The following is a 72,089-nucleotide window of genomic DNA, read 5'->3' on the forward strand; positions in this document are numbered from 1 at the left end:
GTGTGAAGAATAGAAAGTAAAATCTAGAGGCAAAAGGAGAGATGGGAACAGATGAAGTGAGGGAGGAGAGAGTGCAGAGAGCAGAAGCACCAGTGAAACCCGACACCTTGATCTGCCCTACCTGCAATAAAATATGTCTCTGCCGTATTGGACTCTATAGCCACAGCAAGCAGTGTAACTCTCCAATGGTTTTTTTATTTACCCCCAATGCCACACTCCTCCATTCTCTCAAGACAGATGAAGGCCAACAATAATAGTACTTCCAAGAATGATTTCTCCTCTTCCGTTCCCCTTTTGCTCATTCTGCTATCTAGCTGAAATTTGCAAAAATGACCACACTGCAGCTTGACATGACACAACACAAAAAGCCAAGGCATGGTGGGCCAAAGAAACTTACCCGCTAGTTATTCACCATTTTGTTTGCATTGACTGAAGTGGCACATCCCAGAACTGAAGTGGACATACCCAGAGGGGACAAATGTTATGCAAAATAATCTAGGTATCTGGCAGATTCCTCAACATAATAGTATCAGACATCACATTTTCAAATCCTGGTATTTTGTGGCTCTGAAACAATGCAGCACTATTTTATTTTAATTTTTTTAAGCTCACCTTCCTATACACATAACATCTTCACTCACGTGATCAGCACATGAACAACCAATTTTTACATGACCACACCCACCAGAGCATGCCCAAAATAAAAAGAGATCACTGTGAACTGCTCGAGTTAACAACTTATTAAGCCAGGGCACTTCCAAAGCAGGATTCCCCCTCCCCCATTCACCAGTTTCCCTTTCCCCCTCCCTTTCCTCCCCCATAGGTTTCTCTGTCCCAGAAAGACTAAAGGCTGTTTGTTTGCAGTCCTATGTAATGTCATGCTCCATTTGTAATCTTAATAGCTCTCTGGGGATCATAAGAAATATCTAAATGCGACCATGCCACCTTTCACAAAAACTGCCTACCAGACCTAATTAATAGTGCATCCTAGTTAACACATGCAGACTTGGCATTATTAGTCTAATTAAATGGATTTGAGCAATCCCAGTCGCCCTCCTTCCCTCCCCCGCAAGCAGTCCGACATATGCAACTCAAGGAAATTAATCCCATTAATCACCATTGGTGCAAATGATATACATTCTCAGAGCACAGTCCTGTCCCTGAAACAGAGACACTAACAGCCCTCATTATGTTTAATTTTGTTCCCCAGCCAGGGCTAATAAATACAAATTGTAACATCACAATAAAACATTTAATTATTCAAGAGTAGGTACGGAACGTTATAATTAGCATTCTAGTACACGTCTTCATTTACGCGATAATGGAAACAATTTGGGAGTTTCGATGTCCCCTGGTCAAGTAAGAGTTTGCTGGAACTTTGGCCGAGCAGAACAAATTTAAAGAAATGTGACTCTTTTGGGGTTAGTGTGCTGGAGGGAAAAAGAAATGGGATGCTCTTAAGCTGAATTGCATGTGATTTTAGTTTTATTTACAGTCATAACTCATGTTACATTTGCTTCATGTTATGTTCTTTCAGGTTATGTCCCACGGTGACCAGGAAGTACCGGAAAGGGTTACTTCCGGGTTTCACCGCTCGCGCATGTGCAGAAGCGCAAAATGACATCATGCGCAGAAGCAGTGAATCGCAACCTGCAAGTGTGCAGACGCGCCGCTGCGGATTGCGCTCTTTTCATGTGGCGAACAGGCCTCTGGAATGGATCCCATTCGCAACCAGAGGTACCACTGTAGTTACATTGCTAAGCTGTCTTTGAATAAGAACCCATGGCAAATGACTTTAAAATCAAAACATCAGAACATAAGAAGAGCCTGCTGCATCAAGCCAATGGCCCATCTAGTCCAGCATCCTGTTCCCACGGTAACCAACCAGATGCCTGTTCAGATAAGGAAAACAGCAATGATGATGATGCTCAAGATCTTGGTCTTTTCTAAGCAATGAACTGTCCTAGGACCAAAGGCATCAGGAGGCATGTGACACCAGAGATTTTGGTAGAAGAGGAAAGGCTTGGGTTTGGTTTTTTTATTTATTTCTAGCTTAATTCTAAAACAGAAATCGTAGAATTGTAGAGTTGGAAGGGACCCAAGGGCCGTCTAGTCCAACCCCCTGCAATGAAGGAATCTCAGCTAAAGCAGCCATGACAGATGCCCATCCAACCTCTGCTTAAATACCTCCATGGAAGGAGAGTCCACAACCTCCCGAGGGAGACTGTTCCACTGTCAAACAGCTCTTACTGCCAGAAGGTTTTTTCCGTTTGTTTAGTAGGAATCTCCTTTCTTACAGCTTGAAGGCATTGGTTTGAGTCCTACCCTCTAGAGCAGGAGAAAACAAGCTTGTTCCCTCTTCCATGTGACAGCCTTTAAGATATTTGAAAATGGCTATCCTATCTCCTCACAGTCTCCTCTTTTCCAGGCTAAACATACCCAGCTCCTTCAAACCATTCCTCATAAGGCTTGGTTTCCAGACCCTCGGTCATCTTTGTTGCCCTTCTCTACGCATGTTCCAGCTTGTCAACATCCTTCTTAAATTGTGGTGCTCAGAACTGGACACAGCAGTAGGCTAGTCTGACCAAGGCAGAACAGAGTATGCCAAGACCCCTGACTAGAGAAACAACCTAGACTCTGATTTGGATGAGAAAGAGCTGGCCAGCTCCCCCAAGCCCAGCAGCACTGGAGGCAGATCTCAGGGCTTCCACCCAGAGCAGCAGCCTGGGCTCTCACATGGAGGGACTAACCTGATCCATTGTTCCTGAGGCATGGGAGGATCTGAAAGAAGGCCACGCCATTGTGACTATGCCTAACTGCTGCCAAAACCCAGTGAACCAGGGCCTCTGAAGCCCAAAGCTCTGTAAGGGGAATAAAGGGTCTTCTAACAGTTCTCAGACTATGGCTCCCAGAATTCCTATGGGGAAAGTATGACTGTTTAAAGTGATATGACAGTGCTTTCAACATATGGTGTGAATGTGGCCTTATTTTATCCTCATTGGATCACAATCTTAAGGATTCTTTGAGGAGGCGGGGACCCAGCTGCCAGATACACTATTCAACAAAACATTTTTAGTATAGATTTATATTATTTTATGTTTGTTTACATTTATGGGCATTTATATTCCACTTGCCCACTACAAACAAAATTGTATAGGAGCTTTTATCTCCGAGACCTGTGGTGAATTTGCTCATAGGCCCATAAGCATAAATGGGATATATGTTCAGGAGAATAAACCCTGTCTATACTGCTGATCAAAGCTTCAGGATGCTGAAGCCATTCGATAGTTTAAAATAAAGAGCCTTGCCTGTAAGTGTATGGAAAACCAAGAATAAGTTGCATGCAGGCCATTCAGCCTTTAAGATATAGTTTAAGGAATTCATTGAGACCAATGGCCTTTGTAAAGGGTTCATTGATGAAATCTATATGTGGGTGGAAGGGAACAAGTCACGATCCTGGCTTTTGGTTATTACGTGTCTTATGGGAACAAAGTCAGCTTAAGAGTGGGTTAATGCTCCGAGAGCATTTGGATTTGAAAATTTGTTTCCAATGCACACTCCAGACATCCCACTATTGCGACCTTTGGTAAAAGAGAAACCCTTCGTTGGCTCGTGCCAGAGATAAGCAGTGGAATGAAAAAAATGTGAATTCTGCAGGTCAAGCAAATTCTGTAAAATAATCAGTACTTAGATGACTGAATATATTCAGGAGGAGGAAGAGGAGAGGAGGAGGAAGGAGAAGACGAAAGTTGCAAGGTTAAAGAGGACTCCAATTTGGAATAAAATGGCAATGCCAACAAAGGGGTATGCACAACTCTTGAAAGTACATTTTTCAGTACAGGGCAGATACTTACAGTTTATGGACATGAATGATGATGTCCTTCCTAAACACACAGCTGAATTAGTCTAAGAAAGTATGAATGTGAAAAGGCAATCAACTTAATAAATGTGGTATGGGTGTTATTTCCTCTTCTGCTAAGTCTTCCCAGCAAGATTGACCATCTCTGGGAGTCTTGCAAATAAATTAAATATAACGTGAACTAGATACTTGCTCACAGGGAGCGCCTGGTTTAAGGGCTCATTAATCACTAGTTTAAATCCTGAAGTCCCCAGCCGTACTAATTAATGGGACATTGCAGAACTTTGGAATACAGGAAAGGCAAAAACGAGCTTGAGAGGAACCTGATATTTGTTTCTCTGCTTTTGCTTTTAAGGCTGTTAAACTGCTATTTTAATTTAGATTCAAGCAGGAAGGAGAACAACCTGACACCTGTCAGTCCCTTATAGGGTCATTGACGCCTGCTATCTGAACCACATAGGGAAACGCTTTACGTTCTGGTTGTTTCTGGTTAGATCTCCTTAGGTTTCTAATTGTGAAGGATGTCTTGCACCACAGCTCTCTGGGCAAAGGTCAGACAACTATCCAGACCATTTGAGATCAACAGCAGATCCTGAGAAACAATTGGGGAGCGGCGAGGCAACATTTAATTTTTCGAAATCACTGCATCTCCATTTAGTCCACCTGTCCCCAGGGGGCCAGTTACACCCTTCTGAAGTCTTCTGAGGCAGTCATAGACTGTTTAAAGCAGCGCCTACACAAATGATCAAGCTTCAGGTTTGTTGAACAGATTCTGACCCTCTCCACAAACAGTGCTCGCAGTCTGGATCACTGAGTAAGTGAGAGTAAGTGAGTAAGTGATCTGTGCTGGGCCAGGTTCACAGTGTTACCATTAGTATATAAAACCCTTAACAACCGAGGACCATTTTACCTGCATGACCCTACCTATTGATATCAGGTAGTCACTTTCACTGTATTCTTTTTGGTGCCTGCTGAAAACATTTTTGTTTAGACAAACCTACCCACGGCACAAGGAGAAGGGGATGACAGAGAACGAGATGGTTCGACAGTGTTCTCGAAGCTACAAACATGAGTTTGACCAAACTGTGGGAGGCAGTGGAAGACAGGAGTGCCTGGTGTGCTCTGGTCCACGAGGTCACGAAGAGTCGGGCACAACTAAACGACTAAACAACAACAACACCCAGATATCAATAATATTGATGTGTGCTTTGGTGTGTTTTTGTTTATCATTGATTTTTATTTTTTTATTTTACTGTTTTAAATGGTTTTTAACTGTTTTTGCCACCAATAATGGTTATTGTTTCATTATTCTGTAAGCTGCTTTGAGGTTTTTCACAATCAAGTGGTTTATATAAATAAATACTAACGGAGCAAATACTCAGAGATTGCAAACCGGGATTTCTACTTTCTGTTTATCAACCTGCTAAATTCATACCAGTGTATGTTTCCATGGCTATGCCTCTGTTTATTCTAAAAAGCCAAAATGTTTGAGGCTTATCCCCAACCAATTTCACAAATTAAAGAGGTCTCTATTCATCACTCAGGCACTGTTATGACAGTTTTTAAGATATTGGAAATTTATAACCACAAATGAAATTCCAGGACATTGTGTTCATTTTTTTTTATTTTGCAAATGAGCTGCTATTGCCCATGCGAAACAGTTCATATCTGCAGCAGCAAAGGCAGCAAGCTGGTTTCCATTAGAGCACTATTTTTCTTTCCGTTTGTTTGTTAAATATTGGCAGCAGATTCCGCTGGCAAAATGCAGACTTGGTTGTTGTTTTTGCTCCCCTAAGCCCTCATTCATGGCCCAAAAATAAGCAGGAGAGTCAATTGCCAGAGCCTTTGCCCTGGTTTGTCTCCACCATCTGGAAGTTAATTAATTAGCAGGTCTTGAAGGGTTGAACCAAGCTGTCAGGAGGGGGGAACGTCTTTCTGGAAAAAGGTAAGTTGTTACTGCCATGAGAAACCTCTCTAGGGCATCACCTCATTGCGTGGAGATTCTTAAAAGGGCAGCACGGCGGTGCAAATTCTCCCATTAACTTCAGATTTGGAATTGGTTTCCTATTCATTACAATGGACTTCACTGGAGCTCAGGTTTACTTACACAAGAACAGGGATGAATGTCAGCACACACAGCCACACACAAAAACATTATTTGTTTCTTATTAATTTTGTTTATTTTATTTACTGATTTATAAACTGCTGTTTGGTGGATTAGCAAAAATAGTGTTAAAAATCACAAACTGCTTCTAATGAGAGAACTGATTCTGTGCTGTTTTTATTGCAGGTTTTATATGAGTTTTGAATTTGTGTATGTGTGTGTGTTGTTTGTATGGCATCCTTCTGTCTTGAGAGACAATGGAGTGTGCCTCCAGGGGTGGCATCAAACTGCTGGAGGATCACAACACCTGCTGTGGCTGCAGAGACCAGGAACTCATGACTGCTGGCTCCCGTATTGGTTTTGCTGCATTACAGGACCAAAGTGACCTCTCTGGGATGCAAGTCTGGGCAGTGTGTAACTGTGTATGGAGGTCCTGGGCTGCCCAGATGACAAGACCCCCCTCTCAGTCTTACTGATGTGGTACAAAGGAAAGCAGAGCAATATGTTTGTCCCCAGCTTGGCTGCAGGAGTTGCTGGAAGGAGGTATACAAGGCACCATCCAACCATCTTAGGGCCTCCACCCCATATTTGTGTACGGTTTACTCCTTAGCCTTTTCTTCTAGTGAAGAAAAGTGGGAGAGAGAGAGAGAGAGAGAGAGACAGACAGACAGACAGACAGACAGACAGACATAGATGATAGAGAATGTTTTCCCTGTCAGGGAAAGGGCATAGTGGGGGGAAGAAGAAGAAGAAGAAGAAGAAGAAGAAGAAGAAGAAGACGACGACGACGACAGTGGTACCTCTGGTTATGAACTTAATTCATTCCAGAGGTCCGTTCTTAACCTGAAACTGTTCTTAACCTGAGGTAGCTAATGGGGCCTCCCGCTGCCGCCTCATGATTTCTGTTCTCATCCTGGGGCAATGTTCTTAACCCGAGGTACTACTTCCAGGTTAGCGGAGTCTGTAACCCAAAGTGTCTGTAACCAGAGATGTTTGTAACCTAAGGTACCACTATAATAATAACAATAATATTGAGAAATTAAAATCCAAAGTTCGAGACTGGTTACATTACTATCAGATAAATGAGACTTTTAAGCAGGACAAGAAACTAGGATTTCAGAAAGAGAGGTCAAAATTGGAAACAGAATTGTTAGAGACCAATACTAAGAATTTGTCTAAAATGTATAACTTGTTGCTGAAATGGAATACACAGGATGAAACAGTTAAATCAGCTATGATTAAATGGGCACAAGACTTAGGTCATGATATTATGTTTGCTGACTGGGAACAGTTATGGACCACAGGCCTTAAATTTACGGCATGTAGTGCCTTGAAAGAAAACATAATGAAAATGATCTATAGATGGTACATGACTCCAGTCAAGCTTGCAAAGATATATCATTTGCCCAGTAATAAATGCTGGAAATGTAACGAATGCGAAGGAACTTTTTATCATCTTTGGTGGACCTGCCCAAAGGTTAAAGCCTACTGGGAAATGATCTATAATGAAATTAAGAAAGTCCTTAAATGGACATTTGTAAAGAAACCGGAGGCTTTTCTCTTGGGCATGGTCGGCCAATTGGTACCGAAGAAAGATAAGACCTTTTTTATGTACGCAACTACAGCAGCAAGAATTCTCCTGGCAAAGTATTGGAAGATGCAAGAATTACCTACTCTGGAAGAATGGCAGACCAAGGTGACTGAATTCATGGGACTGGCAGAGATGACCGGCAGAATCCGTGATCAGAGGAGGGAGACAGTGGAAGAGGACTGGAAAAAATTTAAATTATATCTTAAGAACTGTTGCAAAATCTCGGACTGATAAAATGTTAAGGGTCAAGAAACAGAGAATTATAGCTGTAAATATTTAAGTTAAGAAAATTTGGAGGGAAATCAAATTTTGAAAAGGAATGAAGGATTGCTAAAAAAAATTTTTGAAACAGGGGTGCAGTGAAGGGGAGGCATGGGGAAGTCATGTATTGTTTGTTTATTTGTGTGTTTTTTGTTTTATGAAAATTAATAAAAATTATTTTAAAAAAAATATAATAATAACAATAATAATAATAATAATTACAAGTGGATCAACATCAACACTCTTGCTGCATCCTTCCTGCCCTCTTCTAGATACAGAATTCCCTTACTCTCCCACATCAGGTGTGGTGCCAGGTAAACACCTGCAGAACTTGGGCAATAGACTAGACCGAGCTCTAGTTATCAAAACCAGCAGCCCCTAAAAGCAACAGCAGTATGTCAAAACAGCAATTTGCAAAGCAGCAGTTCTGCTACTGCCAAAGATTCATCTAATCTATGAGAGAAGAACAACCATGAGGCTGCTTTAGAAAGTCATTCCAGGACACCCTGGAATGTGGCCATGTGGCCAGCATGACTAAACGGCTTCTGGTGCAACGGGACACCATGACGAGTGCCAGAGCACACAGAAATGCCATTGACCTTCTCACCGCAGCAGTACCTGTTTATCTATTTGCGCAGGCAGGCACGCTTTCGAACTGCAAGGTTGTCAGGAGCAGGGACAGAGCAATGGGAGAGCTCACCCCATCGTGCAGATTCAAACCACCGACCTTCCAATCGCAAGCCCAAGAGGCTCGGTGGTTTAGACCACAGCACCACCTCCTCCTCCAGGACACCCCAATCTTAAGAGATTATCTTCCCCGATGTGTGCTGCCCAATATGTGCTCAGCTCAACAACAGAAGCTTTCCTCTAGAAGCTTCCACTTAATTGGCAGGGGGGCGGGTGTTGGCACAGCAGAACCAGGGCATTTTCATCCAAACATAAGAATAGTCCAGTGGCCCATCACTCTACCCTCTTGATCATGTTGGTTGCCATTTTCTGAACTTTTCCCAACTCTAGAACATCCTCTTAGAGTGTAGGCAACCAGGACTGTACATAGTATCTGAAACGTGGTTGCACTATAAATTTGTATCATGGTATTATATCAGCAGTTTTATTTTCAATTCCTTTCCCAATGAACCCAAGCCTGGAATCTACCTTTTTCACAGCTCAGCATCTCCATCCAGCTTTGACCTTAGGGATGTGTTCCTGGTCAGTCACCACCAATTCAGACCCCATGAGTTTATATGTTATATATAGTGCCTTTTAGGTGACGGCTAAATGTTCTGATTTGAATTTAATAACTACAAACTAAAGTTTTTCCAAAAGAATTAATTTCAGATTATGATCATTTTATTTATTTAGCATTTCTCTTTTGTAGTTCCCCCACCCCATCCAGGATCAAGTGATTTTTACTATATTATGTCTTCACTCTTTTCATTGACTTGAATGTTGGGTGAGGGAAGGCTGCACCCCGCCAATGTCTGCTAAGGACATATGGAGCAGGAGGATGCTTAAAGATTCTTTGCCACCACCACCACCCACCCACTCCCGGCATTTACAGAACCAAAATCCTTAAAATCAGTGAACTACATTCTGCATTAACAGAATAGGAATGCAGGTTTCGTGAAAGAAAGAAGTTGCAAACAGTATCTTAAATCTCAAAACGAAAAGGCAGGAAAACCCACAAGATTGTTTCCAGCACACATCTCTAGTAAAGAGTGTCAGACGTCAAGCTTGGTGTTTTTGAAAGTGGAGAGTTGTGAAGTCCTTGGATCTAGATCAGATAAACCAGCAATTGTCCAGGATCTCACATGTCACAATGCTTGGTTATCATAATGCTGATCCGTCCCCATGTATAATAGCCAAGGTCTTGGTATCCCAGGCAACAGCTGAGCCATTGATGCAGGAGAATACTCACCCCAGAGTTCGCAACAACAAAATGTAAAAAAGCTCCTACAGAACCAACATCAAAACTGAAATACACTCAAATAGACAAACAAAAAAAGGGCTGCCCCATCACTTAGAAACTCCATGTCAAACAGAAAACTGAAGCCCATATAAATGGCTCGGTCCTGCATCATGATAGATTGTGAGCGGGTAGGGTGCCAACCAAAATAATTAGAGGTGGAGCAACTCCCCTATGTGGAAATGATACACAGTTCGGAGCTTTTTCTTTTCTTCTTAAAGATGTGGAAGGTGGGGAAGTAGACAGAATTGTATAAAATTACACAAGGAGTGGGGAAAGCGGAGAGCTAAACTATGGAACTCGCTACCACAATATTTCATTGAGGGTAAGACCATCGGTGACTACTACCAGTTGCAACTGGTAGGGTGTGTGTGAGGTTCTGAATTGTACTCCTCTTTCCCCAGCAGTTTCCCCAGTTGCTGTTGGATAGCCAGAGTGGGAGGGGACAGGAAGTCAGGAGCTGGCCCTTGTGTGGGCCCAGTATCAGGAATATCCGATTGGCTCCCCTGTTGTGCCTGCACCATGCTGAGCTCTGGGCTGCCTTGACCCTTCCCCTCCCAACCTTGGTAACCAGCAGTGACTCGCAGTGTTGGGAAAAGAGGAGAGCAGCATAGCTCCTCCAGCCAGTGTTTACTGCTACTCGTGATGGCTTTATTGCCTCCAGCATCTGAATACAAGCTGTTGGGAATCATGACTAGGAGAATGGTGTTGACTCAGGGCCTGCTTGTGGGCTTCCCACAGGCATCTTGCTTAGCCATTGTGAGAACAGAACACCGCACTGTGAGGGCTTTTGGGCTATCAGCAGAGTTCCTTTTTATGTCCTTGTTCTGTAAGCGAGCAGTCTCCTTAAAATTTATAATATTTATCACGCCCTGGGCTCGCTTCCTTTTGCCTCCTCTTGCCTCCTAATTCTGAGCCTCCCTGAAGTGAAGAAACCTTCTCCTCAAAGAGGGCACGGAGAACTTCCAAACGCAGAAAGCTTAGTGGTGAGTGCTTTGACAGCCATTTATAGTTATTATCCAGTCGCCAGACTTGTTAGTCAGAGAGCTGGATTTAACATGCTTGTGCCTTGGCACCACTCGTCCTCTTATTAGCAAGAAGCAACATCAGTACTGCTGTTCAGAGTTCTATCTAGTACCCAGAAATGCAGTGCTAGTATCTTTGAATCTGAAATATTTATTCAGGTGTGTGGAAGACAGGAGCCTAAAAATTTGCTGCCTCTGGCAGTGGGGGATAGAGCATAGCCCTTGTGGCTAGAAGCTGTGGATCAGGCTCTTCTACCACTCCAGGAATGAGCAGGGCGGCAGGGGCAAGTATAATGATGCTCAACTGGTATCTAAAAATTTCTAATGCAACACCTTACCCTGCTGAGCTTTCACTGCCTCCATTTCTGGACAGCGCCCAAGCTACTTTCATCCCTGATTTACTGGACAGCTCCCTGACGAGATGTGCACACATTACATTTACTCTGGCTCCAGGGCACTCCCACTAGTGGTGTTGGAAGCCGCATACATGATGTTAACAACAATCCATAAGTATCCTCAAGAAATACTGCTGTTTGGTGCATTTTCACTCTAGCCAGCTTCCATCAGCTTGGAAAAAGCTGAGGTGTGTACATTTGAGACAGTCGTTGCACATGCTCAGACGAGAGAGAGCATGCACACATATGACAGCTTCATCTGAATAGCACGGGGAAACAAGTCAGATCATGCAGATCAGATGAACACATCCCCACCTGCTCTTTGGTTTGTACATCAACATAAAAAAAAATCACTGGCCTTGCAGCTGCTAACAAATGTATACTTAGCCTGAGTGATGTTGGTAATGGGACTGCTACAAGGCAGTATGTGTGACCCAAAATTACATGGATGTGATCTCATCTTCCATGTCTTTTCTTCCTGCTGCCTTTGCATTTCTCATGTGCATCCTAAGGCTCATATAAGGTTCAGTCAGGGTGTAAAGATGAGGGAACACAGTCCCACACTTAAAGAGATTTAGCACATCAGAGAGGTTGGGGGGGGGGTTGTTTTGCAATGACAGGAAAAGGAAACACCAATAGGCAGAAACTGAAATCTTAGGCCTGTAATAAATGTATAACTACTTAGATGAAGCTTGAAAGTTGTGCACAAGTCTCCTTTATCAAAACGTGTACCCCTGAAATATATCACCAGGCTTCCAAAAGGTGTTTCTTTCTCCCTTGGACCAAAATAGCAATAACCGCCAGTCTGCCATCATTTACAGGTCAGAGGAGGTTGGATCATACTGAATAAACTACACCGGTGTAAGTGGTTTGCTTCATCTCCTTTTAAATATTCATTATAGGCAAATGTATTGATTTTAAACACTGTTCATTCTTCCTCAAGATACAAAAAATAGGAGAGGGGGAGTGCGCTCTCTCTCTCTCTCTCTCTCTCTCTCTCTCTCTCTCTCTCTTGTTTTGAAATGAAAACTGTAACAAAGTGTGACATTTTTTGAAATGTTTAATCACTGGTTCAGAGGAAAAAAAATTGTAGATGTTTCCATTTTGACATGCCTGGTTCAAAGCTCCATTGATGTTTTGGACATTTCACAATTCATTCTGATTTAGAATAGAAAGTAATTAAGAAACATCAATGTTTCCTTTCAAATGAAAACCAATTTCTTGTCAGGATGTGGAATGCCACGTTAAGCCATCATGTTCAGAGATGGGGTGCGGGGGAAATGGTCTGGAATAGCAGGCATGGCAGATGCGGGGAGACCTTTCGCATACTTTTAGGAATACAGTGGTGCCTTGCAAGACGAAATTAATTCGTTCCGTGAATTGCTTCGTCTTGCGGAGCGCGGATTCCCTGGGTATTAACGGCTTTAAGAAAAAGGAAGCAAACCCGCAAGATGTTTTCCTCTTGTGAAGCAAGCCCATAGGGAAATTCGTCTTGTGAAGCACCTCGAAAAACGGAAAACCCTTTCGACTAGCGAGTTTTTCGTCTTGCGAGGCATTCGTCTTGCGGGGCACCACTGTACAATACACTTTTTTTGCAAGTGACTATAACCGTGAGTATCACTTATCTCTGAGGAGCATTACAGTGGTACCTCAGGTTAAGTACTTAATTCGTTCCGGAGGTCCGTTCTTAACCTGAAACTGTTCTTAACCTGAAGCACCACTTTAGCTAACGGGGCCTCCTGCTGCTGCCACGCCGCCGGAGCACAATTTCTGTTCTCATCCTGAAGCAAAGTTCTTAACTTGAAGCACTATTTCTGGGTTAGCAGAGTCTGTAACCTGAAACGTATGTAACCTGAAGCGTATGTAACCCGAGGTACCACTGTATCTGAAAATATGTTGGGTAATCCAAATATTCAGGGCAGGGAGAGGGAACTGTTTTCTCACAAAGGGTCCCATTTCCACTTGGGTCAACGTTCTGCAGGTCACATGCAAAATGGAGAAAGCAATGTAATCAGTGTCACCTTTGTGAAGTAGTCTAGTTTCTACACACACTCAAATACCTTTCTCATCTTCCATCCCAGCAACCAATAGACAATGTCAGAGTTAAAGGACATGTTCAAGCCAGGCAAAAACACTGAAGGAGGGCAGGAACTAGGGCTGATGTGGAGTGTGGCCTGCAGAGAGTGGGTGTGGCTGAGGAGTGGGCGTGGCCTGGGGAGAGTTCCAGGGGCCAGATAAAGATGTCTGAAGGGTTACATTCCCCCTCCCCCTTGGCCTAAGGTTTCCCATCTCTGAGTTGGGGATGATATATGAATAGTATTAGATGTATACCTCTCATCAAACTCTGTTTGACATCTGATGTCATATGACCTCATAGGAAGTCCCACCCCATGATGGTTGAATTCAACTACTAATATGATGGGTGGCCAGACAGGCACGGACTTTCCACATCCTCTAAGACTGCATAAGATTTCAGTACCAAAGGAGTGTTAGATGACATGTAGAAGCATGAATCCAATAACGAGGGGACCTGTAATGGGTGTGTGTGGATCTGAACTTATTTCCATGGTTTATCACTGTAGATCATGTCATTAATAATAAGGTTAGCATAACTCTAATATGACAGGAGCCTCGCATCCTGAAAGGCATTCAGGCATATCCTGAGTTCAGCTACACCAGACCTAAAGATTAACACATGCAAATTTTGTTGCCAAGTGAAGAATACTGTCTCCCAGGTGGGAGACATCCACACAATGGTTCAGTTGACCTCCATAGCTCAGTGGTAGAGCATTTGCTTTATGTGCTAAGGGTCCCAAGTTTGATCCCTGGCATCTCCAGGTAGGCCTGGGAATCCCCCTGTCTAAAACCTTGGAGAGCCACTTCCAGTCAGTGCAGGGTCCATACTGAGCTAGATGGAACTAGGTTTTGACTCAATAGATGGCAAAATCCTATTTCAGGTACAATGTCAAGGGGGCCACATTTGGAGAATAAATGTACAGTGGTACCTCGGGTTACATACGCTTCAGGTTACTGACTCCGCTAACCCAGAAATTGTGCTCTGGTGGCGCGGCGGCAGTGGGAGGCCCCATTAGCTAAAGTGGTGCTTCATGTTAAGAACAGTATCAGGTTAAGAACGGACCTCCAGAACGAATTAAGTACTTAACCCAAGATTCCACTGTATTGTGTTTTATCATATTTTGAGGAAAGATAAAACATTTGGGGAGGTTTGCAATGCAGCGTCTGAGTTGAAGACTGAAAGATCACAGAAAAATATAATTAATATACACCTTCAGGACAAAATTCTCCATTTGAATTGCAAACACCCGCTCAACCTACATATGTTTTCAAAGGGGAGAAAGGGAGGAAATACAAAATAGACTTTAATTTCCAATATGTGTTGAATATTGAAAATGTTGAATAAAAGCATACCACGAACCATGGTCAGAGATGATGGGAACTGTAGTCTAACAAAATCTGGAGGGCTGCAGGTTCTCTGCCTCTGGTTTAGAGAGTACTGGTAACTGCTTAGTGAGATCTGCAAGATCAATTTTTTCTGCTTTTCTCTTTCCTCTGCACCTGTCAAAGTTCCCTCTTCCCAGTTTTCTTTTGCATCTAGTCATCCCATCTATACCATGAACATCAGAAACTGTGTTTATCAGAGCAATCCTAGCTATGGAAAACCAGTGCAATTTAAGACAGCATAATTTGGGCCAGATTAAGTTGCCCCTATTCCAAACCCCATTCAGTAAGAATTTGTCTTAAACCACCTTTTGAGCTGGCTAAGTTCTGCTGAGTTGCTACTGAGCTGAAATCAGTGGAATCAGTGTCTATCCTTGCCTTGCTCTCACCCCAAACACCTTTTTTGGAGCGAAGCTATGCCTGCAAAAGTTCTGCTGCTGTAAATTCTGCTATCTGAGCCAGAAGAGTTCCAGCCATAGGAGCCTACTCCTAGGGGCTGACGTGCCTTCACCTCCCCAATAAAATATTTGAGGGGGCAGCTCCTCCCCCCCCCCCAAGTTGATGGGCATTGCCATTCAAATGGTGTGTGTGCACCACATTTTATTCAAGTTGGCACCCCTGGCTCCAGGTGACCTGAGGGATTTACAACAGCCTAAATCCAGCTCATGGGACGCAGGTGGCACTGTGGTCTAAATCACTGAGCCTTGGGCTTGCCGATCAAAAGGCCGGCGGTTCGAATCCCTGTGACAGGTTGAGCTCCCGTTGCTCGGTCCCTGCTCCTGCCAACCTAGCAGTTTGAAAGCACGTCAAAGTGCAAGTAGATAAATAGGTACCACTCCGGCAGGAAGGGTAAACAGCATTTCCGTGCATTTCACTCCGGCAGGAAGGGTAAACAGCATTTCCAGAAACTGTGGAGTGGACAAACACCGCCTCCCTTGGCCTGTAAAGCGAGATGAGCACCGCAACCCCAGAGTCGTTCGTGACTGGACTTAACTGTCAGGGGTCCCTTTACCTTTACCTTTAAATCCAACTCAGCTTGTTCCAGCATAGGCACAGTGTAGCCCTGGCTCAGCCAAGAAAGTCAAAGATTCTCCGAACCTAAATTGTCTTAACCTGGCAGATCTTGGGTTTGGATCATACCGTAAATGTCTGAAACGATCGCCTCTCCTTCTTAAGCTCTCCCTTTCATAACATCCCATTTCTAACTACAGTACATGTGTTCAAAACACAGAGAGGGAAGAGAGAGCTATGAAAGGAATTCTGGAAATAAAAGAGGAATTGAGAGAAGAAAGCTTAGGAGTGAGGGAGGATACATTATCTCCTGGCTGTGGATACTAGAAAGTGTAAAGTATTCATCTCACATGATTAAAAGTGAGTCAGCACAAGATTTAACTCATTTCTTACTTAGCATGCATGTCTATTTTGGCAGCAATAATTAGTCTGAGCAAGCGGAAGAGCAGAAAGCCGTGTGGCAACTGATTTGGGCCACAGATGCTTCTCAGTGCATGGTGAATGTGAGCCTGCAGGCATCTGAAACCCTGCACTTTCATCACCCTAGGACTAGAAGGTGAGAAACTGCTTAACAATTTGAATTAGAGGTAAAAGAGTCTAATAAAAAAAGCAGTTTACAAGGTATCTGGGCAGCAATCAATAAAGTCACCTACTGCTCAAAGGGAAATTACATTCAATCACTAATCTAAGCCTGTGAAGTCTCTTAACAAAGGAAATTGCGGGGGAAGAATGCAAAGTAAAGGCCACACTTCTGTAAGCATGAAGGAGGGGAGGACTCATGGAGGCAAGTGTTCCCTTCTGAGGATCCACACAGGTCTCTCTTGTGTGATAAGGGCCTAGAGAGGCAGGAAGTTCAACTGCAGAGAACCCCCTCTTAACTGCAGGCTATTTTTTTTGCTTTTTTCTAAAGAGAATTCTGGTACTTGGAGACTTAGGGAAGATAAAGAGGGGGAAAAAGAATGTATGTTGAGAACAAAATGGGTAAAACAAAGAATGTGTCAAGAATTATTTCAGGAAACAGGAAACTGTCTATATGCCAAATTCAGTGTATGGTGGGATTGCCATATTTCAAAAAGTGAAAATCCGGACACAAAAGGTGTTAGGCCCTTTTTTGCTCAAAGTTGTTGAGCTTTTTAAGGATTTAAGGAAAATCACCAAAACTGACACTGCCGACATGGGTTGCCATATGTCTGGGTTTTCCCCAAATATTTTAAGTGATTTCCAATTGCAGTATTCCGGCTATGTCCAGGAAATTCCAGACGTATGGGAACCCCATGTTACAGACTTCTATACAAGGTGATGAATGCACAGCTTCTTTTCACATCAGTTTCTTAAGCTAATTGTATAGGTGTTACAGATGAGGTCTTAATCCTCAGGTTCTTAAACAAGATGGTAAAGGTAAAGGTACCCCTGACCATTAGGTCCAGTCGTGGACGACTCTGGGGTTGCACGCTCATCTCGCTCTATAGGCCCGAGGGAGCCAGCATTTGTCCGCAGACAGCAGGTCACGTGGCCAGCATGACAAACCCGCTTCTGGTGAACCAAAGCAGCGCACGGAAACGCCGTTTACCTTCCCGCTGGAGCGGTACCTTTTATCTACTTGCACTTTGACGTGCTTTCGAACTGCTAGGTTGGCAGGAGCAGGGACCGAACAACAGGAGCTCACCCCGCTGTGGGGATTTGAACCGCCAACCTTCTGATCGGCAAGCCCTAGGCTCTGTGGTTTAGACCACAGCGCCACCCGTGTCCCTAAGCAAGATGGTACTTTCTGTCAATTACCCAACCTTCTATAAATCACACTCCTCTAGGGGATGCCCAACATCCAAGAGACTGCGATCTACTATAAAATCACTGGCAGTGAATACCTATTGGATTGACCAGAGTTGTTGAGCATTTCTGGGGGAGACAGACCCAAAGGTGTTGAGCTTTTTGGGAGGAGGAACATGCAATTGACTGGGATCGACTAGGAACGCCCCCATGATCGACCGGTAGATCATGATCAACCTGTTGGATATCCCTGGTGGGGGTTTATCACACACCTACAACTGGTTTGGAATTCTTCTCTTTCTCTTTGGCTGTCCCCAAAATGGTGCCCTTCTCCCTGCCAGGGAAGAAGAGGTGAGGCTCTGCATCAGGAACTAGGGGGGAAGAATAGGGATCTACTCCCCTTATGGATCCTGCCACCTGAGGTGGTTGGTCAAGATGGGCCATTGGCCTGATCCAGCAAGTTCTTCAGGTGTTCTAATAAGTGATAAAATAAATAAACAAGATTTATGGTCATGAACTCTTGCACTCTCCCAGCTCATCCAGCCACATGAAGTTAAATGATACAGCTTTCTTCAGTGAAAGTAAATAAATAAGAAACGTTGGGTTGCATCCCATGCAGTGCAAGCATGAATGGGTGGGGAGAATCCCCTGTTCTTCCTCCTTCTTGCTGCACCTACCCCCAAAAAATCTCTCCTCAGGATCAGCGTCAGGCAGCAGAGGAACCAACCCACACGGCAGGTTGCCAGGAACAGATAAGTCCTTACCATCTGCTTTTTATTCAGTATTTGCAGAGAGAGGCTTTGGAATAATGGTGTTGTCCCGAGTAAATCTCCATCTCCCTTTTCTTCCACTTCTTCATTCATCAACAGCACCACCACCCTACGGTTGTTGCTGCTTAGGGCCACCTGTCTCCAGCTCCTTGCTCTCCTACTTTTAAGGTTCACCAGGTTCTGTGAGATGGTGGGTCTGGAATGCTTTCTAGTGATAACATGTCAGCCAGCTGCTCTGCCTCTGCCTCCTCCTCCTCATCTCCCATTATTTCCCAACTCCACCCCCCCCCCATCTTCCTCTGAGTTGTGACCTCCCTCAAACCCCTGTTGTAATTCTGAACTGTCTTCTTCTCTGGAAGGGTCAGGCTGGAGAGGCGTTCTCCACCATTCCTCCTCTGCCTAGTCCATGACAATCTGCATGCTGTCTCTGCTTGATTCTCCCTCTGCAGCCCCTGACCCCACATTTCAGACATATCCTGTGGCTTGAGAGGGTGCTGTCGGGAGGCAGCGACAGGGGATTTCTGTTGTGTGAGCACTGCACTGGTGCAAGCCTGTAAGTTTCATTATATAGCATATAAAAAACGAATGGCAAACATGCCAGTGTCCATTTTTAAAATGTGCTGGATGGTGCTAAACTAAGGCTTGTTTAGTGAATCTCCAATCCGGACAGGCACCACTAAAAATAATGTATCTGAATAAATGTCTAACGTCTTTAAGAGTTTGGAGTTGTGCTCAGAGTTAATGTGACCTTTACAATATTCCATCAATTGGTCATTTATTTGCCTCTTCACCACCACCACCCTCCTAAGGTTATAAACAGGGGAGCAGCGAAATAGCCAAAATAAATGCACCAGGTTGCATAAGCCTAAAGCAGAATTTAGAGGGATTTATGAGACATAAGATTCCACCGTCTCATTCTTCTCATAAAAAAATTATAAAGAGAACACAGAATGTGGCATAAAAATCAATTTGCTCTCATGGAAAAGACTGTTCATTAGGACGAGAGAAAAATATATCCTTCACTCCCACTCATTAAAACTTGAAGGTGATCAGTCAATCAATCAATCAATCAATCAATCACCTTTATTACAGTTTATAAAGCTTCAAGTCAAAGGTGCTCCGTGCAGCAAATATATGAAAATGCATGAACGCCAAAACAGAGATAGATTTAATTCACTTTCAGTTAAATGTTTTTTGGCTTCTGCCTTCCTTTGTAACACAGTTGGGGTTCCATATGAATGCTCTGAGTCAAGGCAATGGTTTAAAGAGCAGTCAGGGTGGGGGAAAGTTACAAAGAGTTGCCCTGAACTCACCAGAAAGGAGACAAAGCTGGATTTAATCCAAAATGGTGCTCTGAAACTAATACAAGAATTGATGTTGAAACAGTGGCCATGCTGCTATCGAATTCAATTTATATGAAAGTTGACATTTGCCAGTCCAACAAAGTCAAAGGAGGAAACTCCTCCCTCCAAAAATAAAAAAATCAAGAAATGGAATTGGTAAATAAATAAGCAAAAGCTGAAAGAGAAAGTCAAGAGGGGCAAATTTCTCCAGAACACTTGCGAGTTACTCAAAACCACTATGATACACACTCAGCTAGAATGTATAGCATAGGTCAAGAAAAGTACCACCCCATCAAAGATGTCACTAATTTATAAGAATTAGGGAAGCATTTGGACTTCCAAAAATGGAAGGATTGCAGTGTCTGCTCAAAAGTAAGCCCTACTGAGTTCAATGAGGCATTGTCCAAGATAAGCATGTACAGTAGGGATGGGAAACCTCAGGCTGAGGGGCCAAATTTGGCCCTTGAAACTTTCCCCAAGTGATACCTCTCAATGATCTTCCTTTGCACCCTAAGAGTTCTTGCCTGGCTGGAATGTGCCTGTGAACTCTAGGTAATGCCTCTTGCTTATTGGAATGAAGGGTAAACAGGGATATGGGTGTGCATATGTGTCTGTGTAGAAACTAACCTACTGTACAAAGGTAAATTTGACATTTCTTGTTCCATCTGCTTTTGTCTCTGGCCCCACCCATCATTATCATGTGACCCTCAGAAAGTTGCCCACAAGGGAAGGTGGCGCACAGGCTGATAAAAGTTCCCCACCACCGCCGTGTCGGATTGCAGCCTTACTTTCTCACCTGTGACTTCAACCTCTACAATTCAAATGAGCAAAGTCTGGCCTTCGTCCCTGATGGCAGCCCACAACAGATCGCTCAGGAAGGGTTTTCAAAATATCCTCTTTTTTCGGAGCACACACATATATTGTTCATCAAGTCGAGCTGAACAGATGCGGTTCATTTCGGAGATGACATCTGGTGCTGTCAGAACGTGTAACTGGTGCTGATTTGTAATGTGAGCTGAATATGCGGATCTTATTTATGAGAGATGATAGCCCTTACTTATAGCCTACTTGCCTTGATCATTGTACAGCATATGTAATCCAGGAACTTTACAGCTCCGCGTGTGCTCAGAATAGAAAAAGAATGGAAAGGAAACAAAAAGAGAGATCTGAGTTTTAGATGACGTAAACTGTGGGCACAGACAAGCAGAAATAAGCACTCCTATATGGCTTATTCAGGGAACTTGGCTTCGCTTCTGAACAGTTTACATACTGTCTCCATAACTCACTCTTTAGGGACATAGGGACAAGTGCATCCTCTTTTATAAGGCAGAATGTATACTTCTGTTTCCTCCCCACTTTGACTCCTTTCTCAGGGCTGATCCTCAGGAGCAAACTAGACATGACAATAAAGGGGAGATTAAATACATTTAACATGTCTTGTTTTTAGAACTAGCAGCTGCAGAAGGCTTCACTAGGAGCCATGAAGGGGGTTAATCCTTCCTCCCACCACTGTCCTGATGAAGATCATATCCAAAGCCTGTGAGACACAGGAGGACATACCCATTGACACCAATGGAAGCATCCCAACATGCAAAGGCAATAGGACCAGTACATGGGTGTGATTTCCATTGTGAATACAGCAGATAAAAGTTTAAACCTGCTCCCCCATCCACTGTCATCCCAATCTTGCACACACACACAAAGTGGGGTATTTATAGCATAGTTACCAAGTCGCATTAAATGCATTCACACATTTGACGGAAAATCTGGTTTGGCCCTTAGCTTTTGTGCTCAGATACAGATACCCAAGCAGAAAATGCATAGGATCCCCTTTTGAAATATGAAGGACACAGATGTGTCAAATCTAAAGCACCTTTCATATATTTCAAAGCAGAGAGTCAATACTTTCTCAGTCATTATTCTGGAGTATTTTAAAGAGACGTGTGCCAAATTGTTCCTCAAGAAACTAAACTAAACTAAACTAAACTAGGCTCTGTCCTGTGAGCATCTGTAAAAAGTAGGTTAAAGTAGGTTATGAAAGGTTAGCTATACAAAGTAGGTTAAAAAGACCAAACTGGGGCTATTTTTTTACACAAGTTGTTCAAAATTTGGCGACTGTTTCCATGTGAATATTGACATTCCCTGCCACAAGTCCCAAAGACCACTATGAGGTTGACAGTCCCCTAAATGTGACTGTCAGCATTCATTGGTGTGTGTAGTACAGTGGTACCTCGGGTTACATACGCTTCAGGTTACATATGCTTCAGGTTACACACTTTGCTAACCCAGAAATAGTGCTTCAGGTTAAGAACTTTGCTTCAGGATAAGAAAAGAATTCGTGCTCCAGCAGCGCAGCAGCAGCGGGAGGCCCCATTAGCTAAAGTGGTGCTTCAGATTAAGAACAGTTTCAGGTTAAGTACAGACCTCCGGAACGAATTAAGTACTTAACCCGAGGTACCACTGCATCTGACAAAAGGGAGTATATTCTATTTTGGGGTATTTGTGGAATTCCTCTGGGATTGGTCAACATTTACTTAATGTTGGACGTTCACCCTGGTTTACAGAATCATTTAATCAGAAGGGCCCTCATAAGCAAGCCAGTTCAACTCCCTGCTTCATAAAAAGACATCCAGAGTGACCACATCACCACCAGAAGGCTCCAGATAACATATTCATAACATTCAGAGGAGGGTTGCCAAATCATAAATCTAGAGAAGAAAACTTTAAATAAAGAAGTCATGGGCTCCCCTCTCCCCCCCCCCGTTTCTTTTGCACCAAATGAAATCACAAATTCAAACCTTAAAGTCCTTGTAGTTGTTTTGTTACACAGTTTGTGATCTCATCTCTCCTAGCACACACCTGTACTTTAGTCCAATTAAAAGGAGAACCTCTGCTTCTTAATGGTGGAATTGGGGGGGTTTTGGCAGGCGAAGTGTTTTTGCACTCAGTGCCTCCCCCCCCACCCCACCCAGCATTGCATGCCGGAGCGAGAGCCAGGTACCGAAACGAAATGTGAGTGAAGCCCGTTTCCCCCCTCCCTGGGAGGAATTTGCAAGGATGATTTACCCTCACTCTTCCTTGTTTTTCCTTCACCAATGATCTCCCGCTGTCAAGGTTGCTGCCTCCATTAAGGCAGAGAGGAACCAGACGCCCCATCAAGTTCAATACTATTGGCTCTGAATTTTAGGACTGACCTTTCTAAGGTCAGATATGGCAAAAAAAATAAATAAATAATACTGCCATTTCTCATTGAAGTGTGTGTCAAAATATGTTCCAGCAAAGTGTAAGTGTGTGTGTGTGTGTGTGTGTGTGTGTGTGTGTGTGTTTCTAACAAAAGAAGAGGTCTTTTATTTGAAGGAGAAGCAGCAGAGTATAATGCTGCTGACCTTTCTTTGGACTTAATAGGATTTTTTTCAGAGCAGGATGAGATTTTTGCTGTTGGCACTAATAAAGACAAGGCTATAGGCTGTCTGTTTGCTTTGTTGTTAGAGTGAAGTGGAAACTGGGCAGAATTCGTTTTGGAGAACGAGATTTGCTTTAACAGCAGTTATACAAAAATTTGTAAGGGGCATGTTTTATTGAACAGTTCCATTTATAGCAACATTCAAGCAAAATGTTTGAGAGGCCTCATATCAGAGATTACATCCCAATGCATTTTGCATATGCCCCCCCCCATTTAAGTATGGGTGCTGAAATCCATTGGATGGTTGATGGTCTAATAGAATATTTTGGATTGTGTCCAGCTCTATGTTTTACTTAGACCCATTGAAATTAATGGACCTATTTAATCATGCCCATTAATTTCAATGGGTCTACTTGGAGTAGGCCTAAAATTGAATACTAACATGTCATGGACACATGTATCCCAGTTTCATTGTGATATCCTGGAGCTTAAAGCATAATGTTGTGTTTTATATTTTTCCCAGCCTCCATAAAAACGGGTGTGGTTGCCAAGTTGGGATTACACGGCCTCTTTCATCCTGATATTCATTCATATCTCATTGGTACTCGGTGTTTTGCATTTTCCTCCTCCCTGTGAAAACAGGTATGGAGATCAAGCTGGTTCTGGAATTTATAAATGTAGAATTGTGTGCCAAAAATGTCAAGATAAGATGGGGTGGGCACTGAGTCAGGCCAGGGTTTCAGCACCTAGGAGAGTTCCAGTGCAATAACTCACTCCAACAAAAGCTAGAGGCTGCCTCAGTCCAGACTGCCCCTCATGTCTTAGGAGTATGGCTTCTTAAAGGAACAGCCATCCCTGCTTGGCCTCTCATCTGGCTCCCTCTCTAAACCAGCTGCTGTGGAGCAGAATCCCAGTACAAACTGATCTGATCCACAATCCTGGCTTTTGTCTTTCCCAAATATTCTGACACAGTTCTTGGCTTAAGGGGAAAAAAGCAATATACATTTAAAATGTGTATTTTAAGATAAAATACATTTAAGAGTGCAGAATTGGAAAGTAAATACATTTTAAAATGCATATCAAATATGTATTTAAATTAAAAATATGTGTGCATTTTAAAAAATAAAAAATAAATCACAGATTGAGGAAGAAATCGAACAGCCTTCTTGGTGAATTCATGCAAAAGTAACATGGACCAGATATATAGACTGATTCAATCATTGCTAAAACCTGTCACAAAGGGAAGTGGATTCAGAACGGCCTAGGGAGAGTAATTTATGTGTGATGAGCCAATCCCCTCACGACAGCTGAAGTGATAGAAAGTACCCCAAAATCAACACGTGGCTGAGACTTTGAGCAACCACACTATGATGTGATAAATGCAGACTCATGGTTGTGCAAATCCATCTGGGGCAAGCTGCAATTGGATGATCACTGCTTCTGCTGGCCATATCATCATCATAGACTTTTATTGCGCTAACCATAGGCCATGGCATCATTCAGAAAAATAACAAAAGGAAAAACAGCAATAACCATAAAAATCATCAGGCACCACACATACAATATAAACCACGGTCACAACTACTAAGATTGTTTGTTGCATAAAATAGAATAGCAGAAGATTCTCTAGTAAAATGTGCCAAATTAAATATCCGAATCCCCTTTGCAGTTGACCGCTATTTTATCTAGTTCTTTCCTCCTGATCTTCTTAGCTACCAACACACCGAGTGCTACTTTATAAGTGACAAAGTCATCAGTATCGCTCAGCAGCCATTTCCACCCTATTCAAGCGAGTTCCATTCGGAAACACGGGTTTTATGAATCGGTCTCTTGGGTCTATATATAATGGGCACTGCAATAAATAGTGGCACAGGTCCTCCACACAGGGTTGCCCACACAGACAAAGTCTCTCTTCATAATGTACTTTGCCGTAGCGTCCATCCAACACCGCCGAGGGCATCAATTGGAATCGTAATTCTGTGAAAGCGATTCTAATCACAGCAATGCTGGCCATATGGAAGAGGCACAAAGCAGAAAATATTAGCGCTACCAATCCTTTGCATATGTGTGCATTGGTATGAGACATGGCTGGATGTCCAGGGTTAACTCTGACTGTTAACCCTGGATTAACAGTCTACTAGGATTGCCACCTGTAGCACCATCTTGATCATGTCCAATGCTGCACTGGTAATGGGAATGTTGGAAACAGGATGCAAAGTGGTAGGTGATGATGATGTTTTCCTGGAAGCCAGAGACACTGGCGTTGGGACAATGTGCATCATGCACCCGTCCCATGCATAATAATAATTAGTTACTACATTTACAGCAATGGTTACTAGTTGATTCCAGCAGCAGCAGTTGCAGTAAGTGCATCTAACAGGACAACGCAGCACAGCATCTATTTAAAAGTTATATACTTCTTCCCGTGCCTATAAATCACCTGTAACTAGGCTGATGGCAGTCACATCATTCAGATGCAATAATTGATATGATTATCATTGTAGCAGCCTTAACTACATTGGAAAGAACTGGTAAATTAAGTAAATTAGACGTTAAAAGCCAAAGGTCATGCTGTGAATTTGAAATAAGAGTTCCTACATCAAGAAAAAGCACCTTGTGCAGCTCAAGATTGAACTCTAGTGGTTATATTTAAACACTGCACACAGCTTTGAGCACCTTCGCAAAACAAAAGATGTTATTTAGAATCTATTCCAGTTGCTTGGGAAAAAATAAAGCTATTGTCAGTCTTCAGGTAAAATGCACTGAAGTGGTTAGCAGTGGCACATCAAAGAGATACATTAAAAACGTGACAAAGGGTGTCTGCAAAATAAGAGCTCCCACATAAAAGGGGAGACTTGAAACCCTTGGAAATATATTTTTTTCCCAGAGAGAAGTTAAAAGTGCATGCCCTTAGAAAGCGTAGTCTCCATTCTGTTCAGGTAATCTTGAATTTTCTTATTGTTTCCATGTACTCAAAAACAATATTTTCCCCATGCATCAAATTGCATTAAAAGCATGTTTTGCGTCCTTGAACGTTATTAGTCCAATTCACAGGTTTTTAATGCAGCTGAAGCCTATAGGTGCCTGTTGCAGCCTTGGAACATCCTCTCCTACTCACCAAATATATGATCTGTATTGTCAATGGTGACATAACTGATCATCTGTTGGAGGAGAGAGAAGGCGCCTAAGCCTATGCACAATTAACTGTGGACCTGTTGGTCATCATAGGATTTATTCCAAGTAAGTATGCATAGAAATGGGCTGTAGGTTTACAAACTTCTTTCTATCCCTTCTCTGCTTTGCCAGGTGACTGGCCTTGATGAATTTGGCAATAAATCATTTGCTTGGTAATATATCAGTGTACTGGACCATATTGAACTCAGATCCCTTAGCAACATCATTTTGTTCAGGAACTGAAACAGATCTGTCACCAGAAATTTATTTCCACTCATGGACCGCTCTCATTTGGGCATCTGCATTGACAAAACACATCATGGTGATGATGTTTGTGCTGCAGCTAAGGGGGTACAGCATTTGCCACATCGCATCCCCTTCATTTCCAGGTAGGGTTAAGAAATGACTCCTGTCTGAAGTCCTGGAGAGCCACAGCCAGTTGAAAATACTGTGTTGGGTGGACCAGTGGCCCTTCTAGGTATTAAATATACCAAGAAAAAAGCACACCAAGAACTCAGGCCAATGTAAGTTTCAATAGTGGGAGTGGTCCCTTCTCTCAAATCAAGAGTCAATAGTAACAAAAACTAATCCATTCAAAAGTATGTATTCTGACAAGGATTAGAAACTCAAATAGAGATTACAAACTCGTCGTGGAGGTCTTAGTTTCATTCATTGTTTCAATCAATGATTGAAACTAAGAACTCCACGTCGAATCTGGACTAACATGAATTTATCTCTACTCATAAACTCTTATCTCTAATTCTGTAATGAATTATTGTGTTATACATATTTTTATGAGTTTGAGTTTGTAATCTCTGTTAGAGTTTGTAATCCTTGTCAGAATACATACTTTTGAATGGATTCGTTTTTGCTACTATTGACTATTGATTTGCCAGTAGGGACCACTCCCACTATTGAAACTTACATTGGCCTGAGTTCTTGGTGTGCTTCCTTCTAGATATTAGGCAGTTTTCCTATGTCCCTTCCTCCCCACCTCAGATTACCATGGACACAATAGACAGGAAGGTCATCCATAGCAGTGACAGCTCCATATTGGGGGAAAGGGACTTGGAGAAGATGCTTTCAGAAGACACTTTCCTCCTTTCATCAGTGGCCTACTTGTTCTTCCTCGGCCTCTGGTCCCAATCCCACTATTTCCCAGAGAGGGAAGGCAGGCAATTGGCAGCTGCTGTTCCTTCAACTAATCCCATTGCTTGTTGGTCCCTCTAGGAGAACTGAGAAAAGCAACACAGAAGGCTGTGTATGTGTGAATCTGTAGTTACAGAAAGCTGCAACTCAAGGGAAAGCAATTTCAGTGTAGCAAACATTTCAGAGTTGTAAAGATCCCTGGGTTGGTCACCTCTCCTAGTTTTTGGATAATAAGATAAATTTTGAAAAGTGTACCTTCCTCTGAGGGTAATCCTTTCAACCCAATGCAGCTGGAGAGGGGAAGTGGGGGCTCACGCTGGAATTAATTTATCAGGCCCAAGTCATTGAGTGAAAATGTATCATCTTTATTAGCTTCTTGGGTGAGTTGCAAAGGCTCATTCATCTTAAGTGTATCAACTTGCTGGCTCCTTTGTCAGATAGAATAATGACAGACATTATAAAGAACACAACCTGTCAAGAAGGAATATATTTGCTCGTAAGCCAGACTGCATAAATATACACATCCTCACTTTTACTGGGATGGAGAAGGTGCTAAAGGGGGACACAAAGGCTCTTCCTGTCGGGAGAGAGGGGAAAAAATGTGTGCCCATGATCCATGTATAACATTTGGCAATGAGGCATGGAGCCATTGTAATAAAAATAAAAGATCAGCTGACTGATGAAGGAATTGCATCTGTTTGGGAGGTGGGGCCCACAAATGTAAATGGCTTAGGTAGAGATGGGTGAATCTATCAATTTTAGTTTCTCTCAGTTTCTCTTTTTTAAAAAAAAATAAAAAACAATTTTAAGTTCAACTCTCCACATTTTCATATCAGTTTGTTACTTTTTTTAAAAAAGTCCCTGTGAAAATTCGTCAGCATTTTAGTACAAATTTCTCCTAAGAGATACATATCCGTATGGAATCATCCTGTGTGTAAACCCGCAATCTTATACATCAAAAAGGTGTTTGCAAATAAAATAAATGAATGGGGACAGTTCTGGGGGAAACCTGGAAATGCATGTGTGGGTCATGTACATAGACTATAAGACAAAAGAAAAAGAAACTTCTATGAAAAGACCACTAGTACAGTACTTGCGCTTGCATGAGAGTAGGCGGCACTGAGGGACGCGGGTGGCGCTGTGGGTTAAACCACAGAGCCTAGGACTTGCCGATCAGAGGGTTGGCGGTTCGAATCCCCACAACGGGGTGAGCTCCTGTTGCTCGGTCCCTGTCCTGCCAACCTAGCAGTTCGAAAGCACGTCAAAGTGCAAGGTAAAGGTAGATTCCGTGTGCTGCTCTGGTTCACCAGAAGTGGCTTAGTCATGCTGGCCACATGACCCAGAAGCTGTATGCCGGCTCCCTTGGCCAATAAAGCGAGATGAGCTCCACAACCCCAGAGTCGGCCACGACTGGACCTAATGGTCAGGGGTCCCTTTACCTTTACCTAGGTGGCACTGAACATGCATCGGATCAGGCCTTGGGCTGCATTTTGTTTGTGCTTATTTGCCACTTAGGAGACATTTTGGCACTTGCTAGAACTGTCCACTTTTTCATTCCTCATGCCAGAGAGGTAAGGATTTAAGAGGCTGTTAGTGTGAAGATGAGTTCAACTTTGTACGCTCTGCTTTTGTGACACTCCGTGTGAGAATTTCTCTTACCTCAGCCCTGTATTAATGATGCTGGATTGTGGTGCTGAATATACGTTACACATCATTATTCTTGCAGCGGGCAAGCAGGCGTGAGTAGCCTTTGAGCAAAGCATATTTCGGACCCCAGTGCAAACTGTTACCCTGTGGCCTTGGTTGAAAGCCCTCTGCATAGTACTCTCAGCAGCAGAAGAAAAAAGGCTTAATCCCTTAACAAACCTTAATACATGCTGAAGTACAACCCAGGACAACATTATTGACATTCTAAGCGTTGTTAGAAATGATGGCACATCCCATTTTGACACTCTGTTTTAAAGAATGGGGGAGAACTTTGAATGTCCATGTTTCTTATTATCAAGAATGAAAATAGTAAGAAGAAAAAGTAACCTGAGAAGTCGAAAACAGAATGTCACTGTCATATGCTGCATCGAAGTCTGCAAGCTTGCTTCATTATATATTGTAGTTGGGAAACAAAAGCTTTCTGGTTTTGAACCAAATCAATTGCCCCAAATAAGCTTCTACTTATCTTAGTTCAATTTTTCCATTTTACTGTACGGTAGCGCTGCCATACGTCCAGACATTACCGGGATTTCCAAGGCGGAATTAATGTCCGGAGGAATTTCCAAAAGGTGGTGCTTTGTCCTGGATCTTAGACAACTCATTCAAAAGATTGTGAGTTTTTTTGGCGTTTTTGTAAACAAAAAACAAACAAAAAACCTCAACAACTTTGGGGTTTGCTCAACAACTTTCAAGGTGTCCTGGTTTTCACTTTTTGAAATATGGCAACTCTACTGTATGGTTTAGAGCATGAGTAGGCAAACTAAGGCCTGGGGGCCAGATGCGGCCCAATCACCTTCTAAATCCGACCCATGGATGGTCTGGGAATCAGCATGTTTTTACATGAGTAGAATGTGTCTTTTTATTTAAAATGCATCTCTGGGTTACTTGTGGGGCCTGCCTAGGGCATAGGAATTCGTTCATTATTATTTTTTCAAAATATAGTCCGGCCACCCACAAGGTCTGAGGGACAGTGGACCAGCCCCCTACTGAAAAAGTTTGCTGACCCCTGTTTTAGAGAGTTATAGATGTTCAATGGAAAGAAAGCAGAGGGTAAAGAATGAGCTGTGAGTGGAGGAAGGCTCTTTCCCCATCTTTTGGACTCTGCGGGAAACTTAACAAACAGAGCTGTTCCACCAGGCCTTTGGCCAAGGCGCAGTCTGACCCCCTTCTTTGGCAATCTTCACAGAACTCTAGCCCAATGGTTGCCATTAATTTGATTTTGAATTGATTTTAAAATGAATTTATTTTAGACCGTTGTGTTACTTTTATTGTTGTTAGCCGCTCTGAGCCCAGGTTTGGCTGGGGAGGGCGGGATATAAATAAAAAATTATTATTATTATTATTATTATTATTATTATTATTATTATTATTATTACTGCCTGCAAAACCGATTTCAGTTTTTCAGATAACCTTCTCTGGGCCACATGCCAATGGTGGGCAGGGCTGGAGAGAAAGTGGGTGGAGCAACAGATGTAAATTTTGTTTTTATACAGAAGGCTTCTTTCTAACACACACACACACACACACACACTTCTCTATCCTCTGTCCAGACAAGCAAGAAGCACAAAGTTCAACAGCACCTTTCAGAAAGACAAACATACTCAGGGAGAGTGTGCAGCAAGGCTGGGGAAAGGTGTGAACTGGGGAAAGTCAGTGTGGCTGGGGGTGTAGCCTTCAGGGCCAGAGAATGAAGTCTAACAGACCACATGTGGCCCCCGAGGCTGAGAGACTCTCCACCCTGTTCCACACCATGCCTGCAGGTAGAATAGTCAGATGAGAAAAATCCGCATTCCTTCCCACATATGCAATTATTTGTATAAACATTTGTATATGTTCCTCTGGCTTTCAATTCTGTCATATACTCTGCTATGGGCAATTGTTCCCGTATCCCTCAATATTTGGAATCAGACTGTTCGGCAGTCCAGAGGACTGCAGTTCGACCGAGAGGGAGCTTGTATGAGGTTCCACCTGCAATCCAGGTCACAAAGTTTTATTTCGCCTCCCAGTTTGCTTCTAATGCTGTTTGGGATGTTCCGGGCAAAAGGATCTGGCCCGCCAAAAAGAGGCTTATGTTGAAAGAAGAGTAAGACTGTACTGGTGTGTGCTTTTGTTTGCTTGCTAATCAGTTTTTTTGGTCTCCATCTAGCCACAGGAATGCACCCAGTTGAAAAGAGGAACCTCTGTTGTTTTGAAAACTAGATATGGTGGCTGCCTACATTATCTCAACAGGAAGGCTTTGTTTAAATATCCTGTTCCTTAAGTTATCAGCTGTCCTCATAAGCATAGCTAGCATTTCAGTCAAGTTTGTCCTAGTGCTGCAGCACATGGGTATAGGAGGGGGCAGGGAAATGTGTGTATCTGAAGATTTATGTGCTGCTTCTTCAGAAGCTGCTCAAGAAAAGAGTAGATGCCAGTATGTTTGGGGTCAGTTAACTGCAGCATTTACACAAAAAACAGCATGGATTGGTGACTGAGATCTGTTGTTCTGGTTAGCTGGAAAACACATCTTGCATAAAATGTGAAATCCCACCATAATGTACAAAATGTGCTAGGAAGGGAGTCCCATTTAACTCAATGGGACTGACTTCCTAGTATGTGACGCATGCTAAGAACTTTTCTCTTTTTTATGTAAGCCTACCCAATGCATGTACTTCATTGTGTGCACTTGTTTTTGTTGTTTTGCTTTCAATCTGTTGGGTTTTTAAATATGTTGATAATGTCATGATGTCTCTTTTCAAAGTCTATGGTTATTTTTAAAGAATATTTTATGCCATTTTATGAAAACCACTTAGGAAGTGATTTTTAAAAAAGTAAAAAGTGGCATATAAATCTTAATTAATAAACAGGATCGCAGCTTAAAGCTTTCACCAGATTAAAACGTATATCCCAATTAATAAAGGGAGATGACAACAGATTCACGGTTTGTCGGCCAGCACTGAGGGGTCTTCAAGAATTGTACTGTATAGGTTACATAAATATATCTGGTCCTTTATTAGCTTATGTTGCCAGTTGTAGAGTGAGGGGCTACCTGGCCATCTTCTGTGCAGTTTTAATCTCTGCTAATTGGCAGGTGAAGCTTCTTGCAGCATTGGGATAAACATTAACACATCCTAACATCAGCAGACTGAGCTTCTGTTCCAAATACAGGCGCAGGCACTGACACAAAACTTTATACCCTTTACTTTTTCCCTCATCAAATGGTAAGAATAAATGTCAGTGGTTGCGTGCAAAGCTAGCAAATGATTGCCTTTCAGGTTTGATAAGTCTGTTCATCTTTTGCCGGTGGACGGTGTTAGGAGATCCGGGGTGTGAATCCTGTCTGAAGTCTGAACGTGGGCTAGGGCCATGTCGCAGCCCCTACGGTGACCCCTCGGGGTGTCTCTATTTGATGTAAGTCATAGGGCGCCCCCATTGGCGGTTTACCCTTAAGTGGACTCTCTGCAGACGGGCAGGAGCCAAGATATAGCCTGGCTTCACCCTGATGCCTAAGCCAAACTACTCACATCTGTATCCAATAAAGCCTATTTGAACCCATAAACCAAAATACGACGTGTCCGTGTGCTTTATTGTTCTCCTGGGAATTTTGTTGCTTAGGTGCCTTGGCACGCAACTATTGTCCTTCCAAGAAGAACCTCAGGCAAGAAAAACTGAAGGTTCAGTTGAGAAATCAGTGTCAACATGCCTTTTAATGTGCCTGATTCTCTCACAGTACTAATGAAGTTACTTAAAAGTCTTTTTTTTTTTACTCTGATGTTATTGAAATTTGATTAAAATAACCATAGTTTTTGCTAATTAATGTGTAGACTATGTCTTCACTTTTTAAAAAAGCCCCCTTCCCTCAGGAACTTCAGGAAGGAATCTTCAGAGAGGAACACCCCCTGGACAGGGGGAAAAAAACCTCTTCACAGTGGAAGCATCTTCTGGGGAAGAAACTCCTGCTGGTTCCTGTGGATTTGGGGATCATGTGGAGTTTGCATTTTGATGTTAACATTCTTCAAAGGATTCCTCTGCGAGTGCTTCTCAGAGAAGGAAGCACACTGTGTCAAAACAGGTCCACTTTCTTTCTTTAAAATGTTCGGGTAGTTCTGCCAGATAAAGCAGCGAATGTTCATCTTGGCAACTATATCTGGTATCCATCAGCTGCAGGCAAAGTAAATTTTGCCTGAGGTTTGGAGCTCCTGAATTTTAATTCTCTGCTAAGGACCATCCACGTTCTCTACCCCAAAATTCCCTTGACTCAATCGCTAATGTCCCTAGTTTCGCTCTCGTAGATTTGAGCCTGACTTGGGGTCTAACTCGCATGTTATATGTCAGGGAAGCTGAACTATCAGCTTGCTGGCCTCATCAATCTCCACAAGCATTTTGGGGGGTGAGATGCCCTTTAATTTTGGCTGTGGCAGCAAATAAATGTACACATATTACATTGATGTATAAGTTTCAGTACCCAATTCTGCAAAGTGGTCTCTTTATTTCCCCCTGGGGTTAGGTGAGAAAAAGAAAAAACTCAGACAATTTTATCAGAAAAATGTGTTCATGGGCTCAGCTTCACTGGAAACCTTTATAATAATAAAATTCAGTGGCAGTAAAATAATGCCTTTATTTGTAACAAGCCAAGCTCATGATTTTTGACATTACTTGAAAGCCTTCCTGATAATGAATGGCCAGGTTGTTTAAAAAAAGAGAGGAATTGAGTCTGTGTTTCTGGGGAAATATCTGGTGTGGAGCTCTGTGTGCAGTTTGTGTCAATCATAAAATGACAACAGAGGAAATGGTTGCTGAATGATCAGGTTAGGACTATGTCTTGTGCAAAAGTCTTAGGACAAGTTTTTGTGGAGGCATTCTGGGACAATGCATGAATTGGGGTTTGTACAGTCTAGCTGGAAGTTGTCTAAATCTAACCAGAATTTACAGGCCAGACAACAACAACAACAAAACTTTGGTAAGCTTTATATTAGCAGTAAATTACTGTTTATGTTAGTAAACATGAAACTGAACTGTGTAGTGCAACCTAGTCATTTGAACTGTATGTTGTTCTTATGCACGTTCATAATGTTAAGACCTCATAGGCCTAGATCCAGAAAACTCTCCTGTTGGAAAAAGTGATGAGCAACCATCACATGACTGGGTCCGAATGTCAAATGGGTGTTTCTCAACAAGAGTAGTCAGTGGCAACACTTAGCTCTCTTGGTCTCTCTCTTCACTTCTTTTGTTCTGTGCACCAGATCACCACCAGAAGAGGCCAGCTGTGTACACCCCAGCTATACAGCAGGCACTGTGAATTATAAGCTATGAAAGAGTAATGAAAATACGAACATCCCTTATACCAAGTCAAACCGTGGATCCTTCTAAGAGAGCACTGTCCACTCTGGCTAGCAGTAGCTCTTAGGAAGAGGCCCTTTTAAAAGAGGATTAGACAAATTCATGGAGGACAAGGCTACCCTGGTGAGTATTTTCCACCTCCACAGTCAGAGGCAGTATTTTGAACACCAGTTGTTGGAAACAGCAAGAGGGGACAATTCTGTTGCCTTTGGGCTTTCCCATATTGCAACTGATGATGAGCTGGCCTGATCCAGCAGGCTCTTCTTATGTTCTTTCTCAGGCCTGGTACTCAGTACCTTTTTTTCTAGAGATGCTTGGGATATTCTGCACACAAAGCATGTGCTTTACTGCTGATCTGTGGCTCTTCTCTGTTAGAGGCCACGGAGAAGGAATGCTGACTCTCCAACGTAGAGGATCCACTGTGGGTGAGCAATTTCCCCAATGCCATGCAACTTTTCCTACAAAATGTTCCCTGGTTCTTCCATTTTGGGGCCATTTTGAATGAGGGGCACAGGCACGAAGCTACGACATAGGCAGTTATCTGGGACTAAACAAGGAGGAAAGTATTTGCTGCCTAAGTGGCTGGGAAGGCTCTAAGCTTATACAGATTTGAAATAGTGTAATAACGAGCACTACGTTGCATTTGCTGTGTGCTCGTAGGAAACTGGGCTTGTTATTTGCTTCTAGGCTTTGGGAGTCAGCGGGGGGCAGGGAGGCAATAGTGTGTGAAGGCCATCTATAAATGCTGTACATCTGAAGTCACTTTAAGAAATACGAAAGAGCTATTTCCCATTCAGAAAATCAGGTGATGCAGATTTAGGCTTCACTTGTGATGTTTGCCCCATTCTTTAGTGCTTCCTCTTCACTTCCCAGAGGGACTGCTTCGGGGCCACCGTTCATCTCTTCTGCTCCCGTGGAGTTTCCTTCTGCAGTTACTGTCCTTACGGGTCCATCGTCCTTCTTTTGCGCTTCAATCTTTTTCCTTGCTTTCTCCTCTTTTGCAAGCATTCTGTAGTTGTAGTAATTCATAATGAAGAGGAATAGCCCAGCCAGCACCATCACTGCCCCACACTTGATGAACATGTATTTGTAGTCCCCAAACATGTCAATGAGAGTTCCTGCAAAGGGAGAAAGAAAAAGGGCTGTCAATCAACCAAAAAGGAACCTTAACAGGATTAATCATTACTTTCAGCCTATTCAGCTGGATAAATAATCAATCAAGCGTGTATTAAGTAGTAACTCCGGCCCAAAAAAAAAAACAGATCAAAGGTTGACTAACTGTACAGTTTCACAGAGGGGAGCACTAAGCCTTGTACGTACTACACAACGATGTTTCTATGACCCAACAAGGCTCTGAACCCAGATTGCCAAAGTCTCAGAACCAAACTGGCCCCTCTGAGATCATCCTCTGAGGCTCTTCTTCGTGTGCCTCCTCCATTAGAGGTATGGAGGGCGGCAACACGAGAACAGGGCTTTTCTGCAGTGGCCCCCATGTGCAAGTGTGTGGGTTTCCTCCCTCCCTCAACTAAGGGTTTAGTTAAAAGGCAGTGCCAGAGTTTTAAGGGAGGTTAGAGTTTAATATGGCAGGAGTTAAGGAACAGAGTTACTTAGCAGTGGGTTGGAGAAAGAGTCAAAAAGCAGGATGCCAATGTCTGTTTTCAATCCAATGTTGTGGCTACAGGAGAAACCAGAACTACTTGTAATGCAATGCTGGAGATCCCTTCATTAGATTCAGGTTGTGTTTATGTGTAAATATATCATAAAGACATCACAGCCTCCTCTGTGCTTCATTGTCTAAAACAGTCAACCTTCTTATACCTACGGCCCACCAATGCATCTTTCTTGATGGTAAAATTTCCTTACCGCCCACCAGTGCTTAATGGAAGGAAGATTCAGCTTGTGCTGTAGAACCCCCTACTGCCCAGTAGCGGAGCTTCATGCTCCGGCACCGGGGGGTGGAGAGCAGGCGGGGGCAGGGCTGATGCGCGTCCTGGGGGCATGGCGCCCAGCACGGGCGGGGGGCAGCCATGATGGCACCCCACCGGGACTGCACTGCTGGGAGCGGTGCGCTCCCCCTGCACTCCTCTTCCTCCGCCAGTGCTACCGCCCACCTAGAATCCTGAAACGCCCACTATGGGCAGTAGGGACCAGCTTGACAACCCCTGATCTAAAAGGAAACACAGGCCCTGGGTTAAAGCGCACCTGCAACCCCTGGAATTTTGCACCTCTCGAAGATCAGGGTAGCGTGTAACAATACTTTCTTTTGCCTGTCCTAAATTTTCCATTCCGGCTTCACTGGATGACCATGGGTTTCAGTATTACGAGAGAGTGAGGAAAATGTCTCTCTATCCACTTTCTCCACAACTTGCATAATTTTATATACTTCTATCATGTCCCCTCTTGTTTGCTGTCTGCCCCCCACCTAGCCAGAGGCTAATTGCAGTAATTCTCACTTTCTGCTAATCAGAATGACCTAGAGGTCTGCTAAATACATTTCACCAAGCGCTTTAATGAGGAGAGTACTGGAGAACTCAGCAGTAGAAGAGTCTCACCCTGTTCCCCCCTTTGAGAGTAAGGCAATGTCATAAAGCACACTAGGAACAATTTACTTAGTTCATTAAAGCAAAACGCAGTGGTAGGTTATTAAATGCCAAAGAACCAATCAATGTGCTGCTTATTAAAATGGAGGAAACAATGCTGCAAAACTCATATTGCAAACTATTACACAGCAGTTTCTGGCCTCATTACCAAGCTTTAGCAATTAGCTTAATCTGCTTCATAAAATTGTATATAACTTGGGAAATGGCTGCTTTAAAATGAAATCCAAGTTATCCTGAATGGAATAAAGTTTCCCCTCAAAAGGAAGGTAATGTGCAGGTGTTCTTCCATGCAAAGGACAAAAAGGGAAGAAGTGAATTGCTCATTGAGGTAATAAAACAAAACAAAAAAGGGGCCTGCATTTTTGTAAATCTTTTGAATTACACTATCGGAGGTCCATTTGCCTGGCAATGCTTTTGGGGTAGCATAAGTTACAATATTACCCACTAAGCAGTTGCATTTTAATGGTTATATCTTCTAACCCACCAACCATCTAGGTAGGAAATGGTCCAAAGCCATTTCAGTCCCACTGTAATCCATAGGGATAAAGTAAATTTAAATGCAAGTGGAGCTGTTCTGTTAATTTGTGAATGCAAACCACAGAATCCAACACACACCCTGTGCAGTGAGAGGATGGCACTGATCCTATATATTACTGAGCCTACCATATTTGGTCATTTATGTCCTTGTTGAAATACTCTCTTTAGTCCAGCACTGAGACACACACACACAAAAAAAAAAGTTTAGAGGCAACTTTTATCCTATAACTATGCAAAGATTTATATCTAGCTAAATTATCCCAAGGTCTGCAAAAGACTGCTGCTCTCATAAGTGTGTAGAATACTGTAGCAGTTCCCCAAAACATTTACTAAGATCAACCACTTGCAATTTACTGCCACCCTGGTACATTGCACTGGTGCTGCAGTAAGTACCCAGTGGGAAAGTGCTGGGTTAGATCAGCCCCTCCCTCTTGCCAGGCCTTGGTAATGCATACCAGACCAGCCCCTTCATTGATTAGAATGGATTTATTATGGGCTGACTTTGCATCTTACAGCAATGGAACCAAGCAGGAGAGCTGGCTGTTGCAACAGCTCAAATTTCATTCATGAGAAGCGGCACCATTTATGTCAGGGTGTAATTAAACAGTAGAGCTGAATGCCGCCTAGATGCACTCCTATGAGGCAGATAAATAAATCTTAGCACTAATCAATGTGCTGCAGTTAAAATGCCAGCAAATACTACGTACTTGGTGTGCACGTGCCAAGTTCATATCACAAGTCACCACCAAAAGCTTATCCACCAGGCTGTTCCCTAGGGGTACCACCATTTTGGAATTATAGCTCTAGCAAGTTATCTGGGAACATGGCCTCATACGATAGTTGCAGAACACAACAAGTGTTAACAGGAATGGCACCTACTAATGAAATGATGCTCGCATTGTAATAAAACTGAAACCCACTGTCACTGCATCTGTGGATGGTTAAAGGGATTTTATTCTGAAAGTTACATGAATATTGCATCTAATTTCCCCCTTTCAAAAGTTTTGTCATATTGACACAACTCCTGCAGAGCTTTCTTGTAGAGAGCAGATTTTGCTATCAGAGGGTTTCTGTTGTTGTTTGAAGTTAATAAGCTTTTGATTGAACAGTTATACCTCTGAAGAACAAAAAGCAGGGATTATACAATAAAAACATGTGTGGATTCCAGCACTTGCAACCAGCTCCTCCACCCACCCACCCCCAGCTCTGGAAGGTTTCGTATTTGTTTAGAACTGTTTACTGAAGAGAGGCCTGTGTAGCTTCCTGTGTAATTGACCATATAAACTCCTGTTGCCCAACCTGAATTCTTGGTATGGCAGAGGGAGGGAAACGTGGCTAGAATTCACATGTCTGCTCAGAAAGAAGTGCTACTAAATTTAAAAGGTCTTAATTCCTAAAAGCAAACATATAAAGATGACAACCATGTGTCACTCTTCAAATTCTAATCTAAGTATTATCTACTTAGTTTGCCAGCAGAGGAACCTAAGGTCTTGCAAGGTTACATCTCAGCAGTGGAGTTACATCTTAGCTTGCAAATACCTTACATTTAAGCAGCAGAGATTTCACTATGTTCATCTGAATTTGTTTGTAGAAGAAACTTTGATTTGGCACTTCAGCTCCGCAAGACCCATTTCAATTAGTTTGCAGGGGAACTGAACTTTCTAGCTGTGCTGCGTTTTCAACCAGGGGACAGAGCTTGTGGTGGCCAGCCATCTTATATCTGTTGCCATTCAAGCTGCAATCTTACCTGGGAGCATGTCCCATTGAAACTGCATTGCTGGAAAACTCAAGGAAAGAGGGTTTGGTCCAGCAAAAGGAAGAAACGGTTGGTCAACATTTGAAGTGGTGGAGCGCACCTTAAAACCTGATTTCCCCTACTCAAAGTCAAAGAATTCACAGATCTGTTCCCAACTGCAAACAGAACAATGAGCGGAAGTATAGAAATATCCTTACCCCCAATAGGTGGCCCAAGTAAGATGGTGCAGCATTCCACTATAGTGACGAGTCCAACAGCACTTGTGAATCGGCTGGCGCCAACCAGGTCCATGAGAGTTTCAAACAGCATTGCACAAACCATACCGAAGGCCAGCCCGTAGAAGATGGAATACACTACCAGGCCTGTATAGCCTGTTGCTAATGGGCACAGCAGATGGCATGTGCCATTAAAAGCAATGGAGAAGCTGAAGAAATACTGAATCTTTGGCCTGACCCACTTGCTGTTGGCAATGAGCCCCGTAGCTGGCCTAGCTATCATATCGACTATTGCCAGAATTGAAAGGAGGAAAGCTGCTGAATATTCATCAATCCCAAGGTGCTTTGCGTAAGGAGCCAAAAAAACAATAGGGGCAAAAAAGCCCAGAAACATCAGCACATTCCCTACCAAATAGATCAGGAAGCCCCTGTGCTTGAAAAGAGATAAATCAAGGAATTTGTTAAAGTTTTCGCAACAGTCTTTCTCCTCCTTCTCTTCGTCTCCAGGGTCAGCCATTTCAGCTATGCCCATATCAAGCTGTTCTTTAGCTAAAGTCTCTTTTGCTTGTTTATTTGTTTGCCTCTCAGAGGGGCCAGCTGGTGCGCCAATGGGCCTGAAGAGGGCTCCAGCCACACAGCAGTTCAGTAGTATCGCCCCAAGAATGAAAAAGCTCCCCCTCCACCCAAAGTTGTCGAAAAGGAGCTGGTTCAAGGGAGCGAGTGTACAAAGCATGACAGGGCTTCCTGCCATGGCGAGGCCGTTGGCTATTGGACGTCTCTTCAGGAAGTACTTTCCAATGATGATCACGGAAGGCTGGAGGTTGAGGGCAAGGCCAAGTCCTGTAACAGAGACAGAGATAGAATTAATTCAGAAGGCAAAATGTGCTCCAGCACAGCAGGGACTGACCATGTGCCCCATAGGGGTAGCCATGTTGTCCTTTCAGCATCAAATACAACAAAGGAGCCTCATGCCCCCTTGCGACTAGATTTATTGTAGCATGATGAATGAGGTATTGTTCTCAGTGGGGAAGTGTATACCTACACACACAAGCGAGAGAGGGAAATGATAAACTCTGGGGTCAAATGGCAATGAAATGCAAAAAGAGCTGTCTGTGACAATTCGATTAAAGCTTAAATGTATGCAGAAGAAGCACAAATGATCATTCACACCAGCAGTAATTACTGATAATACAATCAAGCTAGAGCAGCCATGTTAATTAACATCTGTAATAGGATAGGAAATTGTACTTCTGGATATGTTCTAATCCAGCAGTCCTGTGCTGGAATCTAGCTTTTTAATTCCTTGGTTGCAGAAGAAGAGCGTAAGATGATATGAGCTTTTGCAGACAACCGTCTTCTTCATCAAAAGATGAAGTGAAATGAGAAAGAAAAGCTAGGAAACCTTTAAAATTTCAGCTCCTGAGGAGACTGTGGTCACTAGACCAGCCGTCTCAGCCTTGGGTCCTCAGATGTTGTTGGACTACAACTCCCATCATCCCTGACCACTGGTTCTGCTAGCTAGAGCTGATGAGAGTTGTAGTCCAACCACATCTGTGGAACCAAGGCTGAAAAAGTTGCACAAGATTGTGTATCTTTCTTAGTTTTATATAAGTTGAACTCTCTTGCCATCCCCCAAAGAATCCTGAAAATGGTAGTTCACTGTGCATGCTGAAACTTCTTTCTCAGAAACAAAACAAACAATTGTCCACTCAGCATGAGATCTGAAATCTGGATTCTAAGATTTTTCTTTGTTTTTTAAAAAAGCTTGATAGGAGTAAAAATATTTCCTGTATGCCAATGAATTCTCCAACTGCTCTCAAGATTCCATCCACAAACTAGATTCAGAGCAAGCCTATGCACAGAATAATGTTGAAGGAAAATCTCTTCAAGAAAACTCGTAATTGTGCAATCATGGCAGCAGCAAAAGACACCACATATGCCATATATGCAGGTGGAAATTTTACAGTGGAATGTTTGTGTTTTATAAGTACACACACAAAGTATTTCCTTGCGCTGTTAGAAACTATGACTCATGTGTGAGTTGAAGGGGATCAACAGCCATCTTTGTTTCCTTCAACCTGTCCATAATTTTTTTTAATTTTAAAATTAAAGCCAGGCTGATAAGTTGAGTATACGAAAGAAAAAAGACCCTCAAAATTCAGATGCAGTAAAAGAATTTAGTATACCAAGTAATGTAATGTGTTATGTTTAAACTCTAAAGAGCCAGCGTGGTGTAGTGGTTAAGAACAGTGGACTCATAATCTGGTGAACCAGGTTCACGTCCCCGCTCCTCCACATGCAGCTGCTGGGTGACCTTGGGCCAGTCACAATTCTCTGAAGTCTCTCAGCCTCACTCACCTCACAGAGTGTTTGTTGTGGGGGAGGAAGGGAAAGGAGATTGTTAGCTGCTTTGAGACTCCTTAGGGTAGTGATAAAGCGGGGCATCAAATCCAGACTCCTCTTCCTCCTCCTCCTCCTCTAAACAGATAATTTTCCTCTTGGTCAGTCGGAAGGCAGAACAAGGAATAGGGATTCAGCCTGTGCTGAATAGGGTAGCACTATCCCTGAAGACACACCCTAGCAGTTTGGCTGTGCTCCTGGACTTAGCCCCAAGCATGGATGTCTGCAGCGGCCAGAAGTGCATTTTCAGGGTTAAAACCAGTGTGCCAGCTGCACCCATTCCTTCAGATGTCCGATTTAGCAACAGTGGCACACGCCTTAATTACATCCCATTTGGATTGCTGTAACGTGCTCTAGGTGGGGCTGCCTTTGAAAAGTGCTCAGAAACTGCAACTGGTTCAAAGAGCTGCAGCCAGGTTGCCAACTAGGGCTGGCTATAGCGAGCATATGTTACAGCAGTTCCATTGGCTACCAGTCTATTCGAAGCGCTGGTGATGACCTATAAAGCCCTATAAGGCCCAAGGTATCTAAAAGACCGTATTCCCTCATACAAACCTGCCCAGGTTCTGAGATCCACGGGAGAGGCTCTTCTCTCGGTCCCACCACGCTCACATTTGTTTATTTGGAGTACAATTCCCATTAGCCCATTCCAGTATGGATATGCTGGCTGGGGGTGGCAGGAGCTGTAGTCTCAAAATGTCCAGAGAAGGAGGAGGAGTTTGGATTTGATATCCTGCTTTATCACTACCCAAAGGAGTCTCAAAGCAGCTAACAATCTCCTTTCCCTTCCTCCCCCACAACAAACACTCTGTGAGGTGAGTGGGGCTGAGAGACTTCAGAGAAGTGTGACTTCTCACCCAGCAGCTGCATGTGGAGGAGCCGGGACGCAAACCCGGTTCACCAGATTACGAGTCTACCCCTCTTAACCACTACACCCCACTGGCTCTCAGAGAGCACTGAGCATTGGTGAGGACTGATTTAAATATCCTGACAGTAAGAGCTGTTCGACAGTGGAATTTGCTGCCAAGGTGTGTGGTGGAGTCTCCTTCTTTGGAGGTCTTTAAGCAGAGGCTTGACAACCATATGTCAGGAGTGCTCTGATGGTGTTTCCTGCTTGGCAGGGGGTTGGACTCGATGGCCCTTGTGGTCTCTTCCAACTCTATGATTCTATGATTCTATGATTCTATTCTATCTGCAGTGTGCATTATTCTAAGGAAAGTAAAGAAAGGTTTCGTTATTACCTGTGATAAGCCCAGCGCATAAGTACAGTTGAAAAATGCTTGTGCAGAAGGATGCAGAAACCATCCCTATGCCACATAGCAAGCCTCCCAATATGACCACCGGTCGGCTACCATAGCGGTTCACCAAAATGCTGCTGATGGGACCTAAAAAATAAATAAAATCAAAGTAGGAAAATGAATCCCCAAATCAAACATTTATGGGGGGAAATATACTTTCAAAGGTAAATTGGTTAAAATCGTTCAAAGTATTCAATAATGCTCAGGTTATTAGCAAGAGCATGGCTGCATGGTGCTTTTTGCAGGGGCATAGTATGATCATTCATGACATTCAACCGCTATACATCAGATGCCTCGTGGTCTCCTCCCATATGCAAACCAGAAGGACAAGCTATGTGGGTGAAAATATGCTATCAGTGCAAGGTTCTTCCATGTCATGTTGCACTCATATATCCTAGCCCTTTCGTTGTTGCCCCCTCCATGAAGAACAAACCATACCTGAAAAAACTCTATAGTCATGCCCAGGTTCTTCCATAGGTTCCTGGCAGAAAGCACGATGTTCCCCCCCCCCCCAATTTTTGGGTAACACCATATCACCCGGGAATTTAATGCAAGGCATTTTTTTAAAAAGCATCCTTCAGTGAACATGATCTTGGTGTCGCAACAACTGTAGCAAAGTGACATGAGAGCTACCACAACGAAATAGGAAAGCAAAGTTGTTTTGTGAAAATGAAAACGTGATTTCGAACACGGGAGGAGCGGCTGTGTTAACCTGCCGCAACGAAAAACAGGTACGATCCTTGTGGAACTTACAAGGTCTAACGAAAGGAGTCTGGCATAAGATCAGAACCTACTTCACCAAATGCTCACAGCCTATTATTGCAGATTACCTATAGCTATGGAGAACTATTATTGCAGTTGGCAGATTACCTATAGCTATGGAGAAAGAGAGAAAATAGAAAGAGAGAAGCCAAAGGGCCATGGAATGCAGGAGGTCCCGTAGGTCTGTGACATTTCCATGCAAGGTTCAAGTGTAAGTTAGTGAGATACGGTGGCCATGCACAACAGCAATAATTGGCACAGCTAGGAATATCACCAATTGCAGAAGTTGCAAACGCTTACTCAGCTTACACTGTATACATTTCAGCTTTGAACAGAAATGTCATTTCACATAATCTGCCAACTGAAATAGCGCATTTCATTCATTTGATGAAGCATGGCTCAAGTTGCTGGAAGAGTATTCCACAAGTGCATCTATTAATCTCAAAAAGTGTCACAAGACGCTTTGCTGTTTATGACGCCTAACTGCCACTTTAGATAGCAGGGAGAGAGAGATCAAAAGAGTGGTTCATATCATCATAGCTGTGTGCAGGTTTAGGCCCTGATTCCATACTCCTTAATCAAAAAAAAAAATTGGGAGCGGCGGTCGTCCTTCATGCTAAGTGTCTTCTTTTCTTACTGTTAAACGGAAAGGGGGGGATTCATATATTTCTGTTTCTTAATTAGGAGAGTTAGGTGAAAATGAAGCTAGGAGAAACAGCTGGCAAGGATCTGGCACACTCATAAAGCTGCCATGTGCTTGTCTTGACCTTGCCGCAGAAGTGGCAGAAGCGTTGGCAGATTCCCCTGAAAAGTTTTAGAGTTGAGGAAGTAGCCTCTGAGGTCTAGTCAACAGCTGCTGAAGGTTTTATCAATACGGCCTACAGCTTTCAAAAACTGGGCAGGGGGGGGGGCAGAGGGAGAAATCCCATCTGAGAAAAATCAGTGGCATCAAGCAGCCTGCTGTCTGGTTCTTTCTAATTGTGGGGGGCAAAGGGAATACTCTGGCTCCTCATCACACCCCAAATCCACTAAGAACACTTGTTTGCATGCCTTCAAGAACTGGGTGTGGGGTTTTTAGTGCTGGGTATTCTGCAGACAGAAATAACCAATTGCACTGGCCTTTCAGGTCCCAGACTAAGTCAGCGAGACAACCGACTACTACACTCCTTCCTCTCAATGACCTTTTGAATTCTATGTATTCTATTAATCATCTGTCACAGGAGAAAAGGAATGAAAAAGTGAAGGGAAGCAAGGAAGCAAACAAACAAAAACCCTGGCATGTTTTTTTCCCTCTTCTTCTTCTAGTGCTGGAATTAAATGCAGGATTCAGTTTGTTCCAGGGATTACCTGGAAGAGCCATAGCTCAGTTGCAAAGCACAAGATCTGTATGCAAAAGGTCCCAGATTTAGTCCTTAGCATATCCAAGGAGAGGGCCAGGGAAATACTCCTGTCAGGAGCCTGGAAGGGAGGAGGGAGGACTGATGCTTGTTGGTGTAAAAAGTACTGTGCTAAAATAACTGATGATGTGATTTGGGAAAAGACAGCTTCATACGTTCATAGCATGTGAAGCAATAATAATGGGAAGTCATTCTGTGCACAAGAATACATTTCCCATGCCACTGAGTAAACACAATCCATCTTCCAACTCTTGAGATTAGAATTTCTTAGCATGGGTGTATGGCTTCCAGGCAGGTACTGTAGATGCTTGGCACAGAAACTATTCCTTGCTCAGGTGCAATAATGTCAGCTGTTCAGTCCTGTATTGTGATCCTTTGTTCACTCACCTGAATCTATGCAGTTTCCCCTGCTGAAAATGCAACAGCAGCACCAACCTGTCCAGGGTATATAGGCAAAGTGCTACTGAGGCTTTGGGAGGAATCTATTCTACCTATTATTAAAAACTTCCTTCTTGTGACTTCTACCATGGGACACAGAAACGTGCTAATTACTAAATTACTTATTAAAAGCACTTTGAGGGTTGTGGTTGTTGTTTTTGTATAATCAACTGGTACAGTGGTACCTCGGGTTACACACACTTCCGGTTACAGACTTCGCTAACCCAGAAATACTACCTCGGGTTAAGAACTTTGCTTCAAGATGAGAACAGAAATTGCGCTCTGGTGGTGTGGCAGCAGCGGGAGGCCCCATTAGCTAAAGTAGTACCTCAGATTAAGAACAGTTTCAGGTTAAGAACAGATCTCCCGAACAAATTAAGTTCTTAACCCGAGGTATATAACTTTTATGAAAGAAAATAAATAAAATAATTAAGGGGCAATGGTGAGATCAATTGGTCAGTAACGCATCAGCCATGATGAAAACTGAGTTAATATTGCCAGAAATCACTAAGAATACATTGTGAAGGGGTCATTGTCAAATGAGATTTACTGCTGAGTAGGTGCTGAAGAAGGATCCTGGTTGTGGATCGTTGCTAGATTATTAAAGGATTTTTTTAAAGGATGATTTATAGGATGATTTTTATATAGATAACTATGTACAGATATGATAGATTATTTTGTCCCCGGTGATGGGCATTTCCCTCTGTTCCACTTCATGGTGGGAAAGAAATGCCTCTGTACTAAAAGAGCCCTACTATGGATGCAAGCTACAACTCCGTGGAATTAGTGCTGATTTGACCTACTGAGAAAGGTTTACAGCGGTATTCTGCAAACAAGTGAGCATGAAGAGCCTGGACTTAAAACAGTATAACCCTGTTTACCGATTGGGGAATTGCAGCTATAGCCTTCCTGCTTCAACCGCTGCATCATTAATGGACATTCATTTAGCACTGGAACCTAGCAAAGTGCTTTTTTGGGTGCAATACTCCTTTATTCATCGTTGGAAGAGTCTGGTTAAGGCTTCTTTGCAGGATCAGACATACAGGAGTAGCAACCTCTTAATTCGACATGACCTCTCATTTGTTTACACATTGAAGGGTGAGTTAACGTCTTAAAAGAAAGAGAATCCTTTTCAAGAGCCCTTCAAAATGCTCTTGGCTCAACTCTGCTGGACCCCAGCATGAGTGATTATGTAAATAATACCAGTGCATCATTTCTGGTAGACAAGAGGCAGAAAGAGTGCAGATTTGCCTGCAAAGGCAACTGACCTATGAACAACTCATGAGTGGTTGGAAAGGCTTGTTTCTATTGACAAACATTGCTGATTCAGAATAGGAGGTTTTGTAAAGAATCGCTAAGGTAGGTGACTATTATTCCCATCTAACAGATAATGAGCAGAGGCTAAGAAGTAGGGCATCGCCCAGTGCATTGTGTGTTATGCAAAACCCATGATTCTGTGGTCAAGGCAGCCCGCAGATCATCTGCACACCTTTTGCAGTAAGTCACTACAATTATTTTTGGTGTATTTTCAAATGAATGAATAGCACCAGCATTGACAAGTTAATGAGATACTGCCATTTCTTTGTCACTGACATGGAGTTTGCTAATAACTGTGCCAGAAATAAAAGCTATGGCGGGCGGGGGGTCCTCCCAAAAATGTGAAAGGAAATGTTCCATGTTTTGAGTTTAGCAACTAGTTTGGGGTGCAAATTTCTCTGGATGGGTGACTGAGATGACTAAAGGTTCTTTTACTTACTATAATGCCAACTCCAGCCTGCCCCCCCCTTTAATATAGAGGAAGGGGTGGGAATTGAAGCAGATGAACAACCTTGTTATCAACTGGAAAATATGAGCTCGTCTTTCAATGTCCAGAATTTGTTCTGGAACATATGAAGCGGCCTTAGATCATGTCAGACTAATTGTCTGCCTAGCTGACGGCAGCTCTCCAAAATGTCAAGCAGCCTGCTGTCTGCTAACCACCACTTGCTAACTGGGCCCTTTAAACTGCCAAAAATTGGACTTGAGTTCTTCTGCATGCAAAATATACACTCCCGCTAACATTTGTTTATAAGGGCGTTTATAAACCACCAACTCATAATGAAAATATTGTGGCAGCGTACACCAGAAATACAATAAAAACATCATAGAATGATAAAACACAGGCATGAATGGCTTGTACAACTAGTATAAGGTCTGGAAGGTGCAATCTCATTATAGCACTTCTATGAGATCACTCAGGTTCCTGCATTTTTACACCACTTGTTTTAAATAGTGCCCATGATGTTAAAAGCAGTCCACCTCCAGACATGAGTGCAGCCAAAGGGGAAGCAGGGGGCAGCTGCCCCCCCCCTAAAAATCAACACATATCAATACAAATCTGAGGTTCTGCCCCCTAAAAAAAATCCTGGCTATGCCCATGCCTCCAGATTGTTTCTGTCAGTCTCCACCCTTAACTGAACAGATGTGTCTTGCCTTAAAGAAATCAGGATCTCCTCTGAATCCAGTAACAGCATGCTAGGTAAAAATTAGTGGCAGCGCTGACTAGGGATAAAGTTAATTAATAGTGAGAGGTGCAAGCTCTAATGGAGCTTGCACATTTGTGCACAAACTGATCTCCTGCTTCAATGCAAGAGCACATGAGCAGTCTTCAATAAATTCTTAACTCCAAAATTGTCACCACTGTTCTCATTCTCCGAGCTTAACCTCAGAAGCTCTGCTTAACTCACTGCCTGAAGGCAGCCAAAAGATCCCATGGGGAGGTGGGCTGGTTCAGGTGCAGGGGACTGGAGGCAGGGTTTAAATAATAATGTAGAATATCAAGTGCTATTTATTTGTGGAGGCGGAATTAACAGCCTCAAAGCAGCTGCGTATCTTACTATAGAATAGAGAATATACAATATTAAAAGAAGTTTTTAAAAACACACCATTCTCCTATGTTGTGTGTCCTGGGGCCAGATGATTTCCAGTGGAGTCAAAATCAGTCACAATATTTTTGTGCTAGACCTCAACAGGCTAAAGCTCAACAGCAGTCAAGTTCATGGTCTATACACCTGCTATGGGCCAAGCCCATACTACTAAAGCAGACCAAGTATTAGCACAACCCAAACCAGCATGATGAGAACCACAAGCACTAAGCAAGCAGGGACACAGCAGTGAACACCATCCCTAGTGCCAACCCTACTTAGAAGACAGTTGTGTGATCTGGTCTATGAGCGGCTCAGGTGTGGGGAGCAAGAAGCCTGAGAGGAAGGAAGGGTTTAGAGGAAGAAGGTGCAGAACTGTGGGAAGAAGGAAAGAAGTACATGGACAGAGTCAGACTCCACTTGCTTGGGTCAGTTCCTGTTTTTTGCTATGCTCCTTAATAATCAAGAGATACAATTTGGAGCTTTTCCCACTGGGCTTCTTAAAGAGAGATTGGGATTGCTGTGTCCCCTAGCTATAGCCCTGCATGGTTGCAAAGAGTTAACCTTCCTCTCCATTGCTAGTTCATATTATATTTTAAGTCTATCACAGCTCTGTTATATTCCTGTCCAGCGACCTTGATAGCCACAGTGAAAGGCAAAATTATGGTTTGTAGTGCAGCGTCAAAACACAGGAACATTTCACCTGAATTGATAGTGCTATTGTTATTGTTAATCATAACTGTGTTAAGTAAGAAACTTACCTAAATCTGTGTGACTTAATTTTTTAAAAAAAGGATTCCAGACACTACTGTTGCAAACCAAAACTTGGATTTGCATACAAAAGCAAAGGAAATGCAGTATTATAATAAAGCAAAAACAAACAAACAACTATTATGTTTAAACATTTGTCTTTTAAAATTAAGGGTGCAATCCAACATTTGCTTACAGAATTTCCTGTTAAAATCCCTAGACTTTTCAAGTACTTGACTTGGGATTGAATTGTGTACTTAATGTGTGTTTGTCTGTGCGTTTTAAAACTATGTTTTCAGCTTTCAAATACGAATAAATGTACATATCAATTATAAGGGAATTAGGAATGCCGATATAATATTTTTTTTGTACAGCAGCAGAAATGTATACCTGGAGTGGCAAAATTCCAAATATGCATTAAAGAAAACAAATGTGTCATTTTGATCTGCAAATATTCACTGTTTTACCTTTAATGTCAGTGGAACTTGAAGCAGATCTCTGAATGCTAAGCTGAATCCTCAGACACATTTTTCAATGGGCTAAAGAATGAGGTGCATTATTTTAATGCTTTATTTATGCCCCAGTTAGAATGGGCTTTCTGTACCTGCCACTGTAATTTATAGTAGCAGCTGAATAATAAAGCATAGTTTTATTATTTTGGATGAAAATGCTCAAGGTCAACTGTCAGCTTCCAGCTTCCTAGGTGGAGCAGAGTGACCTACAGCCCAGTGTCTGAGAATAGGTTCCTTGCTTGAGACTGAAAACTCCAAAATTAAGTTTGCTTGGTTGACAGTGAAATCCTGAAAATGTCTGCTCAAAAGTAAACCTGATTTAGTTCATACAATCATAGAATTGTGAAGTTGGAAGGGACTATAAGGTTCATCTGGTCCAGGTAAATATGTGCAGGATTGCAGCTAGTAAGTATGTACAGGATTGCAGAAGCTAGTTGTTTTTCCTTTACAGAACACTGTTCGCAAAGACGTTCCTTTGTTAGGGCCGAAGTATATGTTACAAGAAACACAGCAGCCCTGTGACTGAGCTTTATTAAGCCTGCAGGAGAATCTTTGTGAATCTGGAAGAAGAATTCATTTTTTACCATAGAGATTTGATACAGACTTAAGGAGAGCCTGTTGGATCAGGCCAGAGGCCCATCTAGTCCAGCATCCTGTTCTCACATGCAGGAGCCAAGCACAAGAGCACTCTACCTCTCTATGGTTTCCAGAAATTAGTATTCAGAAGGTAACTGACTACAACAATGGAGGCAAAGTATAGCCATCAGTAGGCACTGGTAGCCTTATCCTCCATGAATGTCTCCAATGCTCTTCTAGATCCATCAAGTTCATGGTCATCCTGTGGGAGCAAATTCTGTAGCTTATGCACAGCATGAAGAAGTATTTTTGTATGTTTCTTGAACCTTTCAACATTTAGCTTCATTGGATGTCCATGAATTCTAGTGTTATGTGATGCAGAGAAAAACTTTTCTCTATACATTTTCTCTACACCATTCATAATTTATAAACTTCTATCATGCCGCCTTTTACCTTTTAACTATACTAAAAAGTCCCAAACTTCCTCATAGTGGAATTGCCCCATTCCCTTGATCATTCTGCTCACTCTTTTCTGAACTTTTCCCAACACCATCATCTCCTTTTTGAGGTGAAATGACCCAGATGGGAGACACTATTCCAAATGTGGTTGCACCATAGAGTTCTAAAAATTATGATATTAATATTTTTTATTTTCAATTGCTTTCCTAACGATCCCTAGTACAGGATCTGCTACATGCTGGATCGACATCTTCCTCATCAAACCATCCACTATGACCCCAAGGTCTTGTTCCTCATCAGTCCCTGCCAGTTCAGACCCCATGAACTGGGATAGATCGGTACGAAAAGAAACTGAAAACCACTAGTTCCGTAAATTTCACTTTCTGGTGCTTAGAAGGTAACTCTGGTCCCCTTTAATATGCCACCGCTTTAGCCAACAAAGCCACATGTTTGCAAATTGTTCTCTGAGACCATGAAGGCTAGGAACATAGCATTTAAAAGGGGGAAGAGACAAGCTGAAGAAAAACCCCTAGAGTGGGAACAGTGGTGAACAGACTTTGTTTGTTTGTTTTTAATGCTCAACTTGTGATTAGTCCCATGGTTTCAATAGAATTGTTCATGTGATGAAAGTTAAATGAATCTGAGAACTTTCTGAAACTTTCAGAGGTTCAACACAAGACTTGATATTGTTTAACAATTTTAATGACACTAGTGAATGGCTTCGATATAAAGTGCCCCACGTGCGAATGGAAAGCACTGCTGCTTACACCTGGGGAGGCTGCTGACTCCTCTCCAGTTCCCCACACAGCATCACAACCATTGTGTGGAGTCCCAACAGACTTCAAAATGGCTTTTCATCAGAGTGAAGATCCCAGGCAGCATACAGAACACAATGCTTTTTTGTTTTAAGCTCCAGTGCCCTTAAATTCCTCCCTGATCTTACAGGTGAGCCCAATGAAGATGTTAACATTGCAAACTCCGGCTTGCAAACTGGGAGCCAGCCTTCCTCCTCCCCAAACGGATACAAATTTCTCAGCTTTCATCAAATGTAGCCACGGCTTAGGACTATATATCCTCAACAAAGCTGGCAATGGTTAACATTAGGTCCCCATATGATTTGCACATCATTTCAAATGCTGCTTGTGAAAATAGCTTCAGGCAAATAGATCTGTTCTGCCTTGTTCACAAAACAAAGGCGGAGCAGATAGCACGCCATGCAAACAGTGACATCGAACGGCAGAGTGCCTCTGTAATGAGGATCATGAGGAAGAAATGAAGGCAAGCACATCTATGCTATCTGCAAATGAAAGCTATTATTATCAGACCGAAAATCAGTTTCTCCTCCACCCAGCACAGCGCTCAAAGACAAACCAGCATCAGCTGGCATAAATCAGCGCAAAATTGCACAACTCATGTTATGGCAATTGATATACAGCACTTATTCACCATGGTTGTTTTTCTCCTGTATTATCTTACAGTGATACATACAAATTCTTTTCTTTAAAAAAATTGAGGAGCCTTGCTGAGAAAATATACCATAGCTGTGCATATTCATTTGTTTGCAGGTAGATATATAATGCCACATTATATGATGTTGAGTGGGGGAAACACAAGGCCAAAAGCCGGAAGTCAGGCAGAAACTGTTGAACATTTCATGTGTATTTCAGGGAGCCAAGGAGAGGCAAACAGCAATTCTCCATTTGCTCTGAATGAAGTATCGAATCAAATGTTTAATTTTCAAAAATAGTCATTAGACTCTTGGTTGTTTTGGGGCCTGTATTTGGTTATCATACCTAGATTAGTGAATTAGGCCTTGAAACCCCTGCACTGTGACTGGTTATTACTCAATGGCTTCAATATTTCCACGCTTATAAGTAGGGGCAGACTTCTGTAATATTTCATAATACGGCGCACTGTGCAAAGCCAAAATTTGGTGCCCCCAAACGGATCTTCTCAATTTTGGGCCACTCGGCTCAGCACCCTGTGGAGGGAAACCGCCCGCACCGCCCGAAATACAGTGTTGCTATAAGAAGTGTCTAGCATTTGTGAAAGCTCTTTCTCTACAGTGAAGTGCTGTGTTGAATTTTTGTTGTGAAGGTTGTCATTTCAGGCATCTCAACAATGGCCATATGCCTACTTGCAGACACTGCTTCACTTCTTTGCTGTCCCTTCTTCAGGAAATGTATCCTGAATGGGGACACCATTGCTCCACATTGCATTACTTTCAATGGGCTGAGCATTCAGAAGTGCATCCCAAAGTAAGGGAGAATGGGCCCAATTGTTTCGATAAAACGTATGGGAACATCCTATTACCCATTCGCTTGTTCACCTTTTCTCTTAGAGAAAAACAAATGAACAGAGTGTGGGGTAATGACAATTTTCCTGCTTCTTTGTTTGTTTGTGCGCTCTCCCCCCCCTTTTTTTATCTTGTCCCCTCCCCAGGTGTTTCACCTCATTGGCCCCAAATGAAACACACTTAGAAAATGCCAGCAACAGCTTTTGTCCCCTAATCCTAATTGTCATGCAGGGGCAGGGCAATTTCTTTTGGGAACACAGCTACCACCCCATCAAAAACCTCCCCAACATGACAACTGGTCTTTGAAAAAGCTTCCTCATGGTCATTTTGGGGGGAAGTCACTGATTACATGTTGTGCAAAATGTTGGAGCCTAAAGAGATGTAAGGAAGGGCCCACGTGATCTTGATTCCATAGCACACTAGCATAAACACTGACAACTGGGAAACGCTGGCCTGCGAGTGCTCCAGTTGGAGAACAGCCTTTACCAAAGGTGTCATGGGCTCTGAAGACACTCGAACTCAGGACGCAAGGGAGAAATGTGCTAAGACGCTTGGCAAATCCACACCGTGATCAACTCCCGCCCGGAAACCAATGTCCCCACTGTGGAAGGACGTGTGGATCCAGAATTGGCCTCCACAGTCACTTACGGACTCACTGTTAAAACCGTGTTTATGGAAGACAATCTTACTCAGATACAAGTGATTGCCAAAGAAGAAGAAGAAGAAGCACGGTGCTCTGGAGGAAGCGAGTTGTGACTCCAGCTACTCTATTCAACATCATCAATCAAATTCAGGAAACTTTTGCACATACCAAGAAGCCTCTACCAGTGCACTCACTGATTCCCTCTGCCTGTCCTGCCCTTTCCTGCTTAAAATGTGATCAGACCTAGGCAACAGGGGCAGGATTGTGGGTGGAGGAAGGACTGACAAAGAGAGGCACGCACACAGAAATGTTGGTGCCCCTGGCCCAGCTGCTCTTTGCACTCTTGCTACAGCAGCATATCTGCACAGGGAAGCCTATTTTCAAGTGCAGATTCTGGTCACGGGTTCAGGGTCAATGTATTCAGGGTAAGAGGAAACACAAATAATCCATCCCCACTTTATATGTTCTACACACGCAATAACCCTCTGTGGATATAACTGTATCATCCTGGATTTCTGGCTTCAGCACAGATTGCTGCATAGAATTGGAACAATCTCTTTAATCAAACATTAACTCCACGGTGCCCTGTTGCATTACCAAGGTCTCTTAAAACTATATTAAAAGAAATAATGCTTAAACCAGCTGTTTTTAGGTTCCCTGTACTTCATATCATATTGTCCTTAAACAGAACTATAACAATTTCTGTTTATCTTGCAGTTTATTGTTGGATACTAGATAGCACCTTTAAGAGGCCCGAAAGGGTGGCAGAAATAATGAATGTTGCAATAAAAATATTAAAAGGGGAAAAGTCACAAGAAAGTGAACTGAATTTGTTGCAACCCTGAAGAAAACACACTTTGAACAAGATGAAATGAGCTTTGTAGACACAGTCTTGCAATGACATACCAGTACACGCAGCACTACAGAAAAACATAACACAGGGATTTGGGAAAAACTCATTCTTGCTGGTGCAAGCAATTAAATACAATCATAAACACACCCTGTGCTCCAAGGTAATATCATTTTGTGGTAAGAGCCACATGGCAAATGAATAATCCCATTTTCTTTAGGTTTTCCAAGGCCTAAAGAAGAAAAGTAAAATTTGAAATCTGGATTTTTCTAAACATGCTGAAAACCACCTTGCGCAACAGAGAAAATGGCTGCAGGTATTGCGATTCTTGAAATAAATTCAGAGCTTTATTAGCCGAAAATACTGTAATACTTTTCAAAAGAATACCTAACCCTTTGAATATTTTCAAAGGTAGGCAAGATGACATAGTAGTTAATTCGTGTAAGATTTTAGTGGTACAAAATGTTTTTTACAAAGCCTTCTCACTGTGTTTCTATGAAGTGGCATAGTATCAGTCCCATTTTTCAGATGAAGAATAGAGGCTGAAATGTAACTTGTGTACACTGTCCTATGAGACAACACCCTGGCCCTTGACACATATCAATGACATCAACTAACTAATTATATTGCAAATTGAGAATTTTGCAGTTTTGCACAAGTGCAAAATCTATGCCCAAAACTACAGTGATTCTTTTGAGAGCACTATTGAAAAGGAACTCAATTAGGTACCAGTCCCGGACATCCTTGGTTATTGCTCAGAACGAAGAATGGGGATTCAGCCTGGGCTGGATGGGGTAACACTCCCCCTGTATACACAGGTTTGCAGTTTGGGCATGCTCCTGAACTCAGCCCTGAGCATGGATGGATGGCCAGGTCTCTGCAATGGCCAGGAGCGCATTTGCACAGTTAAAGTGTGCTAGCTGCATTCTTGGAGATGTCCGATTTGGCCACAGTGACATGCGCATTTGTTCCATTCCCCTATTAATGTAACGGGCTCTACACTTTGAAAAGCATTCAGAAACTTCAGCTGGCTCAAAGAGCAGCAGCCAGATTGCTGACCAGGGCTGGTTATAGGGAGCACATGACTCCCTCATTAGAACAGGCTACTGGTCTGTTTCCAGGCACAATTCAAAGTGCCTGGAACTTTGACCTATAAAGCCCTACACAGCTAAGGTGCATGCTATCTGAAAGACTGCACTCTCTTATTTGAACCTGCCCAGGTTTTGAGGTCTTCAGGGGACGCCCTTCTCTTGGTCCCACCACCCTCACAGTCAAGCTTGGTAGGGGTGTCAGAAAGGGCCTTTGGACTTTGCAATTCCCTCCCTAGAGAAGCCAGACTGGCTCCCTCCTTGTTCTCCATCCACCAGCAAGTGAAGACTTTCTTGTTCCAGCAGGCTTTGTGGGGTTGGCTGCTTTTAGTTAAAGGGGTGATGCCATGCTGTTTTTATTGTAATTATTTGTATGTTTTAAACAGATTTTATATACGTAGTTTCAATTCTATCAGTGTTTACTTGTTTTTAAATTATTGATTTGTCTGTGTTTTTAGCTGTGTTCTTTTTTATCTATTAGCCACCTTGAGTCCCATCAGGGAAAAAGGCGAGGTATAAATAAATATATATTATAATAATAATAATAATAATAATAATAATAATAATAATAAATAAATAAATAATTGCTCCTTGCCCCCCCCTTTAACAGATAATTTTAACTTCATTGAATTTCTGCGTTATTTCATATTGTGAATCACTTTGTTATTGCTGCAATGAGAAACGGTACGTATTTTAAAATAAACTGAAATAATTAATACAAAGCACATTTGACCTCAGTAGTGCCTTGCAAACAATTCCTCCTCTTGCATTTATATGAAACTGCTCTTCAGTACCTATTGTGTTATATTGCTCAACAACTAAATTTCCCCAGTTTTTATTACTGCATGGCCTTCAGTAAAGTTCAAAAACTTATCACCCCTACCAACACAGAATCCCATCTGATTATTTAAGGACAGCTCTGAATAATTTGACTATGATTATGTGGTTGTTTTCTATGTTTCTCAAAATATGTCCCAATGTGAAGAGTGACACAGATTGATCACGAGTACTAGTATATTCACACACCAATTACGAGCATTTCCCCCCCTGAAGTAATTCCAACAGCCCCTTGTTCTCAAGTTAATGTGGAGTTGATAAACCTTCCACTCCCAAGTCAAAGCAAAGCATTTTGTTCTGGTTTTACTCACCTCCGCCGTAGGTAGCAGCCAACATAATTGAAGACACCCATGCAATCTCACTGTATGATGTGCCAAAGAAATCTTGGATTTCTTTGAAGAAGATTGCTATGCCTTTGGGGAAAGCATATGAAAATCCAATGGATATGAATGCTCCAAAAACCACTGCCCATCCCCAACCTCCATCTGGAGGGGTATAGGCTTGGCTTGTGTCTGCTGGAAGTGGCATGTCAAGGTTAAGTTAATTCCCTGTAATTCCCTTTTTTTCTGGAAGCCCTGAAAAACAAAGTGCACACTCACAGTCTTTTATCAGATTCCCACATATAGTTAACTCAACTCTCACACACATTATTACCCATTCTCCCTTTCTCATTCATCTTGGTATTATTATTATTATTATTATTATTATTATTATTATTATTATTATTAAATAAATCCTGTAGCTCCTTCAAGAGGCACAACAGGTATTTCTGGAAATCTTATCTTAGGAAACGTTTACCTGCCTATGCTTGTCAGGCTTCTTTCACTGGAGTTTGTTGTCAAATATGGATGGGATGGGATCTCACTGTTACCTCTTTCCATGATACAGCCAACACCCACATAATCAAACTGATGATTATGTTTTCTAAGAAAATGAATTTTTTATATGAGGGTTGATGTGTTGCAATCTTGGTAATGTTATTGCTTTTTTAATGTTATTTACTCCCAAAGGAGCCCTAGGTGGCAAACACAAACAATTAATAAAAAAATTAAAATCTGCAATAGTTACAGACTGGGAAAGAAGCTTCTACAGTTGTACCTCAGATCTCAAACGCCTTGGCTCCCGAACAAATCAGCTCCTGTACGATCAAATCCCAGAAGTGAATATTCTGATGAATATTTTCAGAAGCCAAATGTCCAGCATGGCTTCTGATTAGCTTCCGGGCTGCACTTTGGTTTTAAATGGTTCCGGGAGTTGAACAGACTCCCAGAATGCATTCTGTTAGAGAACCAAGGTACGGCTGTATTTTAAAAGCTTGTTGGAAGAAGAAGGTCTTCAATACATGCTGGGGGGGGGGGGCTTAGATGGTGCATGTCTAATATTTAATGGGAGGGAATCCCAAAGAGTAGATGCCACAACACTAAAGGCCTAATTTATATATAGTGCAAAACAGAACTCCCGCTCTTGTTCTTATTATGTATTTGGTGTTCTATTTTGTACCTTTATGCTGTGATCCACCCTGAGCCATAAATGGGCTGAGTATCTTAAGGACTGCCTACCCTACTTTGAGGCTGTCCAACCATTAAGGACCTCATTGGGTTCTGGGTGCTTCCAACTGGGTAGCTAATGGAGAGAGGCACCTTTTCTATGATGGCACCTCATCTGTGGAAATCCATCTTTGGGGTGAGAAACAGAGAATTACAGCTGTAAATAATAATTTTATGGAAACTTAAAGAGAACCAATAGAAAAATTGATTAAAGGGTTGCTAAAAAATCTTTTGGAATAAGGATGCAGCGAAAGGGAGGTATGGGGAAGTCATGTTTTATGTTTATTTGTTTTTTCTGTGTTGTGTTTTTTCTGTGTTTTCTGTGTTGTGTTTGTTTTCTTTTTTCTTGTTTATTGTTGTGAAAACTAATAAAAATTATTTTTTTAAAAAAAAAATCCATCTTTGTAAAATTTACTTGGCACCAGGTGTGTTTTTTTAAAGAAAATGTTATATACCTAGGGCTTTAATTGTGTTTTTTAAAATGAAGTTTCCTCTTCTTTTTAATCTGCTGAAGACTATTGTATTGGATGATTTAGAACTGGTTTTTGTATACTGTTATTGATTTTAAAAGAAACAGTAGCAAGCCACCTCAGTAGCAAGAACTGTAGCAAAGAAACAGTAGCAAGCTACCTACTGTTGGTAGGCAAGATATAAATATTTAAAGCAAATTTCAAGCTCTACTTTGAACTTAAGCTAATGGCAAAATCGTAGTTGATTTGAGTGCCTTTGGATTTCTTTTCCTCTTTTTTGTACCCATAAAGCCCATAGAAGTTAATTCTAGATTCCTGCAGGCAACTTACTAGCTGGCTTGCCTTTTCTATATGAGCATCAAGGTTGTTGTTGTTTTTTAAAAAAATCCATTTACAGTAATTAACTTCAGAGGCGGTTATTACTTAAGACCAGAAGCCATGTTAAAACCAGTTCTTTGTCTCCAGGAACTCTTCTTGAACAAAGGTAGCCGACTAAAGCTGTAAACTGAGGCAGGAATCTGATACAATTTATTCAGCTTTTTCCAAGAGTTGCTTCCACTGTTTTTTGTTTTCTCACACACTCATGGCATATGTCAACCAAAGGAAGGCCTCATATGATTTTATTCTACTAAATACATTAAGCCAACCATGTTATTTCTGGTCCTGTGTCCTGAGCTGCCATTGTTTGGGAAGGAGACCAATACACAAATCTTCTCCGCAAGGAATGCAGATGCATACAGAAAATACCTTGCACAGCACATTTGCGTAGGACATAGTCCCTTCACATGTGAATTAATACGTACAAAATGCATGTGTGCGTTTTCTCTGTATTTTAGACTTGTATGAAGCAGCGTGCAGATTGCGCAGTTAAAGCACACACATATTACCGTGCTGCATCTCACAGAAGAGGCAAGCTGCACATCACTGTGCTTTCATACCTCAGAAAAACTGCCCCAAATGGCCTAATATGTCCTTTTGTGGTGTTGATGTAGAATATACACAAAGAGAGGATATACACAATTCAGGCAGGGGAAGCGAGTGACCTCCTTTAACATGTGACTGCCCTTAACATGATGTGTGCATACTATCAATTTAAGCTCCAAGTTATCTATATCTTGCAGGAATGCTGGGCAGTAAATGAGTCACACAGCTGGCCACCAATTTTTTCAAATTCACGCTGCAAGAGGGGGGCTGGAGAGCCTTGTAAGCGCCTGCGCAGGATTCCTGCCTCTACACGCACCGGGCCAGCAAAAGCTGCTACGTATACGTATACGCGCATACGTATACGCATACGCGCATACGTATACGCAAGAATAATAATTTCTCAAGCTTCCCCGATATCCGAGGAGGAGAAATAGCGCGCGAGAGAGAGAGAGAGACGCCCTCCCCCCCAGGCACACGAAAGCAGACACGCTGGCATAGGGCGCGCACGCAGCACCGTCCACGAGGCACGCGAGCGCCCGCCTGGAAGTTTCCCTCTTTGCTACCCAAACTCCCGAAGAAGTTTGGCGCGCTTTCTCCGTCCGGGGCTCGGCGCCTTCGCCCGCGAGCGCGCGTAGCCCCGGACGGAGCCTGGGGCGGCGCTGCTCCTCTTCTTACCTTCTGCTCCCTCCGGGTCGCCCGGTGTCAGCGCCCGAGTGCACGCGGCGCCTGGGAGCAGCCTGGCGGGAGGGAAGCGAGGAGGAGCCAGGGCGGGAAGCCACGGGGAGGCGTGGTGCCCGTGTTGGGGGGCGGGGAGCGGGTCTTCCCCCTCCGCCGGGCTGGAAAGGCGCCTCGGCGCCAAAGCCTGGCTTCGGGGTCGCTCGCAACCTGGGCCCCTTTTCCTCGCTCGCTCGGGCGGGATTCCTGTCAGAGCATAATGCCCCCCCCCCGCCCACCTGCCTGTGGAAGTGGCTCGCCGTGGCTCCCCGCGCTGCCCTTTCACCTCCAGAGGAAAAATACAGAAAGGGAGGTGCTTCGTGGTAGCTTCATTCGCAGCTTTCTCCCGCGCAGGCAGTCCCTAGAAATGATCCCTGATAGTTAACCCGCGCTATTTTGTGAGGCTTTGGCAGGTTCTAACTAAAGGGGCAGGAGCCCTGTCCTCCCTTGAATCTGGCCTCTCTGTTGGGGGAGGGGGGCTATTGGGTTGTTTTTATTTTTATTATGTATTTTGTGGATTTTATATTGATTTCATTCTGTGAACCGCCCTGAGCATAGCTGTCAACGTTTCCCTTTTTCTAAGGGAAATTCCCTTATTCCGAATAGGATTCCTCGCAAGAAAAGGGAAAAGTTGACAGCTATGGCCCTGAGACCCCTGGGTATAGGGCGGTATATAAATTCAATTAATAATGGTGGTGGTGGTGGTGATGTAAGCGTAGTGAAATGCCACCTGCTCTACCCATCATCGTCACATTTCTATCTAATTTTATTTATTACATTTATATGCCGCCAGTTCTTCCAGGGAGCTCAAGGTAGTTCTCCTCCCCATTTCATCCTAATAACAACCTTGTGAGGTAGGTTGGGTCTGAGCAATGGTGACTGGCCCAAGCTCATCCGGCCAGCTTCATGGCTGAGTTGGGGATTTGAAGCCTGGTCTCCCAGGTCATAGACCAATACCCCAGCCATTACACTACACTGGTTCTCTGTCCCAAAGGCATGCAGAAGGTCCCAGGTTCATTCCCTGGCATCTCTACCTGTGGCTGAGAAAGTCTCCTGCCTGAGACCCTGGAGAGCTACTGCCAGTCAATGTAAACCAGGGGTAGTCAATGTGGTGTGTCGTCCCCCTGCCCAGATGTGATTGGGCTATAACTCCCATCACTCCTGACCATTTGACCTGCTGGTTAGAAATGATGGGAGTTGGCATCCAGCAATCTCTGGAGGGCACCATGTTGGCTACCCCTGCTCAATGCCCTAACTCAGTGTGAGACAGTTCCCCATGAATTCTCTCTCTCTCTCTCTCTCTCTCTCTCTGGCTACAACCCCCACCCCATGTGGAATGATAATACTGACTTACCTTACAGGGGTGTTTATTTATTAAATTTCTGCCTCACCCTTTCTCCCAGACCATCTTCAAGGGCAGCCCCACATGGAGCACATTGCAGTAGTCCAGGTGGGAAGTCACTAGGGCTTGTGCTGCAGAGGTCAGGCTACCCAGGTCAAGGGAATTGCCATAGCTTGTGAACCCATCTAAGCCAGGCACGAGTACTGCTTGCCACAGAGGCCACTCGGGACTCCATGGAAATCCAGAAGTACCTGTTCCTTCAGAGGGCTGTAAGGTGTCCAAGAACAAGTTGTCAGACTAGTATTTCTTCACAAGAATTTTATAAAGATTATAGCTAGATCATGCAAAGTGCTTTGAACACTTGAAAACATCATAAAAACGTTAAGTATTATTATTTATAGGAATGGTTTTCAGAATCAATAACAATGGTTAACATTTAAATAGCACATTTCAAGAGTGCAAAGTGCGTTTTTTTTAACATGCATTAACTGAGTAATTTCAACAATGACTGCCCAATCAGATTGCTTTTGATTGCAGAGGTAGAGTAGGGCTGCTTTTTACCCTCCGTTACCTGTTTTAGTCTCTGCTGAGTAACTCGCTAAAATGCATGTTGCGGTGTTATTGTTCCTGCTCTATTATGGTTTGATGCTTTAATGTAATACTGTATATGCTTTCAGCTGATTTTTTAATCAAATATTGCATGCCTCGTTTTTATTTAAAATATTTCATTTAAAAAAAACTCACAGCTCACAAATTTATTAAATTAAAACAGGTCAGTATAGTTATCCTCAAATTGTAGGTAGGAGAGGGGACTAATGCCAAGAGAGAGGGGCTTGCCTATGCTGAAGATATTAAAGGATAACTCTAAAAAAATGTCAAAATCTGTAAAATTCACATCAGAGCAGAGTAAAATGGCAATTTTGCTTCCTTGCCTTTTTGTGGCATTCCTGAAGATTGTGTATATTCAGCCCTGAACTCCACTGCCCATATTGATAATGTCCCAGTAAGGTGATTGCTACAGGAAATTCATTATTGTGCACCGTGTCATGTAATTAAGTTGGTATGTCCTCATTTTCTTGGTGTTGGTGGTGAGCTCATTGTTTTAAGTTATAATGTAGCGATTTCATGGAGCCAGAGATGATGGGGTCCAAAAGGTCTTATCAAAGTGCTGGTGCTCACCATGAAGTTGTTACAGTGTCACATTTCTAACCAGTGCTTTTCTTCTAGACATCCTTCTATATTCAAGCTACATGCCTAAACATCAGGAAGAACTTTCTGATGGTAAGAGCTGTTCAACTGTGGAACGGACTCCCTTGGAAGGTGGTGAACTCTCCTTCCTTGGAGGTTTTTAGACAGAGGTTGCATGGCCAGATTCCTGCATTGCAAGAAGTTGGAACAGATGACCCTCTGGGTTCCATCCAACTCTACAATTCTAGGATTGTCTTCTTCACTGATAAGCAGTGACTGTCAAAGCACTTATGCTACCCGAAATCAGCCTTCGTCAACCTGGTTCATCCCCATCCATAATGTTTCAACTCTCATCACCCCAGCCAAGCCAAACGCTTTCTGTGCTAACTGTAGTTTCTGAACCATATTCAAAGATGGCCTCATATAAAATGCATTGCGTTCTAACCTGGAGGCTATCAGAGCACAGACAGTGGAAGCCAGGCTATCCCTGTCCATATAAGATCAGACATGGGCTACCAGCTGAAGCTGGTAGAAGATACAATATTGGATTCAAAAGTACCCTCAGGAAGAAGAAGAGTTTGGATTTGATATCCCGCTTTATCCCTACCCTAAGGAGTCTCAAAGTGGCTAACATTCTCCTTTCGCTTCCTCCCCTACAACAAACACTCTGTGAGGTGAGTGAGGCTGAGAGACTTCAGAGAAGTGTGACTGGCCCAAGGTCACCCAGCAGCTGCATGTGGAGGAGCGGAGACACAAACTTGGTTCACCAGATTACAAGTCCACCACTCTTCATCACTACACCACACAGCTGTTCCTTCAAGCAGATTATAACCCCTCCCAGAACAAGTACGGTACATTGCACTCATGCAGACAGGGGAACCACTCGGAAATAGTATCTCAGTCTTATCCAACTTGACCATTAGTTCCTGTCCATTACTGAGCATAGACACTGATACAATAGGGAAAATAAATAACGAGCTGAGACTGATATAATAATTCACACTTTAAGAACAAGCTTAGTTTAAGCCCAGGTGCCTGTTTTTGGAGGCTGCACCCCACTAACTTGCTTATTTAGTATCACTATATTGTTGTATTTACACTCGACATGTAACCCTTAGGGTTTGTTTCTAATTCTAGTAACTTGCTTGCTCATTACCGGTATATTATTATTATTATTATTATTATTATTATTATTATTATTATTTACATTTTATACTGCTCTTTATCCAAGGATCACATGGCAGTTTACAAAAAGACATAACACAGTAGGAAACAAAAATCAGCTGCAAAGGGGCTACAATTTTTATCTGAATCACATGCACCGCAGGCTGGGTGCCAGCATTTTTAGCCTAATGGTAGAACAGCAGTGTGGGTTGGAACCGAGCATTTCCTTTCTCCCGGTGCTGTTGCACCAATCCATACCTGAGCCCTCCATGGCTACATTGAAATAACCAGCACATTTATTTTGACCCAAGGCTCTCTTTTTATTAGGGACCTTCTTGTCTGAAATTGTCATTTCCATCATTTTCAGGCCAAAGTCCACAGCTTGACTTTGTGTTTCATTTTTCCTCTCCTGCAATCATTGCCTTCACAAAATTAATAAATAAATGTAATAAATAATCATTTGCTGATGGAATTTACCGTAAGTAAGAATTTGAAATAGTAGTCAGATCAGCCAACCTTTATGGGCCAGTGGCAGTGGTAAAATAACCAATGTCCTCTGTTAGGCCATCATGCAAGGCTTGGTTCAACAATATATGGGACATAGCTCTGCCAAAGCATCTCACCCAACATCAACAGGTAATTGGGGGTGTATGGTTGTGGTGTTAGCCCTCCTAGGTGTGTGACATCATACTGGGTTCATAAGGAAAAGGTTAACTAATTGTAAAATGACTAACCAATGGGAACCCAAGGGGAGGAGTTAGAGTTAGGGGGGTTGAGAAGTTAGTCTGTAGTTAGAGAAGAGAGAGGGAGGATAAGTCTGTGGGTTGGGCTAGTCTGATGTGAGAGAGTGAGAGAATCTGTTAAGAGGAGTCAGTCAAACAGTTGAGATAATCAGTCAGAAGGTATTAGGAAGGTATAGGCCAGTAAAGAAACTAAAGTTAAGAAACTGACAAGAATATTATCTGAGAAACCATAAACTTGTTAATGCTTATAAAATAAACTTGTTTATTTGGTTCAATTTTAACAACTGTCTGGACTCAGTGTGAACCCGAGAGTAATGGGTTGGTGGCAGCAGGGAAGCAAGCACAGTGGTGGCACAGGGATCAATAGACTGTTAAACGTCCGGGGACCCTGTGTGATCGCCACAATGGTGAAGAAGGATCTGTTTGACAAGGTTTTGTTTCTGTTTTTATCTTTCATTAACAAAAGTAAGGAGAAGCATCACCCTCCAACAACGCCTTCATCTATGTGAAGGGCCTAGACAGTGGTACCTCCGGTTGTGGACAGGATCCATTCCGGAGCTCCAGTTGGATCCCAAGGTTTTTGTAACTGGAGGTACCTGTTCTGCGCATGTGTGTGGCATGGTAGAGCGCTTCTGCACATGCACACGGTGCAGTAGAGTGCTACTGCGCATGTGCGCACAGTAAAACCCAGAAAAATAGTTCCGGGTTTGCTGTGTGCATATCTCAAAGGATACATATCCAGAGGTGCACACCACTAGAGGTACCACTGTATTGATGTGGGATAATAGAATGAGATCAAAAGAGTGGAATTAAATACCGCACTAATACAAATGTTTCATCTGCTCAAATGTATGAGCTTGCCAGACAGATGGATCCCCGCTCTCCCCACATACTCTTCTGGGGGTTCTCCTGAGTCGAAATTTTGGGGGACTCAGGGGGAGAAGAGAGAGAGAGAGTCCCATTGCACATGCAGAATCCCTTGCAAAACTCCCCCATGAATCCTACCCAAAGCAATTTGAAGTTTGTCTTATTGATAAGTTGCACAGAAATAAAAAATCTTTACAAAATGATCTATAAAGACTGAAAAATAAAAGTAATACAATTCATTAAAAAAAATCCAACTCAGTTCCTCAACAGAATGTTTCCAGTCCACAAAATGGTGGCAGTTCCACCATTTTTAACAACAGTTGAGACCATAGGAGCCAACTCTTAGGGGCCAAGGTCCCTTTGGTCCCCCCAGTAAAATATTTGAGGGAGCTGCCCCACCAGGTTAATGGGCATTGCCATGCAAATGGTGTGCATGTGCCATGCCTTGTGCCACGTCTTATCTGCCCCCCCCCCCTATATTTTATTCAAGTTGGCATCATTGGCTGAAACTTCAGTGAGAGATTGCATGAAATATAAAATTCTGCAAAGAGAATGTTTTATTTCCACGGAAGCCTGTCCAATTTGCTGGATTCTATTTAGCTGGATGATATGTACAGCTTGGCTTAATATGCTCAAGAACCTTCTAGAAGAAATAAGGTTTTGAGGTATGGAGAATCCTTCTTTTCCGCTTTATGGGGCGAAAGAAACATTTTCAATTCACTTACCTCCTCCATAGGTTGTGGCGCACATAATTGAAGACACCCATGCAATCTGGCCATAGGAGATATTATAAACAGCCTGGAGTTCTTTGTAGTAGATTGTGAAAGCCTTAGGGAAGGAGTACGCAAATCCAACAGATATAGATGCTCCAAAGACAACTACCCATCCCCACCCCCCATCAGGAGGGCTGTAGCCCAAGTTTGTGTTAAGTGGGGGAGACATGGCTGGATTTCCCAATCAGATGCAAGAAGGATGACCTAAACAGGAATAAATAAAAATAAATTGAAAACCCACATAGGTGCAGCACTCTCAGGGCGCTTACTTTTATACAGTATATGTTATATAAAATTGGTATATTGCATACAGCAGGAAGATCTTCAGTGAGCACTGAAAAGTCATTAAAGATAGTACCTGTCTGATATTTAATGGGGAGGGAATTCCACCCAACTAAAGACTGACTCTCATTAGAGGCAAAATACAGACCATAGAATCCTCAAATTGTGGGAATCTCAACTAAAGCACCCATGACAGATGGTCATATATATAGGACAGTACAGAAATGAAATTTCAACAACAAAAGTATATTTTGACTCCAATGTGTGTCTTTCGCACAAAGACATCTCTCAGAGAGCTGCAACCACTTGGAAGACCAGAATGCATTAAAACAGCATTCGTATATTTAGTGTATATATTTTTGTGTGTGCATTTAGTTACATTTAGATTCCTGCATTGCAAGGGATTGGACTAGATGACCCTCGAAGGTACCTTTGAACTCTACAGTTCTATGATTCCACGAGTTCTTGTTTTCCATGGGATAACTGGGTACTGTCATCGACAGGGGACTGTAATTAGGAGCATTTGTGAAAAAAGCAAAACAACACGCTGCCCTTTCATGACACTCCAAACTAGCAGCTTTAGGTGGCCACCTGACTCTGGCCAATGAAAAGGCCAGTACTGTCGGACACTGGTAATCTCTGCAATTCATGGTTGCTGTGCATGAACTAACAGAACAGCACTGTTCAACTTCCTTTGACCCAGAACCCAATTTCAACCCAAAAGCTGCAACATCAAACCCACTGTTTGTTGTTAAATGCGGGAGGCAATGGAAGACAGGAGTGCCTGTCGTGCTCTGGTCCATGGGGTCACGAAGAGTCGGACACGACCAATCAACTAAACAACAACAACATACCAGATATATTTATTACCAGATATAGATATAGGGTTGTATCCAATGTTAGTCCTACTCAGAGTAGACCTGTTGAAATTTATGGACCTGAGATAGCCATGCCCATTAACTTCAATGGGCCTACTATAGGGAGAACTAACATGGGCTACAACCCATAGATACGAAGGAGGGAATTTTGGCAGCGACGATTTGTCATGCGGGGTGAACCGGCTGAAATTTCTTTTTCTGCACAGTGATTCAGAGTAAACAACTCTGTCCTCCTCTCACCCAGCCCTCCTCCTTTTTCTCTCTGGGTTTTTCACCTTCCCATTTTTGTCTCATTAATTAACCACTACTAGGGTAGTCTACCTATGGGCCCTAAACAATAAGAATGCAATTGCTATTAGTGATGGTGGTGGTACTAGCATTCACATTCATATCTTAAATTTCCTTCATTGGTAGCACAAGCAGGTGAGGGTTATCCCACTTTACCCTCAAATCAATCTTGGCAGGTTAGGCTTAGGGAGAACAACTGGCTGAAGATCACCCAATGATCTCCGTGGCTGAGTGATCTCTCAAGACAAAGAACAGTAATCTACTGCCATACCGGACTGGCTTCCTGTACCAATGCCCTAAAATACATGGGGGCATGAGAGAGAGAGAGAGAGAGAGAGAGAGAGACTTATTGACTCAGACAAACTCACTATAGAACTTTAAGAATTCTAAACTACTTCTGTGCTACATATTAAAAAGAAATAGTACCTACCTTTGCTTGGCAGGGGGTTGGACTCGATGGCCCTTGTGGTCTCTTCCAACTCTATGATTCTATGATTCTACCTTCTTGCAGCAGTGCCCCCCCCCCCTTTTTTCAGGCTAGAAAAAAGTGGCTCCTTGGGATTTAATGGCTTGGAGGTTATGGAGCTCAGAGCCCAAGTGATAAGCATATGGAATCACATCTTGTTGTTCTTACAGGAACTTCACCAACTTTCTCTTACCTTCGAATCCTGTTCCAAACAGTTGTCCTGGTGATGGCTGTTTCTTTGTCCTTAAGAGAGATTAAACCTGACCCCCTTTTTAGGACTAATGCTTCGTCATCATACTATTTCCTGAAAGGCTGGTTAAAAACTGAACAAATCTCTGGTCCCATATGATCCCTGCTTACAAGCATAAGCCCATTGCATAAGCAGCAGGTGACTTCTTGTTCAGCGTCTTGATCTCAGAAGTGTGGGCTATTAAAATTTTACGGCAAAGGAAAGTGGAGGATTCCAGAAACAACCAGCTCAAAACCCCCAAAACGTTTATGAGAAACTAATTCAAGAGTTCCTCTAAGGTTTGGAAGCAGTCTGTGTATCCTTGTACCAGGTCCTCATATTTGATCCAGAAGCAGCAGGGGCTATTGCATCACTAGCATTCTTACAATTTTCTTGAAACGTTAAAGGCAAGAACACGGGCCAATAAAAAATTACCTTCTTAGGAGCAAGGCCAAGTCCCTCCTCTCTCAAGATGAAAAATCAAATTCATGGCAAAGTCTGTTTCCAAAGGAGGGGGTTGCGGGGAGGAGAGAAGCAAGCGAAGAGTGACTAGCAATTCGCACACTGTAAAAGAACACTGTTTCTCTGCATGACTACACAAAGATACCATGACATGGGCAAAGGATGTTCAAACACCTGTGCAAAACCCTCTAAGCAAGCCCTTACCACATAGTGGGCAGGGGAAAGATGGTGCAGTGGAGAAGGTAGGGAAGGAACAGGGAAGAGCCAAGATTTTGGCTCATACCTTTGGCTGGGTGCACATGACGTTTACCCATTATGGAGTTACAATTCCTAGTTCCCTTAGCAAACTACAGCTCCAATGATTCTTGTGAGAAGTCATGTGCTTTAACTATGTGGTATATACACAGCATTTGTTGGCCTTTTCACTAGTCCAGTTCTGTGTTTTCAGCAGCAACCTGACACAGGTAAACTGTTCCCCAGAATACGGGTGTGCAGAAGGAGGAGTTTTGCTGTCTAATTTATGAACCTGCCTTTGAAAATATTATACCTGGCATATCTAAGTACAAAATGTGGTGCTAGGAGAGGTGTTTGTGTGTTTCTGGGATTGATTTCTCCCCACCTTTTGATACACTAGCCCCCACCTCCACCCCACAAGGCAGCTTACAAAAATACAATGACAAGGTGGCTGGTTCTATCCCCTCCAGCACATAGCATTATTTTGGGAAGCTTCCCTTCCAGTGTTAAGGGATGTTTATCTGCTTTCATCTCCTATCTGCTCAGGACTCAGGAGTTCAAGTTTCTTCCTTTATCCATTATCCAACAGCCTTCCCAGTAGTGATGTATGGAAGTGAGAGCTGGACCATAAAGAAGGCTGATCACCGAAGAATTGATGCTTTTGAATTACGGTGTTGGAGGAGACACTTGAGAGTCCCATGGACTGCAAGAAGATCAAACCTTTCCATTCTTAAGCAAATCAGCCCTGAGTGCTCACTGGAAGGACAGATCGTGAAGCTGAGGCTCCAATATTTTGGCCACCTCATGAGAAGAGAAGACTCCCTGGAAAAGACCCTGATGTTGGGAAAGATGGAGGGCACAAGGAGAAGGGGACGACAGAGGACGAGATGGTTGGACAGTGTTCTCGAAGCTACCAGCATGCGTTTGACCGAACTGCGGGAGACAGTGAAAGACAGGAGTGCCTGGTGTGCTCTGGTCCATGGGGTCACGAAGAGTCGGACACAACTAAACGACTAAACAACAACAACAGCCTTCTGAGATGAGAAATGGCCCCAATTGTGGTTTGTAAATTGTCTTCAAATTCAGACAAAAGAGCAAACCACCAATTGTAGCTTCAGATCCTGGTTTGTCAGGCCCTTAAATACCACAGGTTGTACACAGTTCAGATGCTAAAACAAACCATGGTTTTATGGTTTGAGCTGACAATAACAGAAGGGAAAATTCCCGAGGGGAAATGGGTGGTAGGTTGAGGGATTATTTTGTTGAGAACCAGTGGTGTGCTTAAATAGTTCTGTTTACGAAGTAGTTCCAGCCAATCTCTCTTCCCCACGCATACCCTGAGCCCTTCCCAAATTTGATCCAGAGGGTTGGGGGGGGACCCAGAATAAATTGGGAATGTGGGGGATACAAGAGAGGCAGGGGAAGTTCCATTGCTCAGCCAGGAGGCCTTGCGCTTACAGAACTGCTTCATTGGATACCGCCCAAATTTTTTGGCTCTATTTACTAAACACAAGTGAAGTAAGCATGATAAATTTGACCACTCTTTTTGGGCATCAGAAAACTTTCTGATCTAAACTACATGACACAAATTGTTCAAAATTTCCAGAAAACCCACATTACTGGAGAGAAAGGGAATGATTAAATAGCGGAGAAGAGATATATTCGCAGGAGGAGAGGTGGCATCCAGAATCTGGAAGGTACAGGATCAAGAGAAAATATTTAGACAAGGATAACAGAGCAGTCAACTCATCAAGTTATAGCTGAAATGTGGAAAGGGAGAATTTAGGCAAGGGGAGAGACTGGCAAGCTTGTGTGAAGTGAGACATTATGGGTGGGTTTGTATTCCATACTGTTGTAGTATATAAACATTTAGGTCCAAGGCGAATTGAACACTACAATGGGTGTAAACTGACTCGTAAAACAGGTCAATATACTAGCATAAAACAATAACTTAAAATGTGTTATAAAAGACTGTAAAGTGTCTCTCTCAGCCGCAAGAGTATATTTATATATGCTTTCTAACACCTAGGAATGCACTATTTACATGAACTTTGGCTTGCTAAGATTAAATCTTTGACGTTGGTAATCAAGAGTTTGCAAAGGAGAACAGTGAAGTAAAGGAGCTCACATAGCAATTCCTTGTATAGCAATCCTTACTTCATTCATCCGCCGCTCATGTGCTGGAAAAGCACCAACTACGTTACTCTCAGGAGTGAAAGTGAACAGGAATAGTGTGAATCGTTGTTCCTGCATAAAATGGGTTTTAGATCACAGGTCTACTAGAACAAAATTTGTGAAAAGCTGGCTATCCAATAATTCACCATGCCACCTGTCTGTAGCAAAGGAAGAAATAAAAAGAGAGGCCCACTACATGGGCTCTCCTGACCTAACCACTCCATTTGGCTGCTCCTTTCCTTGAATTGTTTCCATGCAACAAGCTTTGTGAGTCCACATCTAGAGTACAGTGGTACCTCGGGTTACATACGCTTCAGGTTACATACACTTCAGGTTACAGACCCCGCTAACCCAGAAATAGTACCTTGGGTTAAGAACTTTACCTCAGGATAAGAACAGAAATCGCACAGTGGCAGTGTGGCGGCAGCGGAAGGCCCCATTAGCTAAAGTGGTGCTTCAGGTTAAGAACAGTTTTGGGTTAAGAACGGACCTCCGGAACGAATTAAGTACTTAACCCGAGGTACCACTGTACTGGGTCCAATTTTGGATTTTGCATTGTAAGAATGGCATTGGCAAATTCACTGGAGTGTGTCCGGAGGAGCACATACAAGATGATGAGGGTTCTGGAAACCAAAGTTCTAGGATGAACAATGGCAAATCACACAGATAATTTTAGTTACTGGGCAGTCAAGAAATGAAGCAATAAATAAAGAACCCCTAGAG

At 42.8% G+C, this 72,089-nt stretch overlaps 1 protein-coding gene across 1 annotated transcript; it reads right to left on the reverse strand.

Moving 5' to 3' along the window:
* Nucleotides 1-33,561: 33,561 nt before the first annotated feature.
* LOC309336883 (monocarboxylate transporter 2-like) lies at nt 33,562-60,323 on the reverse strand. Its single transcript, XM_081853356.1, has 5 exons — nt 60,237-60,323; nt 56,932-57,195; nt 43,053-43,196; nt 39,394-40,251; nt 33,562-35,421 (listed from the first exon to the last, which is right to left on the reverse strand). Exons 2-5 carry the CDS (start codon nt 57,146-57,148, stop codon nt 35,120-35,122), a joined length of 1,521 nt encoding a protein of 506 aa, XP_081709482.1. The 5' UTR covers nt 57,149-57,195; nt 60,237-60,323; the 3' UTR covers nt 33,562-35,119.
* Between the last annotated feature and the right edge of the window lie 11,766 nt (nt 60,324-72,089).

The sequence above is a fragment of the Podarcis erhardii genome (assembly GCF_964252035.2).
Source record: "Podarcis erhardii genome assembly, chromosome: 2".
In the NCBI taxonomy this organism is placed as follows: domain Eukaryota; kingdom Metazoa; phylum Chordata; class Lepidosauria; order Squamata; family Lacertidae; genus Podarcis; species Podarcis erhardii.

Coding starts and splice junctions, on each gene's coding strand:
- LOC309336883 (XM_081853356.1), bottom strand. CDS start 57,148: ATGCCACTTCCAGCAGACACAAGCCAAGCCTATACCCCTCCAGATGGA. Junction 43,197..56,931: donor GGCTGCTACCTACGGCGGAG/GTGAGTAAAACC, acceptor TTTATTTTTTAG/GTCCCATCAGCAGCATTTTG. Junction 35,422..39,393: donor ACTTGGGCCACCTATTGGGG/GTAAGGATATTT, acceptor CTCCCTTTGCAG/GAACTCTCATTGACATGTTT.